This window comes from Phyllobates terribilis, unplaced genomic scaffold (assembly GCF_046119375.1).
Source record: "Phyllobates terribilis strain yellow unplaced genomic scaffold, ASM4611937v1 Scaffold_3__8_contigs__length_932513732, whole genome shotgun sequence".
Lineage (NCBI taxonomy): Eukaryota > Metazoa > Chordata > Amphibia > Anura > Dendrobatidae > Phyllobates > Phyllobates terribilis.
The window spans coordinates 607374585-607445961 of record NW_027362763.1 but is presented as its reverse complement, the minus strand read 5'-3'; positions in this window follow the sequence as shown (position 1 = coordinate 607445961).

The window sequence follows — 71377 nt, the reverse complement described above, 5'->3', positions numbered from 1 at the left end:
AACTAGGGTTAGCGTCAGGACAACTAGGGTTAGCGTCAGGACAACTAGGGTTAGCGTCAGGACAACTAGGGTTACCGTCAGGACAACTAGGGTTAGCATCAGGACAACTAGGGTTAGCGTCAGGACAACTAGGGTTAGCGTCAGGACAACTAGGGTTAGCTTCAGTACAACTAGGGTTAGCTTCAGTACAACTAGGGTTAGCGTCAGGACAACTAGCGTTAGCGTCAGGACAACTAGGGTTAGCGTCGGGACAACTAGGGTTAGCGTCGGGACAACTAGGGTTAGCGTCGGGACAACTAGGGTTAGCGTCAGGACAACTAGGGTTAGCGTCAGGACAACTAGGGTTAGCGTCAGGACAACTAGGGTTAGCGTCGGGACAACTAGGGTTCGTGTCAGGACAACTAGGGTTAGCGTCAGGACAACTAGGGTTAGCGTCACGACAACTAGGGTTAGCGTCAGTACAACTAGGGTTAGCGTCACGACAACTAGGGTTAGCGTCACGACAACTAGGGTTAGCGTCACGACAACTAGGGTTAGCGTCAGGACAACTAGGGTTAGCGTCACGACAACTAGGGTTAGCGTCAGGACAACTAGGGTTAGCGTCAGGACAACTAGGGTTAGCTTCAGGACAACTAGGGTTAGCGTCAGGACAACTAGGGTTAGCGTCAGGACAACTAGGGTTAGCGTCAGGACAACTAGGGTTACCGTCAGGACAACTAGGGTTAGCATCAGGACAACTAGGGTTAGCGTCAGGACAACTAGGGTTAGCGTCAGGACAACTAGGGTTAGCGTCAGGACAACTAGGGTTAGCGTCAGGACAACTAGGGTTAGCGTCACGACAACTAGGGTTAGCGTCAGGACAACTAGGGTTAGCGTCAGGACAACTACGGTTAGCATCAGGACAACTAGGGTTAGCTTCAGGACAACTAGGGTTAGCATCAGGACAACTAGGGTTAGCGTCAGGACAACTAGGGTTAGCGTCAGGACAACTAGGGTTAGCGTCAGGACAACTAGGGTTAGCGTCAGGACAACTAGGGTTACCGTCAGGACAACTAGGGTTAGCATCAGGACAACTAGGGTTAGCGTCAGGACAACTAGGGTTAGCGTCAGGACAACTAGGGTTAGCGTCAGGACAACTAGGGTTAGCGTCAGGACAACTAGGGTTAGCGTCGGGACAACTAGGGTTAGCGTCGGGACAACTAGGGTTCGCGTCAGGACAACTAGGGTTAGCGTCAGGACAACTAGGGTTAGCGTCAGGACAACTAGGGTTAGCGTCACGACAACTAGGGTTAGCGTCAGGACAACTAGGGTTAGCGTCAGGACAACTAGGGTTAGCGTCAGGACAACTAGGGTTAGCTTCAGGACAACTAGGGTTAGCGTCAGGACAACTAGGGTTAGCGTCAGGACAACTAGGGTTAGCGTCAGGACAACTAGGTTTAGCGTCAGGACAACTAGGGTTAGCGCCAGGACAACTAGGGTTAGCACCAGTACAACTAGGGTTAGCGTAAGGACAACTAGGGTTAGCGTCAGGACAACTAGGGTTAGCGTCAGGACAACTAGGGTTAGCGTCAGGACAACTAGGGTTAGCGTCAGGACAACTAGGGTTACCGTCAGGACAACTAGGGTTAGCATCAGGACAACTAGGGTTAGCGTCAGGACAACTAGGTTTAGCGTCAGGACAACTAGGGTTAGCGCCAGGACAACTAGGGTTAGCACCAGTACAACTAGGGTTAGCGTAAGGACAACTAGGGTTAGCGTCAGGACAACTAGGGTTAGCGTCAGGACAACTAGGGTTAGCGTCAGGACAACTAGGGTTAGCGTCAGGACAACTAGGGTTAGCGTCAGGACAACTAGGGTTAACGTCAGGACAACTAGGGTTAGCATCAGGACAACTAGGGTTAGCGTCAGGACAACTAGGGTTAGCGTCAGGACAACTAGGGTTAGCTTCAGTACAACTAGGGTTAGCTTCAGTACAACTAGGGTTAGCGTCAGGACAACTAGCGTTAGCGTCAGGACAACTAGGGTTAGCGTCGGGACAACTAGGGTTAGCGTCGGGACAACTAGGGTTAGCGTCGGGACAACTAGGGTTAGCGTCAGGACAACTAGGGTTAGCGTCAGGACAACTAGGGTTAGCGTCAGGACAACTAGGGTTAGCGTCGGGACAACTAGGGTTCGTGTCAGGACAACTAGGGTTAGCGTCAGGACAACTAGGGTTAGCGTCACGACAACTAGGGTTAGCGTCAGTACAACTAGGGTTAGCGTCACGACAACTAGGGTTAGCGTCACGACAACTAGGGTTAGCGTCACGACAACTAGGGTTAGCGTCAGGACAATTAGGGTTAGCGTCACGACAACTAGGGTTAGCGTCAGGACAACTAGGGTTAGCGTCAGGACAACTAGGGTTAGCTTCAGGACAACTAGGGTTAGCGTCAGGACAACTAGGGTTAGCGTCAGGACAACTAGGGTTAGCGTCAGGACAACTAGGGTTAGCGTCAGGACAACTAGGGTTACCGTCAGGACAACTAGGGTTAGCATCAGGACAACTAGGGTTAGCGTCAGGACAACTAGGGTTAGCGTCAGGACAACTAGGGTTAGCGTCAGGACAACTAGGGTTAGCGTCAGGACAGCTAGGGTTAGCTTCAGTACAACTAGGGTTAGCTTCAGTACAACTAGGGTTAGCGTCAGGACAACTAGGGTTAGCGCCAGGACAACTAGGGTTAGCGCCAGGACAACTAGGGTTAGCACCAGTACAACTAGGGTTAGCGTAAGGACAACTAGGGTTAGCGTCAGGACAACTAGGGTTAGCGTCAGGACAACTAGGGTTAGCGTCAGGACAACTAGGGATAGCGTCACGACAACTAGGGTTAGCGTCAGGACAACTAGGGTTAGCGTCAGGACAACTAGGGTTAGCGTCAGGACAACTAGGGTTACCGTCAGGACAACTAGGGTTAGCATCAGGACAACTAGGGTTAGCGTCAGGACAACTAGGGTTAGCGTCAGGACAACTAGGGTTAGCGTCAGGACAACTAGGGTTAGCGTCAGGACAACTAGGGTTAGCGTCAGGACAACTAGGGTTAGCGTCGGGACAACTAGGGTTAGCGTCAGGACAACTAGGGTTAGCGTCAGGACAACTAGGGTTAGCGTCAGGACAACTAGGGTTAGCGTCGGGACAACTAGGGTTAGCGTCAGGACAACTAGGGTTAGCGTCAGGACAACTAGGGTTAGCGTCAGGACAACTAGGGTTAGCGTCGGGACAACTAGGGTTCGCGTCAGGACAACTAGGGTTAGCGTCAGGACAACTAGGGTTAGCGTCACGACAACTAGGGTTAGCGTCAGGACAACTAGGGTTAGCATCACGACAACTAGGGTTAGCGTCAGGACAACTAGGGTTAGCGTCACGACAACTAGGGTTAGCGTCAGGACAACTAGGGTTAGCGTCAGGACAACTAGGGTTAGCGTCAGGACAACTAGGGTTAGCGTCACGACAACTAGGGTTAGCATCAGGACAACTAGGGTTAGCGTCAGGACAACTAGGGTTAGCGTCAGGACAACTAGGGTTAGCGCCAGGACAACTAGGGTTAGCGCCAGGACAACTAGGGTTAGCGCCAGGACAACTAGGGTTAGCGCCAGGACAACTAGGGTTAGCACCAGGACAACTAGGGTTAGCGCCATTACAACTAGGGTTAGTGCCATTACAACTAGGGTTAGCGCCAGGACAACTAGGGTTAGCGCCAGGACAACTAGGGTTAGCGCCAGGACAACTAGGGTTAGCACCAGGACAACTAGGGTTAGCGCCAGGACAACTAGGGTTAGCGCCAGGACAACTAGGGTTAGCGTCAGGACAACTAGGGTTAGCTTCAGGACAACTAGGGTTAGCGTCAGGACAACTAGGGTTAGCGTCAGGACAACTAGGGTTAGCGTCAGTACAACTAGTTTTAGCGTCAGGACAACTAGGGTTAGCGTCAGGACAACTAGGGTTAGCGTCACGACAACTAGGGTTAGCGTCAGGACAACTAGGGTTAGCGTCAGGACAACTAGGGTTAGCGTCAGGACAACTAGGGTTAGCGTCGGGACAACTAGGGTTAGCGTCGGGACAACTAGGGTTAGCGTCGGGACAACTAGGGTTACCGTCAGGACAACTAGGGTTAGCGTCAGGACAACTAGGGTTAGCGTCAGGACAACTAGGGTTAGCGTCAGGACAACTAGGGTTAGCTTCAGTACAACTAGGGTTAGCTTCAGTACAACTAGGGTTAGCGTCAGGACAACAGGCGTTAGCGTCAGGACAACTAGGGTTAGCGTCAGGACAACTAGGGTTAGCGTCAGGACAACTAGGGTTAGCGTCGGGACAACTAGGGTTAGCGTCGGGACAACTAGGGTTAGCGTCAGGACAACTAGGGTTAGCGTCAGGACAACTAGGGTTAGCGTCACGACAACTAGGGTTAGCGTCAGGACAACTAGGGTTAGCGTCACGACAACTAGGGTTAGCGTCAGGACAACTAGGGTTAGCGTCAGGACAACTAGGGTTAGCGTCAGGACAACTAGGGTTAGCGTCACGACAACTAGGGTTAGCGTCAGGACAACTAGGTTTAGCATCAGGACAACTAGGGTTAGCGTCAGGACAACTACGGTTAGCGTCAGGACAACTAGGGTTAGCGTCAGGACAACTAGGGTTAGCGTCAGGACAACTAGGGTTAGCGTCAGGACAACTATAGTTAGCTTCAGTACAACTAGGATTAGCTTCAGTACAACTAGGGTTAGCGTCAGGACAACTAGCGTTAGCGTCAGGACAACTAGGGTTAGCGTCAGGACAACTAGGGTTAGCGTCAGGATAACTAGGGTTAGCGTCGGGACAACTAGGGTTAGCGTCAGGACAACTAGGGTTAGCGTCAGGACAACTAGGGTTAGCGTCAGGACAACTAGGGTTAGCGTCGGGACAACTAGGGTTCGCGTCAGGACAACTAGGGTTAGCGTCAGGACAACTAGGGTTAGCGTCACGACAACTAGGGTTAGCGTCAGGACAACTAGGGTTAGCATCACGACAACTAGGGTTAGCGTCACGACAACTAGGGTTAGCGTCAGGACAACTAGGGTTAGCGTCAGGACAACTAGGGTTAGCGTCAGGACAACTAGGGTTAGCGTCAGGACAACTAGGGTTAGCGTCAGGACAACTAGGGTTAGCGTCAGGACAACTAGGGTTAGCTTCAGGACAACTAGGGTTAGCGTCAGGACAACTAGGGTTAGCGTCAGGACAACTAGGTTTAGCGTCAGGACAACTAGGGTTAGCGCCAGGACAACTAGGGTTAGCACCAGTACAACTAGGGTTAGCGTAAGGACAACTAGGGTTAGCGTCAGGACAACTAGGGTTAGCGTCAGGACAACTAGGGTTAGCGTCAGGACAACTAGGGTTAGCGTCAGGACAACTAGGGTTAGCGTCAGGACAACTAGGGTTAGCGTCGGGACAACTAGGGTTCGCGTCAGGACAACTAGGGTTAGCGTCAGGACAACAAGGGTTAGCGTCACGACAACTAGGGTTAGCGTCAGTACAACTAGGGTTAGCGTCACGACAACTAGGGTTAGCGTCACGACAACTAGGGTTAGCGTCAGGACAACTAGGGTTAGCGTCAGGACAACTAGGGTTAGCGTCAGGACAACTAGGGTTAGCGTCACGACAACTAGGGTTAGCGTCACGACAACTAGGGTTAGCGTCAGGACAACTAGGGTTAGCGTCACGACAACTAGGGTTAGCGTCAGGACAACTAGGGTTAGCGTCACGACAACTAGGGTTAGCGTCAGGACAACTAGGGTTAGCTTCAGGACAACTAGGGTTAGCGTCAGGACAACTAGGGTTAGCGTCAGGACAACTAGGGTTAGCGTCAGGACAACTAGGGTTAGCGTCAGGACAACTAGGGTTACCGTCAGGACAACTAGGGTTAGCATCAGGACAACTAGGGTTAGCGTCAGGACAACTAGGGTTAGCGTCAGGACAACTAGGGTTAGCGTCAGGACAACTAGGGTTAGCGTCAGGACAACTAGGGTTAGCTTCAGTACAACTAGGGTTAGCTTCAGTACAACTAGGGTTAGCGTCAGGACAACTAGGGTTAGCGCCAGGACAACTAGGGTTAGCACCAGTACAACTAGGGTTAGCGTCAGGACAACTAGGGTTAGCGTCAGGACAACTAGGGTTAGCGTCAGGACAACTAGGGATAGCGTCACGACAACTAGGGTTAGCGTCAGGACAACTAGGGTTAGCGTCAGGACAACTAGGGTTAGCGTCAGGACAACTAGGGTTACCGTCAGGACAACTAGGGTTAGCATCAGGACAACTAGGGTTAGCGTCAGGACAACTAGGGTTAGCGTCAGGACAACTAGGGTTAGCGTCAGGACAACTAGGGTTAGCTTCAGTACAACTAGGGTTAGCTTCAGTACAACTAGGGTTAGCGTTAGGACAACTAGGGTTAGCGTCAGGACAACTAGGGTTAGCGTCAGGACAACTAGGGTTAGCGTCAGGACAACTAGGGTTAGCGTCGGGACAACTAGGGTTAGCGTCACGACAACTAGGGTTAGCGTCAGGACAACTAGGGTTAGCGTCAGGACAACTAGGGTTAGCATCAGGACAACTAGGGTTAGCGTCGGGACAACTAGGGTTAGCGTCAGGACAACTAGGGTTAGCGTCAGGACAACTAGGGTTAGCGTCAGGACAACTAGGGTTAGCGTCGGGACAACTAGGGTTCGCGTCAGGACAACTAGGGTTAGCGTCAGGACAACTAGGGTTAGCGTCACGACAACTAGGGTTAGCGTCAGGACAACTAGGGTTAGCATCACGACAACTAGGGTTAGCGTCACGACAACTAGGGTTAGCGTCAGGACAACTAGGGTTAGCGTCAGGACAACTAGGGTTAGCGTCAGGACAACTAGGGTTAGCGTCACGACAACTAGGGTTAGCGTCAGGACAACTAGGGTTAGCGTCAGGACAACTAGGGTTAGCGTCAGGACAACTAGGGTTAGCTTCAGGACAACTAGGGTTAGCATCAGGACAACTAGGGTTAGCGTCAGGACAACTAGGGTTAGCGTCAGGACAACTAGGGTTAGCGTCAGGACAACTAGGGTTAGCGTCAGGACAACTAGGGTTACCGTCAGGACAACTAGGGTTAGCATCAGGACAACTAGGGTTAGCGTCAGGACAACTAGGGTTAGCGTCAGGACAACTAGGGTTAGCGTCAGGACAACTAGGGTTAGCGTCAGGACAACTAGGGTTAGCTTCAGGACAACTAGGGTTAGCGTCGGGACAACTAGGGTTCGCGTCAGGACAACTAGGGTTAGCGTCAGGACAACTAGGGTTAGCGTCACGACAACTAGGGTTAGCGTCACGACAACTAGGGTTAGCGTCACGACAACTAGGGTTAGCGTCACGACAACTAGGGTTAGCGTCAGGACAACTAGGGTTAGCGTCAGGACAACTAGGGTTAGCGTCAGGACAACTAGGGTTAGCGTCACGACAACTAGGGTTAGCGTCAGGACAACTAGGGTTAGCGTCAGGACAACTAGGGTTAGCGTCAGGACAACTAGGGTTAGCGTCAGGACAACTAGGGTTAGCTTCAGGACAACTAGGGTTAGCGTCAGGACAACTAGGGTTAGCGTCAGGACAACTAGGGTTAGCGTCAGGACAACTAGGGTTAGCGTCAGGACAACTAGGGTTAGCGTCAGGACAGCTAGGGTTAGCTTCAGTACAACTAGGGTTAGCTTCAGTACAACTAGGGTTAGCGTCAGGACAACTAGGGTTAGCGCCAGGACAACTAGGGTTAGCGCCAGGACAACTAGGGTTAGCACCAGTACAACTAGGGTTAGCGTAAGGACAACTAGGGTTAGCGTCAGGACAACTAGGGTTAGCGTCAGGACAACTAGGGTTAGCGTCAGGACAACTAGGGATAGCGTCACGACAACTAGGGTTAGCGTCAGGACAACTAGGGTTAGCGTCAGGACAACTAGGGTTAGCGTCAGGACAACTAGGGTTACCGTCAGGACAACTAGGGTTAGCATCAGGACAACTAGGGTTAGCGTCAGGACAACTAGGGTTAGCGTCAGGACAACTAGGGTTAGCGTCAGGACAACTAGGGTTAGCTTCAGTACAACTAGGGTTAGCTTCAGTACAACTAGGGTTAGCGTTAGGACAACTAGGGTTAGCGTCAGGACAACTAGGGTTAGCGTCAGGACAACTAGGGTTAGCGTCAGGACAACTAGGGTTAGCGTCGGGACAACTAGGGTTAGCGTCAGGACAACTAGGGTTAGCGTCAGGACAACTAGGGTTAGCGTCAGGACAACTAGGGTTAGCGTCAGGACAACTAGGGTTAGCGTCGGGACAACTAGGGTTAGCGTCAGGACAACTAGGGTTAGCGTCAGGACAACTAGGGTTAGCGTCAGGACAACTAGGGTTAGCGTCGGGACAACTAGGGTTCGCGTCAGGACAACTAGGGTTAGCGTCAGGACAACTAGGGTTAGCGTCACGACAACTAGGGTTAGCGTCAGGACAACTAGGGTTAGCATCACGACAACTAGGGTTAGCGTCAGGACAACTAGGGTTAGCGTCACGACAACTAGGGTTAGCGTCAGGACAACTAGGGTTAGCGTCAGGACAACTAGGGTTAGCGTCAGGACTACTAGGGTTAGCGTCACGACAACTAGGGTTAGCATCAGGACAACTAGGGTTAGCGTCAGGACAACTAGGGTTAGCGTCAGGACAACTAGGGTTAGCGCCAGGACAACTAGGGTTAGCGCCAGGACAACTAGGGTTAGCGCCAGGACAACTAGGGTTAGCGCCAGGACAACTAGGGTTAGCACCAGGACAACTAGGGTTAGCGCCATTACAACTAGGGTTAGTGCCATTACAACTAGGGTTAGCGCCAGGACAACTAGGGTTAGCGCCAGGACAACTAGGGTTAGCGCCAGGACAACTAGGGTTAGCACCAGGACAACTAGGGTTAGCGCCAGGACAACTAGGGTTAGCGCCAGGACAACTAGGGTTAGCGTCAGGACAACTAGGGTTAGCTTCAGGACAACTAGGGTTAGCGTCAGGACAACTAGGGTTAGCGTCAGGACAACTAGGGTTAGCGTCAGTACAACTAGGTTTAGCGTCAGGACAACTAGGGTTAGCGTCAGGACAACTAGGGTTAGCGTCACGACAACTAGGGTTAGCGTCAGGACAACTAGGGTTAGCGTCAGGACAACTAGGTTTAGCGTCAGGACAACTAGGGTTAGCGTCGGGACAACTAGGGTTAGCGTCGGGACAACTAGGGTTAGCGTCGGGACAACTAGGGTTACCGTCAGGACAACTAGGGTTAGCGTCAGGACAACTAGGGTTAGCGTCAGGACAACTAGGGTTAGCGTCAGGACAACTAGGGTTAGCTTCAGTACAACTAGGGTTAGCTTCAGTACAACTAGGGTTAGCGTCAGGACAACAGGCGTTAGCGTCAGGACAACTAGGGTTAGCGTCAGGACAACTAGGGTTAGCGTCAGGACAACTAGGGTTAGCGTCGGGACAACTAGGGTTAGCGTCGGGACAACTAGGGTTAGCGTCAGGACAACTAGGGTTAGCGTCAGGACAACTAGGGTTAGCGTCACGACAACTAGGGTTAGCGTCAGGACAACTAGGGTTAGCGTCACGACAACTAGGGTTAGCGTCAGGACAACTAGGGTTAGCGTCAGGACAACTAGGGTTAGCGTCAGGACAACTAGGGTTAGCGTCACGACAACTAGGGTTAGCGTCAGGACAACTAGGTTTAGCATCAGGACAACTAGGGTTAGCGTCAGGACAACTACGGTTAGCGTCAGGACAACTAGGGTTAGCGTCAGGACAACTAGGGTTAGCGTCAGGACAACTAGGTTTAGCGTCAGGACAACTATAGTTAGCTTCAGTACAACTAGGATTAGCTTCAGTACAACTAGGGTTAGCGTCAGGACAACTAGCGTTAGCGTCAGGACAACTAGGGTTAGCGTCAGGACAACTAGGGTTAGCGTCAGGATAACTAGGGTTAGCGTCGGGACAACTAGGGTTAGCGTCAGGACAACTAGGGTTAGCGTCAGGACAACTAGGGTTAGCGTCCGGACAACTAGGGTTAGCGTCGGGACAACTAGGGTTCGCGTCAGGACAACTAGGGTTAGCGTCAGGACAACTAGGGTTAGCGTCACGACAACTAGGGTTAGCGTCAGGACAACTAGGGTTAGCATCACGACAACTAGGGTTAGCGTCACGACAACTAGGGTTAGCGTCAGGACAACTAGGGTTAGCGTCAGGACAACTAGGGTTAGCGTCAGGACAACTAGGGTTAGCGTCAGGACAACTAGGGTTAGCGTCAGGACAACTAGGGTTAGCGTCAGGACAACTAGGGTTAGCTTCAGGACAACTAGGGTTAGCGTCAGGACAACTAGGGTTAGCGTCAGGACAACTAGGTTTAGCGTCAGGACAACTAGGGTTAGCGCCAGGACAACTAGGGTTAGCACCAGTACAACTAGGGTTAGCGTAAGGACAACTAGGGTTAGCGTCAGGACAACTAGGGTTAGCGTCAGGACAACTAGGGTTAGCGTCAGGACAACTAGGGTTAGCGTCAGCACAACTAGGGTTAGCGTCAGGACAACTAGGGTTACCGTCAGGACAACTAGGGTTAGCATCAGGACAACTAGGGTTAGCGTCAGGACAACTAGGGTTAGCGTCAGGACAACTAGGGTTAGCTTCAGTACAACTAGGGTTAGCTTCAGTACAACTAGGGTTAGCGTCAGGACAACTAGCGTTAGCGTCAGGACAACTAAGGTTAGCGTCAGGACAACTAGGGTTAGCGTCGGGACAACTAGGGTTAGCGTCGGGACAACTAGGGTTAGCGTCAGGACAACTAGGGTTAGCGTCAGGACAACTAGGGTTAGCGTCAGGACAACTAGGGTTAGCGTCGGGACAACTAGGGTTCGCGTCAGGACAACTAGGGTTAGCGTCAGGACAACAAGGGTTAGCGTCACGACAACTAGGGTTAGCGTCAGTACAACTAGGGTTAGCGTCACGACAACTAGGGTTAGCGTCACGACAACTAGGGTTAGCGTCAGGACAACTAGGGTTAGCGTCAGGACAACTAGGGTTAGCGTCAGGACAACTAGGGTTAGCGTCACGACAACTAGGGTTAGCGTCACGACAACTAGGGTTAGCGTCAGGACAACTAGGGTTAGCGTCACGACAACTAGGGTTAGCGTCAGGACAACTAGGGTTAGCGTCACGACAACTAGGGTTAGCGTCAGGACAACTAGGGTTAGCTTCAGGACAACTAGGGTTAGCGTCAGGACAACTAGGGTTAGCGTCAGGACAACTAGGGTTAGCGTCAGGACAACTAGGGTTAGCGTCAGGACAACTAGGGTTACCGTCAGGACAACTAGGGTTAGCATCAGGACAACTAGGGTTAGCGTCAGGACAACTAGGGTTAGCGTCAGGACAACTAGGGTTAGCGTCAGGACAACTAGGGTTAGCGTCAGGACAACTAGGGTTAGCTTCAGTACAACTAGGGTTAGCTTCAGTACAACTAGGGTTAGCGTCAGGACAACTAGGGTTAGCGCCAGGACAACTAGGGTTAGCACCAGTACAACTAGGGTTAGCGTCAGGACAACTAGGGTTAGCGTCAGGACAACTAGGGTTAGCGTCAGGACAACTAGGGATAGCGTCACGACAACTAGGGTTAGCGTCAGGACAACTAGGGTTAGCGTCAGGACAACTAGGGTTAGCGTCAGGACAACTAGGGTTACCGTCAGGACAACTAGGGTTAGCATCAGGACAACTAGGGTTAGCGTCAGGACAACTAGGGTTAGCGTCAGGACAACTAGGGTTAGCGTCAGGACAACTAGGGTTAGCTTCAGTACAACTAGGGTTAGCTTCAGTACAACTAGGGTTAGCGTTAGGACAACTAGGGTTAGCGTCAGGACAACTAGGGTTAGCGTCAGGACAACTAGGGTTAGCGTCAGGACAACTAGGGTTAGCGTCGGGACAACTAGGGTTAGCGTCAGGACAACTAGGGTTAGCGTCAGGACAACTAGGGTTAGCGTCAGGACAACTAGGGTTAGCATCAGGACAACTAGGGTTAGCGTCGGGACAACTAGGGTTAGCGTCAGGACAACTAGGGTTAGCGTCAGGACAACTAGGGTTAGCGTCAGGACAACTAGGGTTAGCGTCGGGACAACTAGGGTTCGCGTCAGGACAACTAGGGTTAGCGTCACGACAACTAGGGTTAGCGTCAGGACAACTAGGGTTAGCATCACGACAACTAGGGTTAGCGTCACGACAACTAGGGTTAGCGTCAGGACAACTAGGGTTAGCGTCAGGACAACTAGGGTTAGCATCAGGACAACTAGGGTTAGCGTCGGGACAACTAGGGTTAGCGTCAGGACAACTAGGGTTAGCGTCAGGACAACTAGGGTTAGCGTCAGGACAACTAGGGTTAGCGTCGGGACAACTAGGGTTCGCGTCAGGACAACTAGGGTTAGCGTCACGACAACTAGGGTTAGCGTCAGGACAACTAGGGTTAGCATCACGACAACTAGGGTTAGCGTCACGACAACTAGGGTTAGCGTCAGGACAACTAGGGTTAGCGTCAGGACAACTAGGGTTAGCGTCAGGACAACTAGGGTTAGCGTCACGACAACTAGGGTTAGCGTCAGGACAACTAGGGTTAGCGTCAGGACAACTAGGGTTAGCATCAGGACAACTAGGGTTAGCTTCAGGACAACTAGGGTTAGCATCAGGACAACTAGGGTTAGCGTCAGGACAACTAGGGTTAGCGTCAGGACAACTAGGGTTAGCGTCAGGACAACTAGGGTTAGCGTCAGGACAACTAGGGTTACCGTCAGGACAACTAGGGTTAGCATCAGGACAACTAGGGTTAGCGTCAGGACAACTAGGGTTAGCGTCAGGACAACTAGGGTTAGCGTCAGGACAACTAGGGTTAGCGTCAGGACAACTAGGGTTAGCTTCAGGACAACTAGGGTTAGCGTCGGGACAACTAGGGTTCGCGTCAGGACAACTAGGGTTAGCGTCAGGACAACTAGGGTTAGCGTCACGACAACTAGGGTTAGCGTCACGACAACTAGGGTTAGCGTCACGACAACTAGGGTTAGCGTCACGACAACTAGGGTTAGCGTCAGGACAACTAGGGTTAGCGTCAGGACAACTAGGGTTAGCGTCAGGACAACTAGGGTTAGCGTCACGACAACTAGGGTTAGCGTCAGGACAACTAGGGTTAGCGTCAGGACAACTAGGGTTAGCGTCAGGACAACTAGGGTTAGCGTCACGACAACTAGGGTTAGCGTCAGGACAACTAGGGTTAGCGTCACGACAACTAGGGTTAGCGTCAGGACAACTAGGGTTAGCGTCAGGACAACTAGGGTTAGCGTCAGGACAACTAGGGTTAGCGTCACGACAACTAGGGTTAGCGTCAGGACAACTAGGTTTAGCATCAGGACAACTAGGGTTAGCGTCAGGACAACTACGGTTAGCGTCAGGACAACTAGGGTTAGCGTCAGGACAACTAGGGTTAGCGTCAGGACAACTAGGGTTAGCGTCAGGACAACTATAGTTAGCTTCAGTACAACTAGGATTAGCTTCAGTACAACTAGGGTTAGCGTCAGGACAACTAGCGTTAGCGTCAGGACAACTAGGGTTAGCGTCAGGACAACTAGGGTTAGCGTCAGGATAACTAGGGTTAGCGTCGGGACAACTAGGGTTAGCGTCAGGACAACTAGGGTTAGCGTCAGGACAACTAGGGTTAGCGTCAGGACAACTAGGGTTAGCGTCGGGACAACTAGGGTTCGCGTCAGGACAACTAGGGTTAGCGTCAGGACAACTAGGGTTAGCGTCACGACAACTAGGGTTAGCGTCAGGACAACTAGGGTTAGCATCACGACAACTAGGGTTAGCGTCACGACAACTAGGGTTAGCGTCAGGACAACTAGGGTTAGCGTCAGGACAACTAGGGTTAGCGTCAGGACAACTAGGGTTAGCGTCAGGACAACTAGGGTTAGCGTCAGGACAACTAGGGTTAGCGTCAGGACAACTAGGGTTAGCTTCAGGACAACTAGGGTTAGCGTCAGGACAACTAGGGTTAGCGTCAGGACAACTAGGTTTAGCGTCAGGACAACTAGGGTTAGCGCCAGGACAACTAGGGTTAGCACCAGTACAACTAGGGTTAGCGTAAGGACAACTAGGGTTAGCGTCAGGACAACTAGGGTTAGCGTCAGGACAACTAGGGTTAGCGTCAGGACAACTAGGGTTAGCGTCAGGACAACTAGGGTTACCGTCAGGACAACTAGGGTTAGCATCAGGACAACTAGGGTTAGCGTCAGGACAACTAGGGTTAGCGTCAGGACAACTAGGGTTAGCTTCAGTACAACTAGGGTTAGCTTCAGTACAACTAGGGTTAGCGTCAGGACAACTAGCGTTAGCGTCAGGACAACTAAGGTTAGCGTCAGGACAACTAGGGTTAGCGTCGGGACAACTAGGGTTAGCGTCGGGACAACTAGGGTTAGCGTCAGGACAACTAGGGTTAGCGTCAGGACAACTAGGGTTAGCGTCAGGACAACTAGGGTTAGCGTCGGGACAACTAGGGTTCGCGTCAGGACAACTAGGGTTAGCGTCAGGACAACAAGGGTTAGCGTCACGACAACTAGGGTTAGCGTCAGTACAACTAGGGTTAGCGTCACGACAACTAGGGTTAGCGTCACGACAACTAGGGTTAGCGTCAGGACAACTAGGGTTAGCGTCAGGACAACTAGGGTTAGCGTCAGGACAACTAGGGTTAGCGTCACGACAACTAGGGTTAGCGTCACGACAACTAGGGTTAGCGTCAGGACAACTAGGGTTAGCGTCACGACAACTAGGGTTAGCGTCAGGACAACTAGGGTTAGCGTCACGACAACTAGGGTTAGCGTCAGGACAACTAGGGTTAGCTTCAGGACAACTAGGGTTAGCGTCAGGACAACTAGGGTTAGCGTCAGGACAACTAGGGTTAGCGTCAGGACAACTAGGGTTAGCGTCAGGACAACTAGGGTTACCGTCAGGACAACTAGGGTTAGCGTCAGGACAACTAGGGTTAGCGTCAGGACAACTAGGGTTTCGTCAGGACAACTAGGGTTAGCGTCAGGACAACTAGGGTTAGCGTCAGGACAACTAGGGTTAGCTTCAGTACAACTAGGGTTAGCATCAGGACAACTAGGGTTAGCGTCAGGACAACTAGGGTTAGCGTCAGGACAACTAGGGTTAGCGTCAGGACAACTAGGGTTAGCGTCAGGACAACTAGGGTTACCGTCAGGACAACTAGGGTTAGCATCAGGACAACTAGGGTTAGCGTCAGGACAACTAGGGTTAGCGTCAGGACAACTAGGGTTAGCGTCAGGACAACTAGGGTTAGCGTCAGGACAACTAGGGTTAGCTTCAGGACAACTAGGGTTAGCGTCGGGACAACTAGGGTTCGCGTCAGGACAACTAGGGTTAGCGTCAGGACAACTAGGGTTAGCGTCACGACAACTAGGGTTAGCGTCACGACAACTAGGGTTAGCGTCACGACAACTAGGGTTAGCGTCACGACAACTAGGGTTAGCGTCAGGACAACTAGGGTTAGCGTCAGGACAACTAGGGTTAGCGTCAGGACAACTAGGGTTAGCGTCACGACAACTAGGGTTAGCGTCAGGACAACTAGGGTTAGCGTCAGGACAACTAGGGTTAGCGTCAGGACAACTAGGGTTAGCGTCACGACAACTAGGGTTAGCGTCAGGACAACTAGGGTTAGCGTCACGACAACTAGGGTTAGCGTCAGGACAACTAGGGTTAGCGTCAGGACAACTAGGGTTAGCGTCAGGACAACTAGGGTTAGCGTCACGACAACTAGGGTTAGCGTCAGGACAACTAGGTTTAGCATCAGGACAACTAGGGTTAGCGTCAGGACAACTACGGTTAGCGTCAGGACAACTAGGGTTAGCGTCAGGACAACTAGGGTTAGCGTCAGGACAACTAGGGTTAGCGTCAGGACAACTATAGTTAGCTTCAGTACAACTAGGATTAGCTTCAGTACAACTAGGGTTAGCGTCAGGACAACTAGCGTTAGCGTCAGGACAACTAGGGTTAGCGTCAGGACAACTAGGGTTAGCGTCAGGATAACTAGGGTTAGCGTCGGGACAACTAGGGTTAGCGTCGGGACAACTAGGGTTAGCGTCAGGACAACTAGGGTTAGCGTCAGGACAACTAGGGTTAGCGTCGGGACAACTAGGGTTCGCGTCGGGACAACTAGGGTTAGCGTCAGGACAACTAGGGTTAGCGTCACGACAACTAGGGTTAGCGTCAGGACAACTAGGGTTAGCATCACGACAACTAGGGTTAGCGTCACGACAACTAGGGTTAGCGTCAGGACAACTAGGGTTAGCGTCAGGACAACTAGGGTTAGCGTCAGGACAACTAGGGTTAGCGTCAGGACAACTAGGGTTAGCGTCAGGACAACTAGGGTTAGCGTCAGGACAACTAGGGTTAGCTTCAGGACAACTAGGGTTAGCGTCAGGACAACTAGGGTTAGCGTCAGGACAACTAGGTTTAGCGTCAGGACAACTAGGGTTAGCGCCAGGACAACTAGGGTTAGCACCAGTACAACTAGGGTTAGCGTAAGGACAACTAGGGTTAGCGTCAGGACAACTAGGGTTAGCGTCAGGACAACTAGGGTTAGCGTCAGGACAACTAGGGTTAGCGTCAGGACAACTAGGGTTAGCGTCAGGACAACTAGGGTTACCGTCAGGACAACTAGGGTTAGCATCAGGACAACTAGGGTTAGCGTCAGGACAACTAGGGTTAGCGTCAGGACAACTAGGGTTAGCTTCAGTACAACTAGGGTTAGCTTCAGTACAACTAGGGTTAGCGTCAGGACAACTAGCGTTAGCGTCAGGACAACTAAGGTTAGCGTCAGGACAACTAGGGTTAGCGTCGGGACAACTAGGGTTAGCGTCGGGACAACTAGGGTTAGCGTCAGGACAACTAGGGTTAGCGTCAGGACAACTAGGGTTAGCGTCAGGACAACTAGGGTTAGCGTCGGGACAACTAGGGTTCGCGTCAGGACAACTAGGGTTAGCGTCAGGACAACAAGGGTTAGCGTCACGACAACTAGGGTTAGCGTCAGTACAACTAGGGTTAGCGTCACGACAACTAGGGTTAGCGTCACGACAACTAGGGTTAGCGTCAGGACAACTAGGGTTAGCGTCAGGACAACTAGGGTTAGCGTCAGGACAACTAGGGTTAGCGTCACGACAACTAGGGTTAGCGTCACGACAACTAGGGTTAGCGTCAGGACAACTAGGGTTAGCGTCACGACAACTAGGGTTAGCGTCAGGACAACTAGGGTTAGCGTCACGACAACTAGGGTTAGCGTCAGGACAACTAGGGTTAGCTTCAGGACAACTAGGGTTAGCGTCAGGACAACTAGGGTTAGCGTCAGGACAACTAGGGTTAGCGTCAGGACAACTAGGGTTAGCGTCAGGACAACTAGGGTTACCGTCAGGACAACTAGGGTTAGCATCAGGACAACTAGGGTTAGCGTCAGGACAACTAGGGTTTCGTCAGGACAACTAGGGTTAGCGTCAGGACAACTAGGGTTAGCGTCAGGACAACTAGGGTTAGCTTCAGTACAACTAGGGTTAGCTTCAGTACAACTAGGGTTAGCGTCAGGACAACTAGGGTTAGCGCCAGGACAACTAGGGTTAGCACCAGTACAACTAGGGTTAGCGTCAGGACAACTAGGGTTAGCGTCAGGACAACTAGGGTTAGCGTCAGGACAACTAGGGATAGCGTCACGACAACTAGGGTTAGCGTCAGGACAACTAGGGTTAGCGTCAGGACAACTAGGGTTAGCGTCAGGACAACTAGGGTTACCGTCAGGACAACTAGGGTTAGCATCAGGACAACTAGGGTTAGCGTCAGGACAACTAGGGTTAGCGTCAGGACAACTAGGGTTAGCGTCAGGACAACTAGGGTTAGCTTCAGTACAACTAGGGTTAGCTTCAGTACAACTAGGGTTAGCGTTAGGACAACTAGGGTTAGCGTCAGGACAACTAGGGTTAGCGTCAGGACAACTAGGGTTAGCGTCAGGACAACTAGGGTTAGCGTCGGGACAACTAGGGTTAGCGTCAGGACAACTAGGGTTAGCGTCAGGACAACTAGGGTTAGCGTCAGGACAACTAGGGTTAGCATCAGGACAACTAGGGTTAGCGTCGGGACAACTAGGGTTAGCGTCAGGACAACTAGGGTTAGCGTCAGGACAACTAGGGTTAGCGTCAGGACAACTAGGGTTAGCGTCGGGACAACTAGGGTTCGCGTCAGGACAACTAGGGTTAGCGTCAGGACAACTAGGGTTAGCGTCACGACAACTAGGGTTAGCGTCAGGACAACTAGGGTTAGCATCACGACAACTAGGGTTAGCGTCACGACAACTAGGGTTAGCGTCAGGACAACTAGGGTTAGCGTCAGGACAACTAGGGTTAGCGTCAGGACAACTAGGGTTAGCGTCACGACAACTAGGGTTAGCGTCAGGACAACTAGGGTTAGCGTCAGGACAACTAGGGTTAGCATCAGGACAACTAGGGTTAGCTTCAGGACAACTAGGGTTAGCATCAGGACAACTAGGGTTAGCGTCAGGACAACTAGGGTTAGCGTCAGGACAACTAGGGTTAGCGTCAGGACAACTAGGGTTACCGTCAGGACAACTAGGGTTAGCATCAGGACAACTAGGGTTAGCGTCAGGACAACTAGGGTTAGCGTCAGGACAACTAGGGTTAGCGTCAGGACAACTAGGGTTAGCGTCAGGACAACTAGGGTTAGCTTCAGGACAACTAGGGTTAGCGTCGGGACAACTAGGGTTCGCGTCAGGACAACTAGGGTTAGCGTCAGGACAACTAGGGTTAGCGTCACGACAACTAGATTTAGCGTCACGACAACTAGGGTTAGCGTCACGACAACTAGGGTTAGCGTCACGACAACTAGGGTTAGCGTCAGGACAACTAGGGTTAGCGTCAGGACAACTAGGGTTAGCGTCAGGACAACTAGGGTTAGCGTCACGACAACTAGGGTTAGCGTCAGGACAACTAGGGTTAGCGTCAGGACAACTAGGGTTAGCGTCAGGACAACTAGGGTTAGCTTCAGGACAACTAGGGTTAGCGTCAGGACAACTAGGGTTAGCGTCAGGACAACTAGGGTTAGCGTCAGGACAACTAGGGTTAGCGTCAGGACAGCTAGGGTTAGCTTCAGTACAACTAGGGTTAGCTTCAGTACAACTAGGGTTAGCGTCAGGACAACTAGGGTTAGCGCCAGGACAACTAGGGTTAGCGCCAGGACAACTAGGGTTAGCACCAGTACAACTAGGGTTAGCGTAAGGACAACTAGGGTTAGCATCAGGACAACTAGGGTTAGCGTCAGGACAACTAGGGTTAGCGTCAGGACAACTAGGGATAGCGTCACGACAACTAGGGTTAGCGTCAGGACAACTAGGGTTAGCGTCAGGACAACTAGGGTTAGCGTCAGGACAACTAGGGTTACCGTCAGGACAACTAGGGTTAGCATCAGGACAACTAGGGTTAGCGTCAGGACAACTAGGGTTAGCGTCAGGACAACTAGGGTTAGCGTCAGGACAACTAGGGTTAGCTTCAGTACAACTAGGGTTAGCTTCAGTACAACTAGGGTTAGCGTTAGGACAACTAGGGTTAGCGTCAGGACAACTAGGGTTAGCGTCAGGACAACTAGGGTTAGCGTCAGGACAACTAGGGTTAGCGTCGGGACAACTAGGGTTAGCGTCAGGACAACTAGGGTTAGCGTCAGGACAACTAGGGTTAGCGTCAGGACAACTAGGGTTAGCGTCAGGACAACTAGGGTTAGCGTCGGGACAACTAGGGTTAGCGTCAGGACAACTAGGGTTAGCGTCAGGACAACTAGGGTTAGCGTCAGGACAACTAGGGTTAGCGTCGGGACAACTAGGGTTCGCGTCAGGACAACTAGGGTTAGCGTCAGGACAACTAGGGTTAGCGTCACGACAACTAGGGTTAGCGTCAGGACAACTAGGGTTAGCATCACGACAACTAGGGTTAGCGTCAGGACAACTAGGGTTAGCGTCACGACAACTAGGGTTAGCGTCAGGACAACTAGGGTTAGCGTCAGGACAACTAGGGTTAGCGTCAGGACTACTAGGGTTAGCGTCACGACAACTAGGGTTAGCATCAGGACAACTAGGGTTAGCGTCAGGACAACTAGGGTTAGCGTCAGGACAACTAGGGTTAGCGCCAGGACAACTAGGGTTAGCGCCAGGACAACTAGGGTTAGCGCCAGGACAACTAGGGTTAGCGCCAGGACAACTAGGGTTAGCGCCAGGACAACTAGGGTTAGCGCCATTACAACTAGGGTTAGTGCCATTACAACTAGGGTTAGCGCCAGGACAACTAGGGTTAGCGCCAGGACAACTAGGGTTAGCGCCAGGACAACTAGGGTTAGCGCCAGGACAACTAGGGTTAGCGCCAGGACAACTAGGGTTAGCGCCAGGACAACTAGGGTTAGCGTCAGGACAACTAGGGTTAGCTTCAGGACAACTAGGGTTAGCGTCAGGACAACTAGGGTTAGCGTCAGGACAACTAGGGTTAGCGTCAGTACAACTAGGTTTAGCGTCAGGACAACTAGGGTTAGCGTCAGGACAACTAGGGTTAGCGTCACGACAACTAGGGTTAGCGTCAGGACAACTAGGGTTAGCGTCAGGACAACTAGGGTTAGCGTCAGGACAACTAGGGTTAGCGTCGGGACAACTAGGGTTAGCGTCGGGACAACTAGGGTTAGCGTCGGGACAACTAGGGTTACCGTCAGGACAACTAGGGTTAGCGTCAGGACAACTAGGGTTAGCGTCAGGACAACTAGGGTTAGCGTCAGGACAACTAGGGTTAGCTTCAGTACAACTAGGGTTAGCTTCAGTACAACTAGGGTTAGCGTCAGGACAACAGGCGTTAGCGTCAGGACAACTAGGGTTAGCGTCAGGACAACTAGGGTTAGCGTCAGGACAACTAGGGTTAGCGTCGGGACAACTAGGGTTAGCGTCGGGACAACTAGGGTTAGCGTCAGGACAACTAGGGTTAGCGTCAGGACAACTAGGGTTAGCGTCACGACAACTAGGGTTAGCGTCAGGACAACTAGGGTTAGCGTCACGACAACTAGGGTTAGCGTCAGGACAACTAGGGTTAGCGTCAGGACAACTAGGGTTAGCGTCACGACAACTAGGGTTAGCGTCAGGACAACTAGGTTTAGCATCAGGACAACTAGGGTTAGCGTCAGGACAACTACGGTTAGCGTCAGGACAACTAGGGTTAGCGTCAGGACAACTAGGGTTAGCGTCAGGACAACTAGGGTTAGCGTCAGGACAACTATAGTTAGCTTCAGTACAACTAGGATTAGCTTCAGTACAACTAGGGTTAGCGTCAGGACAACTAGCGTTAGCGTCAGGACAACTAGGGTTAGCGTCAGGACAACTAGGGTTAGCGTCAGGATAACTAGGGTTAGCGTCGGGACAACTAGGGTTAGCGTCAGGACAACTAGGGTTAGCGTCAGGACAACTAGGGTTAGCGTCCGGACAACTAGGGTTAGCGTCGGGACAACTAGGGTTCGCGTCAGGACAACTAGGGTTAGCGTCAGGACAACTAGGGTTAGCGTCACGACAACTAGGGTTAGCGTCAGGACAACTAGGGTTAGCATCACGACAACTAGGGTTAGCGTCACGACAACTAGGGTTAGCGTCAGGACAACTAGGGTTAGCGTCAGGACAACTAGGGTTAGCGTCAGGACAACTAGGGTTAGCGTCAGGACAACTAGGGTTAGCGTCAGGACAACTAGGGTTAGCTTCAGGACAACTAGGGTTAGCGTCAGGACAACTAGGGTTAGCGTCAGGACAACTAGGTTTAGCGTCAGGACAACTAGGGTTAGCGCCAGGACAACTAGGGTTAGCACCAGTACAACTAGGGTTAGCGTAAGGACAACTAGGGTTAGCGTCAGGACAACTAGGGTTAGCGTCAGGACAACTAGGGTTAGCGTCAGGACAACTAGGGTTAGCGTCAGGACAACTAGGGTTAGCGTCAGGACAACTAGGGTTACCGTCAGGACAACTAGGGTTAGCATCAGGACAACTAGGGTTAGCGTCAGGACAACTAGGGTTAGCGTCAGGACAACTAGGGTTAGCTTCAGTACAACTAGGGTTAGCTTCAGTACAACTAGGGTTAGCGTCAGGACAACTAGCGTTAGCGTCAGGACAACTAAGGTTAGCGTCAGGACAACTAGGGTTAGCGTCGGGACAACTAGGGTTAGCGTCGGGACAACTAGGGTTAGCGTCAGGACAACTAGGGTTAGCGTCAGGACAACTAGGGTTAGCGTCAGGACAACTAGGGTTAGCGTCGGGACAACTAGGGTTCGCGTCAGGACAACTAGGGTTAGCGTCAGGACAACAAGGGTTAGCGTCACGACAACTAGGGTTAGCGTCAGTACAACTAGGGTTAGCGTCACGACAACTAGGGTTAGCGTCACGACAACTAGGGTTAGCGTCAGGACAACTAGGGTTAGCGTCAGGACAACTAGGGTTAGCGTCAGGACAACTAGGGTTAGCGTCACGACAACTAGGGTTAGCGTCACGACAACTAGGGTTAGCGTCAGGACAACTAGGGTTAGCGTCACGACAACTAGGGTTAGCGTCAGGACAACTAGGGTTAGCGTCACGACAACTAGGGTTAGCGTCAGGACAACTAGGGTTAGCTTCAGGACAACTAGGGTTAGCGTCAGGACAACTAGGGTTAGCGTCAGGACAACTAGGGTTAGCGTCAGGACAACTAGGGTTAGCGTCAGGACAACTAGGGTTACCGTCAGGACAACTAGGGTTAGCATCAGGACAACTAGGGTTAGCGTCAGGACAACTAGGGTTAGCGTCAGGACAACTAGGGTTAGCGTCAGGACAACTAGGGTTAGCGTCAGGACAACTAGGGTTAGCTTCAGTACAACTAGGGTTAGCTTCAGTACAACTAGGGTTAGCGTCAGGACAACTAGGGTTAGCGCCAGGACAACTAGGGTTAGCACCAGTACAACTAGGGTTAGCGTCAGGACAACTAGGGTTAGCGTCAGGACAACTAGGGTTAGCGTCAGGACAACTAGGGATAGCGTCACGACAACTAGGGTTAGCGTCAGGACAACTAGGGTTAGCGTCAGGACAACTAGGGTTAGCGTCAGGACAACTAGGGTTACCGTCAGGACAACTAGGGTTAGCATCAGGACAACTAGGGTTAGCGTCAGGACAACTAGGGTTAGCGTCAGGACAACTAGGGTTAGCGTCAGGACAACTAGGGTTAGCTTCAGTACAACTAGGGTTAGCTTCAGTACAACTAGGGTTAGCGTTAGGACAACTAGGGTTAGCGTCAGGACAACTAGGGTTAGCGTCAGGACAACTAGGGTTAGCGTCAGGACAACTAGGGTTAGCGTCGGGACAACTAGGGTTAGCGTCAGGACAACTAGGGTTAGCGTCAGGACAACTAGGGTTAGCGTCAGGACAACTAGGGTTAGCATCAGGACAACTAGGGTTAGCGTCGGGACAACTAGGGTTAGCGTCAGGACAACTAGGGTTAGCGTCAGGACAACTAGGGTTAGCGTCAGGACAACTAGGGTTAGCGTCGGGACAACTAGGGTTCGCGTCAGGACAACTAGGGTTAGCGTCAGGACAACTAGGGTTAGCGTCACGACAACTAGGGTTAGCGTCAGGACAACTAGGGTTAGCATCACGACAACTAGGGTTAGCGTCACGACAACTAGGGTTAGCGTCAGGACAACTAGGGTTAGCGTCAGGACAACTAGGGTTAGCGTCAGGACAACTAGGGTTAGCGTCACGACAACTAGGGTTAGCGTCAGGACAACTAGGGTTAGCGTCAGGACAACTAGGGTTAGCATCAGGACAACTAGGGTTAGCTTCAGGACAACTAGGGTTAGCATCAGGACAACTAGGGTTAGCGTCAGGACAACTAGGGTTAGCGTCAGGACAACTAGGGTTAGCGTCAGGACAACTAGGGTTAGCGTCAGGACAACTAGGGTTACCGTCAGGACAACTAGGGTTAGCATCAGGACAACTAGGGTTAGCGTCAGGACAACTAGGGTTAGCGTCAGGACAACTAGGGTTAGCGTCAGGACAACTAGGGTTAGCGTCAGGACAACTAGGGTTAGCTTCAGGACAACTAGGGTTAGCGTCGGGACAACTAGGGTTCGCGTCAGGACAACTAGGGTTAGCGTCAGGACAACTAGGGTTAGCGTCACGACAACTAGGGTTAGCGTCACGACAACTAGGGTTAGCGTCACGACAACTAGGGTTAGCGTCACGACAACTAGGGTTAGCGTCAGGACAACTAGGGTTAGCGTCAGGACAACTAGGGTTAGCGTCAGGACAACTAGGGTTAGCGTCACGACAACTAGGGTTAGCGTCAGGACAACTAGGGTTAGCGTCAGGACAACTAGGGTTAGCGTCAGGACAACTAGGGTTAGCTTCAGGACAACTAGGGTTAGCGTCAGGACAACTAGGGTTAGCGTCAGGACAACTAGGGTTAGCGTCAGGACAACTAGGGTTAGCGTCAGGACAACTAGGGTTAGCGTCAGGACAGCTAGGGTTAGCTTCAGTACAACTAGGGTTAGCTTCAGTACAACTAGGGTTAGCGTCAGGACAACTAGGGTTAGCGCCAGGACAACTAGGGTTAGCGCCAGGACAACTAGGGTTAGCACCAGTACAACTAGGGTTAGCGTAAGGACAACTAGGGTTAGCGTCAGGACAACTAGGGTTAGCGTCAGGACAACTAGGGTTAGCGTCAGGACAACTAGGGATAGCGTCACGACAACTAGGGTTAGCGTCAGGACAACTAGGGTTAGCGTCAGGACAACTAGGGTTAGCGTCAGGACAACTAGGGTTACCGTCAGGACAACTAGGGTTAGCATCAGGACAACTAGGGTTAGCGTCAGGACAACTAGGGTTAGCGTCAGGACAACTAGGGTTAGCGTCAGGACAACTAGGGTTAGCTTCAGTACAACTAGGGTTAGCTTCAGTACAACTAGGGTTAGCGTTAGGACAACTAGGGTTAGCGTCAGGACAACTAGGGTTAGCGTCAGGACAACTAGGGTTAGCGTCAGGACAACTAGGGTTAGCGTCGGGACAACTAGGGTTAGCGTCAGGACAACTAGGGTTAGCGTCAGGACAACTAGGGTTAGCGTCAGGACAACTAGGGTTAGCGTCAGGACAACTAGGGTTAGCGTCGGGACAACTAGGGTTCGCGTCAGGACAACTAGGGTTAGCGTCAGGACAACTAGGGTTAGCGTCACGACAACTAGGGTTAGCGTCAGGACAACTAGGGTTAGCATCACGACAACTAGGGTTAGCGTCAGGACAACTAGGGTTAGCGTCACGACAACTAGGGTTAGCGTCAGGACAACTAGGGTTAGCGTCAGGACAACTAGGGTTAGCGTCAGGACAACTAGGGTTAGCGTCACGACAACTAGGGTTAGCATCAGGACAACTAGGGTTAGCGTCAGGACAACTAGGGTTAGGGTCAGGACAACTAGGGTTAGCGCCAGGACAACTAGGGTTAGCGCCAGGACAACTAGGGTTAGCGCCAGGACAACTAGGGTTAGCGCCAGGACAACTAGGGTTAGCACCAGGACAACTAGGGTTAGCGCCATTACAACTAGGGTTAGTGCCATTACAACTAGGGTTAGCGCCAGGACAACTAGGGTTAGCGCCAGGACAACTAGGGTTAGCGCCAGGACAACTAGGGTTAGCACCAGGACAACTAGGGTTAGCGCCAGGACAACTAGGGTTAGCGCCAGGACAACTAGGGTTAGCGTCAGGACAACTAGGGTTAGCTTCAGGACAACTAGGGTTAGCGTCAGGACAACTAGGGTTAGCGTCAGTACAACTAGGTTTAGCGTCAGGACAACTAGGGTTAGCGTCAGGACAACTAGGGTTAGCGTCACGACAACTAGGGTTAGCGTCAGGACAACTAGGGTTAGCGTCAGGACAACTAGGGTTAGCGTCAGGACAACTAGGGTTAGCGTCGGGACAACTAGGGTTAGCGTCGGGACAACTAGGGTTAGCGTCGGGACAACTAGGGTTACCGTCAGGACAACTAGGGTTAGCGTCAGGACAACTAGGGTTAGCGTCAGGACAACTAGGGTTAGCGTCAGGACAACTAGGGTTAGCTTCAGTACAACTAGGGTTAGCTTCAGTACAACTAGGGTTAGCGTCAGGACAACAGGCGTTAGCGTCAGGACAACTAGGGTTAGCGTCAGGACAACTAGGGTTAGCGTCAGGACAACTAGGGTTAGCGTCGGGACAACTAGGGTTAGCGTCGGGACAACTAGGGTTAGCGTCAGGACAACTAGGGTTAGCGTCAGGACAACTAGGGTTAGCGTCACGACAACTAGGGTTAGCGTCAGGACAACTAGGGTTAGCGTCACGACAACTAGGGTTAGCGTCAGGACAACTAGGGTTAGCGTCAGGACAACTAGGGTTAGCGTCAGGACAACTAGGGTTAGCGTCACGACAACTAGGGTTAGCGTCAGGACAACTAGGTTTAGCATCAGGACAACTAGGGTTAGCGTCAGGACAACTACGGTTAGCGTCAGGACAACTAGGGTTAGCGTCAGGACAACTAGGGTTAGCGTCAGGACAACTAGGGTTAGCGTCAGGACAACTATAGTTAGCTTCAGTACAACTAGGATTAGCTTCAGTACAACTAGGGTTAGCGTCAGGACAACTAGCGTTAGCGTCAGGACAACTAGGGTTAGCGTCAGGACAACTAGGGTTAGCGTCAGGATAACTAGGGTTAGCGTCGGGACAACTAGGGTTAGCGTCAGGACAACTAGGGTTAGCGTCAGGACAACTAGGGTTAGCGTCAGGACAACTAGGGTTAGCGTCGGGACAACTAGGGTTCGCGTCAGGACAACTAGGGTTAGCGTCAGGACAACTAGGGTTAGCGTCACGACAACTAGGGTTAGCGTCAGGACAACTAGGGTTAGCATCACGACAACTAGGGTTAGCGTCACGACAACTAGGGTTAGCGTCAGGACAACTAGGGTTAGCGTCAGGACAACTAGGGTTAGCGTCAGGACAACTAGGGTTAGCGTCAGGACAACTAGGGTTAGCGTCAGGACAACTAGGGTTAGCGTCAGGACAACTAGGGTTAGCTTCAGGACAACTAGGGTTAGCGTCAGGACAACTAGGGTTAGCGTCAGGACAACTAGGTTTAGCGTCAGGACAACTAGGGTTAGCGCCAGGACAACTAGGGTTAGCACCAGTACAACTAGGGTTAGCGTAAGGACAACTAGGGTTAGCGTCAGGACAACTAGGGTTAGCGTCAGGACAACTAGGGTTAGCGTCAGGACAACTAGGGTTAGCGTCAGGACAACTAGGGTTACCGTCAGGACAACTAGGGTTAGCATCAGGACAACTAGGGTTAGCGTCAGGACAACTAGGGTTAGCGTCAGGACAACTAGGGTTAGCGTCAGGACAACTAGGGTTAGCGTCAGGACAACTAGGGTTAGCTTCAGGACAACTAGGGTTAGCGTCGGGACAACTAGGGTTCGCGTCAGGACAACTAGGGTTAGCGTCAGGACAACTAGGGTTAGCGTCACGACAACTAGGGTTAGCGTCACGACAACTAGGGTTAGCGTCACGACAACTAGGGTTAGCGTCACGACAACTAGGGTTAGCGTCACGACAACTAGGGTTAGCGTCACGACAACTAGGGTTAGCGTCAGGACAACTAGGGTTAGCGTCACGACAACTAGGGTTAGCGTCACGACAACTAGGGTTAGCGTCACGACAACTAGGGTTAGCGTCACGACAACTAGGGTTAGCGTCAGGACAACTAGGGTTAGCGTCAGGACAACTAGGGTTAGCGTCAGGACAACTAGGGTTAGCGTCACGACAACTAGGGTTAGCGTCAGGACAACTAGGGTTAGCGTCAGGACAACTAGGGTTAGCGTCAGGACAACTAGGGTTAGCTTCAGGACAACTAGGGTTAGCGTCAGGACAACTAGGGTTAGCGTCAGGACAACTAGGGTTAGCGTCAGGACAACTAGGGTTAGCGTCAGGACAACTAGGGTTAGCGTCAGGACAGCTAGGGTTAGCTTCAGTACAACTAGGGTTAGCTTCAGTACAACTAGGGTTAGCGTCAGGACAACTAGGGTTAGCGCCAGGACAACTAGGGTTAGCGCCAGGACAACTAGGGTTAGCACCAGTACAACTAGGGTTAGCGTAAGGACAACTAGGGTTAGCGTCAGGACAACTAGGGTTAGCGTCAGGACAACTAGGGTTAGCGTCAGGACAACTAGGGATAGCGTCACGACAACTAGGGTTAGCGTCAGGACAACTAGGGTTAGCGTCAGGACAACTAGGGTTAGCGTCAGGACAACTAGGGTTACCGTCAGGACAACTAGGGTTAGCATCAGGACAACTAGGGTTAGCGTCAGGACAACTAGGGTTAGCGTCAGGACAACTAGGGTTAGCGTCAGGACAACTAGGGTTAGCTTCAGTACAACTAGGGTTAGCTTCAGTACAACTAGGGTTAGCGTTAGGACAACTAGGGTTAGCGTCAGGACAACTAGGGTTAGCGTCAGGACAACTAGGGTTAGCGTCAGGACAACTAGGGTTAGCGTCGGGACAACTAGGGTTAGCGTCAGGACAACTAGGGTTAGCGTCAGGACAACTAGGGTTAGCGTCAGGACAACTAGGGTTAGCGTCAGGACAACTAGGGTTCGCGTCGGGACAACTAGGGTTAGCGTCAGGACAACTAGGGTTAGCGTCACGACAACTAGGGTTAGCGTCAGGACAACTAGGGTTAGCATCACGACAACTAGGGTTAGCGTCAGGACAACTAGGGTTAGCGTCACGACAACTAGGGTTAGCGTCAGGACAACTAGGGTTAGCGTCAGGACAACTAGGGTTAGCGTCAGGACAACTAGGGTTAGCGTCACGACAACTAGGGTTAGCATCAGGACAACTAGGGTTAGCGTCAGGACAACTAGGGTTAGGGTCAGGACAACTAGGGTTAGCGCCAGGACAACTAGGGTTAGCGCCAGGACAACTAGGGTTAGCGCCAGGACAACTAGGGTTAGCACCAGGACAACTAGGGTTAGCGCCATTACAACTAGGGTTAGTGCCATTACAACTAGGGTTAGCGCCAGGACAACTAGGGTTAGCGCCAGGACAACTAGGGTTAGCGCCAGGACAACTAGGGTTAGCACCAGGACAACTAGGGTTAGCGCCAGGACAACTAGGGTTAGCGCCAGGACAACTAGGGTTAGCGTCAGGACAACTAGGGTTAGCTTCAGGACAACTAGGGTTAGCGTCAGGACAACTAGGGTTAGCGTCAGGACAACTAGGGTTAGCGTCAGTACAACTAGGTTTAGCGTCAGGACAACTAGGGTTAGCGTCAGGACAACTAGGGTTAGCGTCACGACAACTAGGGTTAGCGTCAGGACAACTAGGGTTAGCGTCAGGACAACTAGGGTTAGCGTCAGGACAACTAGGGTTAGCGTCGGGACAACTAGGGTTAGCGTCGGGACAACTAGGGTTAGCGTCGGGACAACTAGGGTTACCGTCAGGACAACTAGGGTTAGCGTCAGGACAACTAGGGTTAGCGTCAGGACAACTAGGGTTAGCGTCAGGACAACTAGGGTTAGCTTCAGTACAACTAGGGTTAGCTTCAGTACAACTAGGGTTAGCGTCAGGACAACAGGCGTTAGCGTCAGGACAACTAGGGTTAGCGTCAGGACAACTAGGGTTAGCGTCAGGACAACTAGGGTTAGCGTCGGGACAACTAGGGTTAGCGTCGGGACAACTAGGGTTAGCGTCAGGACAACTAGGGTTAGCGTCAGGACAACTAGGGTTAGCGTCACGACAACTAGGGTTAGCGTCAGGACAACTAGGGTTAGCGTCACGACAACTAGGGTTAGCGTCAGGACAACTAGGGTTAGCGTCAGGACAACTAGGGTTAGCGTCAGGACAACTAGGGTTAGCGTCACGACAACTAGGGTTAGCGTCAGGACAACTAGGTTTAGCATCAGGACAACTAGGGTTAGCGTCAGGACAACTACGGTTAGCGTCAGGACAACTAGGGTTAGCGTCAGGACAACTAGGGTTAGCGTCAGGACAACTAGGGTTAGCGTCAGGACAACTATAGTTAGCTTCAGTACAACTAGGATTAGCTTCAGTACAACTAGGGTTAGCGTCAGGACAACTAGCGTTAGCGTCAGGACAACTAGGGTTAGCGTCAGGACAACTAGGGTTAGCGTCAGGATAACTAGGGTTAGCGTCGGGACAACTAGGGTTAGCGTCAGGACAACTAGGGTTAGCGTCAGGACAACTAGGGTTAGCGTCAGGACAACTAGGGTTAGCGTCGGGACAACTAGGGTTCGCGTCAGGACAACTAGGGTTAGCGTCAGGACAACTAGGGTTAGCGTCACGACAATTAGGGTTAGCGTCAGGACAACTAGGGTTAGCATCACGACAACTAGGGTTAGCGTCACGACAACTAGGGTTAGCGTCAGGACAACTAGGGTTAGCGTCAGGACAACTAGGGTTAGCGTCAGGACAACTAGGGTTAGCGTCAGGACAACTAGGGTTAGCGTCAGGACAACTAGGGTTAGCTTCAGGACAACTAGGGTTAGCGTCAGGACAACTAGGGTTAGCGTCAGGACAACTAGGTTTAGCGTCAGGACAACTAGGGTTAGCGCCAGGACAACTAGGGTTAGCACCAGTACAACTAGGGTTAGCGTAAGGACAACTAGGGTTAGCGTCAGGACAACTAGGGTTAGCGTCAGGACAACTAGGGTTAGCGTCAGGACAACTAGGGTTAGCGTCAGGACAACTAGGGTTAGCGTCAGGACAACTAGGGTTAGCGTCAGGACAACTAGGGTTACCGTCAGGACAACTAGGGTTAGCATCAGGACAACTAGGGTTAGCGTCAGGACAACTAGGGTTAGCGTCAGGACAACTAGGGTTAGCTTCAGTACAACTAGGGTTAGCTTCAGTACAACTAGGGTTAGCGTCAGGACATCTAGCGTTAGCGTCAGGACAACTAGGGTTAGCGTCAGGACAACTAGGGTTAGCGTCGGGACAACTAGGGTTAGCGTCGGGACAACTAGGGTTAGCGTCAGGACAACTAGGGTTAGAGTCAGGACAACTAGGGTTAGCGTCAGGACAACTAGGGTTAGCGTCGGGACAACTAGGGTTCGCGTCAGGACAACTAGGGTTAGCGTCAGGACAACAAGGGTTAGCGTCACGACAACTAGGGTTAGCGTCAGTACAACTAGGGTTAGCGTCACGACAACTAGGGTTAGCGTCACGACAACTAGGGTTAGCGTCAGGACAACTAGGGTTAGCGTCAGGACAACTAGGGTTAGCGTCAGGACAACTAGGGTTAGCGTCACGACAACTAGGGTTAGCGTCAGGACAACTAGGGTTAGCGTCACGACAACTAGGGTTAGCGTCAGGACAACTAGGGTTAGCTTCAGGACAACTAGGGTTAGCGTCAGGACAACTAGGGTTAGCGTCAGGACAACTAGGGTTAGCGTCAGGACAACTAGGGTTAGCGTCAGGACAACTAGGGTTACCGTCAGGACAACTAGGGTTAGCATCAGGACAACTAGGGTTAGCGTCAGGACAACTAGGGTTAGCGTCAGGACAACTAGGGTTAGCGTCAGGACAACTAGGGTTAGCGTCAGGACAACTAGGGTTAGCTTCAGTACAACTAGGGTTAGCTTCAGTACAACTAGGGTTAGCGTCAGGACAACTAGGGTTAGCGCCAGGACAACTAGGGTTAGCACCAGTACAACTAGGGTTAGCGTAAGGACAACTAGGGTTAGCGTCAGGACAACTAGGGTTAGCGTCAGGACAACTAGGGTTAGCGTCAGGACAACTAGGGTTAGCGTCGGGACAACTAGGGTTCGCGTCAGGACAACTAGGGTTAGCGTCAGGACAACTAGGGTTAGCGTCACGACAACTAGGGTTAGCGTCAGGACAACTAGGGTTAGCATCACGACAACTAGGGTTAGCGTCACGACAACTAGGGTTAGCGTCAGGACAACTAGGGTTAGCGTCAGGACAACTAGGGTTAGCGTCAGGACAACTAGGGTTAGCGTCAGGACAACTAGGGTTAGCGTCAGGACAACTAGGGTTAGCGTCAGGACAACTAGGGTTAGCGTCAGGACAACTAGGGTTAGCGTCAGGACAACTAGGGTTAGCTTCAGGACAACTAGGGTTAGCGTCAGGACAACTAGGGTTAGCGTCAGGACAACTAGGGTTAGCGTCAGGACAACTAGGTTTAGCGTCAGGACAACTAGGGTTAGCGCCAGGACAACTAGGGTTAGCACCAGTACAACTAGGGTTAGCGTAAGGACAACTAGGGTTAGCGTCAGGACAACTAGGGTTAGCGTCAGGACAACTAGGGTTAGCGTCAGGACAACTAGGGTTAGCGTCAGGACAACTAGGGTTACCGTCAGGACAACTAGGGTTAGCATCAGGACAACTAGGGTTAGCGTCAGGACAACTAGGTTTAGCGTCAGGACAACTAGGGTTAGCGCCAGGACAACTAGGGTTAGCACCAGTACAACTAGGGTTAGCGTAAGGACAACTAGGGTTAGCGTCAGGACAACTAGGGTTAGCGTCAGGACAACTAGGGTTAGCGTCAGGACAACTAGGGTTAGCGTCAGGACAACTAGGGTTAGCGTCAGGACAACTAGGGTTACCGTCAGGACAACTAGGGTTAGCATCAGGACAACTAGGGTTAGCGTCAGGACAACTAGGGTTAGCGTCAGGACAACTAGGGTTAGCGTCAGGACAACTAGGGTTAGCTTCAGGACAACTAGGGTTAGCTTCAGTACAACTAGGGTTAGCTTCAGTACAACTAGGGTTAGCATCAGGACAACTAGCGTTAGCGTCAGGACAACTAGGGTTAGCGTCGGGACAACTAGGGTTAGCGTCGGGACAACTAGGGTTAGCGTCGGGACAACTAGGGTTAGCGTCAGGACAACTAGGGTTAGCGTCAGGACAACTAGGGTTAGCGTCAGGACAACTAGGGTTAGCGTCGGGACAACTAGGGTTCGTGTCAGGACAACTAGGGTTAGCGTCAGGACAACTAGGGTTAGCGTCACGACAACTAGGGTTAGCGTCAGTACAACTAGGGTTAGCGTCACGACAACTAGGGTTAGCGTCACGACAACTAGGGTTAGCGTCACGACAACTAGGGTTAGCGTCAGGACAACTAGGGTTAGCGTCACGACAACTAGGGTTAGCGTCAGGACAACTAGGGTTAGCGTCAGGACAACTAGGGTTAGCTTCAGGACAACTAGGGTTAGCTTCAGGACAACTAGGGTTAGCGTCAGGACAACTAGGGTTAGCGTCAGGACAACTAGGGTTAGCGTCAGGACAACTAGGGTTAGCGTCAGGACAACTAGGGTTACCGTCAGGACAACTAGGGTTAGCATCAGGACAACTAGGGTTAGCGTCAGGACAACTAGGGTTAGCGTCAGGACAACTAGGGTTAGCGTCAGGACAACTAGGGTTAGCGTCAGGACAGCTAGGGTTAGCTTCAGTACAACTAGGGTTAGCTTCAGTACAACTAGGGTTAGCGTCAGGACAACTAGGGTTAGCGCCAGGACAACTAGGGTTAGCGCCAGGACAACTAGGGTTAGCACCAGTACAACTAGGGTTAGCGTAAGGACAACTAGGGTTAGCGTCAGGACAACTAGGGTTAGCGTCAGGACAACTAGGGTTAGCGTCAGGACAACTAGGGATAGCGTCACGACAACTAGGGTTAGCGTCAGGACAACTAGGGTTAGCGTCAGGACAACTAGGGTTAGCGTCAGGACAACTAGGGTTACCGTCAGGACAACTAGGGTTAGCATCAGGACAACTAGGGTTAGCGTCAGGACAACTAGGGTTAGCGTCAGGACAACTAGGGTTAGCGTCAGGACATGTAGGGTTAGCGTCAGCACAACTAGGGTTAGCGTCAGGACAACTAGGGTTAGCGTCAGGACAACTAGGGTTAGCATCAGGACAAGTAGGGTTAGCGTCAGGACAACTAGGGTTAGCGTCAGGACAACTAGGGTTAGCGTCAGGACAACTAGGGTTAGCGTTAGGACAACTAGGGTTAGCGTCAGGACAACTAGGGTTAGCGTCAGGACAACTAGGGTTAGCGTCATTTCAACTACGGTTAGCATCAGGACAACTAGGGTTAGCGTCAGGACAACTAGGGTTAGCGTCAGGACAACTAGGGTTAGCATCAGGACAACTAGAGTTAGCGTCAGGACAACTAGGGTTAGCGTCAGGACAAGTAGGGTTAGCGTCAGGACAAGTAGGGTTAGCGTCAGGACAAGTAGGGTTAGCGTCAGGACAACTAGGGTTAGCATCAGGACAACTAGGTTTAGCGTCAGGACAACTAGGGTTAGCGTCAGGACGACTAGGGTTAGCGTCAGGACGACTAGGGTTAGCGTCAGGACAACTATGGTTAGCGTCAGGACAACTAGGGTTAGCGTCAGGACAAGTAGGGTTAGCGTCAGGACAAGCAGGGTTAGCGTCAGGACAACTAGAGTTAGCATCAGGACAACTAGGGTTAGCGTCAGGACAAGTAGGGTTAGCATCAGGACAAGTAGGGTTGGCGTCAGGACAAGTAGGGTTAGCGTCAGGACAACTAGGGTTAGCGTCAGGACAACTAGGGTTAGCGTCAGGACAACTAGGGTTAGCGTCAGGACGACTAGGGTTAGCGTCAGGACGACTAGGGTTAGCGTCAGGACGACTAGGGTTAGCGTCAGGACAACTAGGGTTAGCGTCAGGACAAGTAGGGTTAGCGTCAGGACAACTAGGGTTAGCGTCAGGACAATTAGTGTTAGCGTCAGGACAACTAGGGTTAGCGTCAGGACAACTAGGGTTAGCGTCAGGACAACTATGGTTAGCGTCAGGACAACTAGGGTTAGCGTCAGGACATATAGGGTTAGCGTCAGGACAAGTAGGGTTAGCGTCAGGACAAGTAGGGTTAGCGTCAGGACAACTAGGGTTAGCGTAAGGACAACTAGGGTTAGCGTCAGGACAAGTAGGGTTAGTGTCAGGACAACTAGGGTTAGCGTCAGGACAAGTAGGGTTAGCGTCAGGACAACTAGGGTTAGCGTCAGGACAACTAGGGTTAGCGTCAGGACAACTAGGGTTAGCGTCAGGACAACTAGGGTTAGCGTCAGGACAACTAGGGTTAGCGTCAGGACAACCAGGGTTAGCGTCAGGACAAGTAGGGTTAGCGTCAGGACATCTAGGGTTAGCGTCAGGACAACTAGGGTTAGCGTCAGGACAACTAGGGTTAGCGTCAGGACAACTAGGGTTAGCGTCAGGACAACTAGGGTTAGCGTCAGGACAACTTGGGTTAGCATCAGGACATGTAGGGTTAGCGTCAGGACAACTAGGGTTAGCGTCAGGACAACTAGGGTTAGCGTCAGGACAACTAGGGTTAGCGTCAGGACAAGTAGGGTTAGCGTCAGGACAACTAGGGTTAGCGTCAGGACAACTAGGGTTAGCGTCAGGACAACTAGGGTTAGCGTCAGTACAACTAGGGTTAGCGTCATTTCAACTAGGGTTAGCGTCAGGACAACTAGGGTTAGCGTCCGGACAACTAGGGTTAGCGTCAGGACAACTAGGGTTAGCGTCAGGACAACTAGGGTTAGCGTCAGGACAACTAGAGTTAGCGTCAGGACAACTAGGGTTAGCGTCAGGACAACTAGGGTTAGCGTCAGGACAACCAGGGTTAGCGTCAGGACAAGTAGGGTTAGCGTCAGGACATCTAGGGTTAGCGTCAGGACAACTAGGGTTAGCGTCAGGACAACTAGGGTTAGCGTCAGGACAACTAGGGTTAGCGTCAGGACAACTAGGGTTAGCGTCAGGACAACTAGGGTTAGCGTCAGGACAACTTGGGTTAGCATCAGGACATGTAGGGTTAGCGTCAGGACAACTAGGGTTAGCGTCAGGACAACTAGGGTTAGCGTCAGGACAACTAGGGTTAGCGTCAGGACAAGTAGGGTTAGCGTCAGGACAACTAGGGTTAGCGTCAGGACAACTAGGGTTAGCGTCAGGACAACTAGGGTTAGCGTCAGTACAACTAGGGTTAGCATCATTTCAACTAGTTTTAGCGTCAGGACAACTAGGGTTAGCGTCCGGACAACTAGGGTTAGCGTCAGGACAACTAGGGTTAGCGTCAGGACAACTAGGGTTAGCGTCAGGACAACTAGGGTTAGCGTCACGACAACTAGGGTTAGCGTCAGGACAACTAGGTTTAGCATCAGGACAACTAGGGTTAGCGTCAGGACAACTACGGTTAGCGTCAGGACAACTAGGGTTAGCGTCAGGACAACTAGGGTTAGCGTCAGGACAACTAGGGTTAGCGTCAGGACAACTATAGTTAGCTTCAGTACAACTAGGATTAGCTTCAGTACAACTAGGGTTAGCGTCAGGACAACTAGCGTTAGCGTCAGGACAACTAGGGTTAGCGTCAGGACAACTAGGGTTAGCGTCAGGATAACTAGGGTTAGCGTCGGGACAACTAGGGTTAGCGTCAGGACAACTAGGGTTAGCGTCAGGACAACTAGGGTTAGCGTCAGGACAACTAGGGTTAGCGTCGGGACAACTAGGGTTCGCGTCAGGACAACTAGGGTTAGCGTCAGGACAACTAGGGTTAGCGTCACGACAACTAGGGTTAGCGTCAGGACAACTAGGGTTAGCATCAGGACAAGTAGGGTTAGCGTCAGGACAACTAGGGTTAGCGTCAGGACAACTAGGGTTAGCGTCAGGACAACTAGGGTTAGCGTCAGGACAACTATGGTTAGCGTCAGGACAACTAGGGTTAGCGTCAGGACATATAGGGTTAGCGTCAGGACAAGTAGGGTTAGCGTCAGGACAAGTAGGGTTAGCGTCAGGACAACTAGGGTTAGCGTCAGGACAACTAGGGTTAGCGTCAGGACAAGTAGGGTTAGTGTCAGGACAACTAGGGTTAGCGTCAGGACAAGTAGGGTTAGCGTCAGGACAACTAGGGTTAGCGTCAGGACAACTAGGGTTAGCGTCAGGACAACTAGGGTTAGCGTCAGGACAACTAGGGTTAGCGTCAGGACAACTAGGGTTAGCGTCAGGACAACCAGGGTTAGCGTCAGGACAAGTAGGGTTAGCGTCAGGACATCTAGGGTTAGCGTCAGGACAACTAGGGTTAGCGTCAGGACAACTAGGGTTAGCGTCAGGACAACTAGGGTTAGCGTCAGGACAACTAGGGTTAGCGTCAGGACAACTAGGGTTAGCGTCAGGACAACTTGGGTTAGCATCAGGACATGTAGGGTTAGCGTCAGGACAACTAGGGTTAGCGTCAGGACAACTAGGGTTACCGTCAGGACAACTAGGGTTAGCATCAGGACAACTAGGGTTAGCGTCAGGACAACTAGGGTTAGCGTCAGGACAACTAGGGTTAGCGTCAGGACAGCTAGGGTTAGCTTCAGTACAACTAGGGTTAGCTTCAGTACAACTAGGGTTAGCGTCAGGACAACTAGGGTTAGCGCCAGGACAACTAGGGTTAGCGCCAGGACAACTAGGGTTAGCACCAGTACAACTAGGGTTAGCGTAAGGACAACTAGGGTTAGCGTCAGGACAACTAGGGTTAGCGTCAGGACAACTAGGGTTAGCGTCAGGACAACTAGGGATAGCGTCACGACAACTAGGGTTAGCGTCAGGACAACTAGGGTTAGCGTCAGGACAACTAGGGTTAGCGTCAGGACAACTAGGGTTACCGTCAGGACAACTAGGGTTAGCATCAGGACAACTAGGGTTAGCGTCAGGACAACTAGGGTTAGCGTCAGGACAACTAGGGTTAGCGTCAGGACATGTAGGGTTAGCGTCAGCACAACTAGGGTTAGCGTCAGGACAACTAGGGTTAGCGTCAGGACAACTAGGGTTAGCATCAGGACAAGTAGGGTTAGCGTCAGGACAACTAGGGTTAGCGTCAGGACAACTAGGGTTAGCGTCAGGACAACTAGGGTTAGCGTTAGGACAACTAGGGTTAGCGTCAGGACAACTAGGGTTAGCGTCAGGACAACTAGGGTTAGCGTCATTTCAACTACGGTTAGCATCAGGACAACTAGGGTTAGCGTCAGGACAACTAGGGTTAGCGTCAGGACAACTAGGATTAGCATCAGGACAACTAGAGTTAGCGTCAGGACAACTAGGGTTAGCGTCAGGACAAGTAGGGTTAGCGTCAGGACAAGTAGGGTTAGCGTCAGGACAAGTAGGGTTAGCGTCAGGACAACTAGGGTTAGCATCAGGACAACTAGGTTTAGCGTCAGGACAACTAGGGTTAGCGTCAGGACGACTAGGGTTAGCGTCAGGACGACTAGGGTTAGCGTCAGGACAACTAGGGTTAGCGTCAGGACAACTAGGGTTAGCGTCAGGGCAACTAGGGTTAGCGTCAGGACAACTAGGGTTAGCGTCAGGACAAGTAGGGTTAGCGTCAGGACAAGTAGGGTTAGCGTCAGGACAAGTAGGGTTAGCGTCAGGACAAGTAGGGTTAGAGTCAGGACAACTAGGGTTAGCGTCAGGACAACTAGGGTTAGCGTCAGGACAAGTAGGTTTAGCGTCAGGACAACTAGGGTTAGCTTCAGGACAACTAGGGTTAGCGTCAGGACAATTAGTGTTAGCGTCAGGACAGCTAGGGTTAGCGTCAGGACAACTAGGGTTAGCGTCAGGACAACTAGGGTTAGCGTCAGGACAACTATGGTTAGCGTCAGGACAACTAGGGTTAGCGTCAGGACAAGTAGGGTTAGCGTCAGGACAAGCAGGGTTAGCGTCAGGACAACTAGAGTTAGCATCAGGACAACTAGGGTTAGCGTCAGGACAAGTAGGGTTAGCATCAGGACAAGTAGGGTTGGCGTCAGGACAAGTAGGGTTAGCGTCAGGACAACTAGGGTTAGCGTCAGGACAACTAGGGTTAGCGTCAGGACAACTAGGGTTAGCGTCAGGACGACTAGGGTTAGCGTCAGGACGACTAGGGTTAGCGTCAGGACAACTAGGGTTAGCGTCAGGACAAGTAGGTTTAGCGTCAGGACAACTAGGGTTAGCTTCAGGACAACTAGGGTTAGCGTCAGGACAATTAGTGTTAGCGTCAGGACAGCTAGGGTTAGCGTCAGGACAACTAGGGTTAGCGTCAGGACAACTAGGGTTAGCGTCAGGGCAACTAGGGTTAGCATCAGGACAACTAGGGTTAGCGTCAGGACAACTAGGGTTAGCGTCAGGACAACTAGGGTTAGCATCAGGACGACTAGGGTTAGCGTCAGGACGACTAGGGTTAGCGTCAGGACAACTAGGGTTAGCGTCAGGACAACTAGGGTTAGCGTCAGGACAAGTAGGGTTAGCGTCAGGACAAGTAGGGTTAGCGTCAGGACAAGTAGGGCTAGCGTCAGGACAACTAGGGTTAGCGTCAGGACAATTAGTGTTAGCGTCAGGACAACTAGGGTTAGCGTCAGGACAACTAGGGTTAGCGTCAGGACAACTATGGTTAGCGTCAGGACAACTAGGGTTAGCGTCAGGACAAGTAGGGTTAGCGTCAGGACAAGTAGGGTTAGCGTCAGGACAACTAGGGTTAGCGTCAGGACAACTAGGGTTAGCGTCAGGACAACTAGGGTCAGCGTCAGGACAAGTAGGTTTAGCGTCAGGACAACTAGGGTTAGCGTCAGGACAACTAGGGTTAGCGTCAGGACAATTAGTGTTAGCATCAGGACAACTAGGGTTAGCGTCAGGACAACTAGGGTTAGCGTCAGGACAACTAGGGTTAGCGTCAGGGCAACTAGGGTTAGCGTCAGGACAAGTAGGGTTAGCGTCAGGACAACTAGGGTTAGCGTCAGGACAACTAGGGTTAGCGTCAGGACAACTAGGGTTAGCGTCAGGACAAGTAGGGTTAGCGTCAGGTCAACTAGGGTTAGCGTCAGGACAAGTAGGGTTAGCGTCAGGACAACTAGGGTTAGCGTCAAGACAACTAGGGTTAGCGTCAGGACAACTAGGGTTAGCGTCAGGACAAGTAGGGTTAGCGTCAGGACAACTAGGGTTAGCGTCAGGAAAACTAGGGTTAGCGTCAGGACAAGTAGAGTTAGCGTCAGGACAACTAGGGTTAGCGTCAGGACAACTAGGGTTAGTGTCAGGACAACTAGGGTTAGCGTCAGGACAACTAGGGTTAGCGTCAGGACAACTAGGGTTGGCGTCAGGACAAGTAGGGTTAGCGTCAGTACAACTAGGGTTAGCGTCAGGACAAGTAGGGTTAGCGTCAGGACAACTAGGGTTAGCGTCAGGACAACTAGGGTTAGCGTCAGGACAAGTAGGGTTAGCGTCAGGACAACTAGGGTTAGCGTCAGGACAACTAGGGTTGGCGTCAGGACAACTAGGGTTAGCGTCAGGACATGTAGGGTTAGCGTCAGCACAACTAGGGTTAGCGTCAGGACAACTAGGGTTAGCGTCAGGACAACTAGGGTTAGCATCAGGACAAGTAGGGTTAGCGTCAGGACAACTAGGGTTAGCGTCAGGACAACTAGGGTTAGCGTCAGGACAACTAGGGTTAGCGTTAGGACAACTAGGGTTAGCGTCAGGACAACTAGGGTTAGCGTCAGGACAACTAGGGTTAGCGTCATTTCAACTACGGTTAGCATCAGGACAACTAGGGTTAGCGTCAGGACAACTAGGGTTAGCGTCAGGACAACTAGGGTTAGCATCAGGACAACTAGAGTTAGCGTCAGGACAACTAGGGTTAGCGTCAGGACAAGTAGGGTTAGCGTCAGGACAAGTAGGGTTAGCGTCAGGACAAGTAGGGTTAGCGTCAGGACAACTAGGGTTAGCATCAGGACAACTAGGTTTAGCGTCAGGACAACTAGGGTTAGCGTCAGGACGACTAGGGTTAGCGTCAGGACGACTAGGGTTAGCGTCAGGACAACTAGGGTTAGCGTCAGGACAACTAGGGTTAGCGTCAGGGCAACTAGGGTTAGCGTCAGGACAACTAGGGTTAGCGTCAGGACAAGTAGGGTTAGCGTCAGGACAAGTAGGGTTAGCGTCAGGACAAGTAGGGTTAGCGTCAGGACAAGTAGGGTTAGAGTCAGGACAACTAGGGTTAGCGTCAGGACAACTAGGGTTAGCGTCAGGACAAGTAGGTTTAGCGTCAGGACAACTTGGGTTAGCTTCAGGACAACTAGGGTTAGCGTCAGGACAATTAGTGTTAGCGTCAGGACAGCTAGGGTTAGCGTCAGGACAACTAGGGTTAGCGTCAGGACAACTAGGGTTAGCGTCAGGACAACTATGGTTAGCGTCAGGACAACTAGGGTTAGCGTCAGGACAAGTAGGGTTAGCGTCAGGACAAGCAGGGTTAGCGTCAGGACAACTAGAGTTAGCATCAGGACAACTAGGGTTAGCGTCAGGACAAGTAGGGTTAGCATCAGGACAAGTAGGGTTGGCGTCAGGACAAGTAGGGTTAGCGTCAGGACAACTAGGGTTAGCGTCAGGACAACTAGGGTTAGCGTCAGGACAACTAGGGTTAGCGTCAGGACGACTAGGGTTAGCGTCAGGACGACTAGGGTTAGCGTCAGGACGACTAGGGTTAGCGTCAGGACAACTAGGGTTAGCGTCAGGACAAGTAGGGTTAGCGTCAGGACAACTAGGGTTAGCGTCAGGACAATTAGTGTTAGCGTCAGGACAACTAGGGTTAGCGTCAGGACAACTAGGGTTAGCGTCAGGACAACTATGGTTAGCGTCAGGACAACTAGGGTTAGCGTCAGGACATATAGGGTTAGCGTCAGGACAAGTAGGGTTAGCGTCAGGACAAGTAGGGTTAGCGTCAGGACAACTAGGGTTAGCGTCAGGACAACTAGGGTTAGCGTCAGGACAACTAGGGTTAGCGTCAGGACAACTATGGTTAGCGTCAGGACAACTATGGTTAGCGTCAGGACATATAGGGTTAGCGTCAGGACAAGTAGGGTTAGCGTCAGGACAAGTAGGGTTAGCGTCAGGACAACTAGGGTTAGCGTCAGGACAATTAGTGTTAGCGTCAGGACAGCTAGGGTTAGCGTCAGGACAACTAGGGTTAGCGTCAGGACAACTAGGGTTAGCGTCAGGACAACTATGGTTAGCGTCAGGACAACTAGGGTTAGCGTCAGGACAAGTAGGGTTAGCGTCAGGACAAGCAGGGTTAGCGTCAGGACAACTAGAGTTAGCATCAGGACAACTAGGGTTAGCGTCAGGACAAGTAGGGTTAGCATCAGGACAAGTAGGGTTGGCGTCAGGACAAGTAGGGTTAGCGTCAGGACAACTAGGGTTAGCGTCAGGACAACTAGGGTTAGCGTCAGGACAACTAGGGTTAGCGTCAGGACGACTAGGGTTAGCGTCAGGACGACTAGGGTTAGCGTCAGGACGACTAGGGTTAGCGTCAGGACAACTAGGGTTAGCGTCAGGACAAGTAGGGTTAGCGTCAGGACAACTAGGGTTAGCGTCAGGACAATTAGTGTTAGCGTCAGGACAACTAGGGTTAGCGTCAGGACAACTAGGGTTAGCGTCAGGACAACTATGGTTAGCGTCAGGACAACTAGGGTTAGCGTCAGGACATATAGGGTTAGCGTCAGGACAAGTAGGGTTAGCGTCAGGACAAGTAGGGTTAGCGTCAGGACAACTAGGGTTAGCGTCAGGACAACTAGGGTTAGCGTCAGGACAAGTAGGGTTAGTGTCAGGACAACTAGGGTTAGCGTCAGGACAAGTAGGGTTAGCGTCAAGACAACTAGGGTTAGCGTCAGGACAACTAGGGTTAGCGTCAGGACAACTAGGGTTAGCGTCAGGACAACTAGGGTTAGCGTCAGGACAACCAGGGTTAGCGTCAGGACAAGTAGGGTTAGCGTCAGGACATCTAGGGTTAGCGTCAGGACAACTAGGGTTAGCGTCAGGACAACTAGGGTTAGCGTCAGGACAACTAGGGTTAGCGTCAGGACAACTAGGGTTAGCGTCAGGACAACTAGGGTTAGCGTCAGGACAACTTGGGTTAGCATCAGGACATGTAGGGTTAGCGTCAGGACAACTAGGGTTAGCGTCAGGACAACTAGGGTTAGCGTCAGGACAACTAGGGTTAGCGTCAGGACAAGTAGGGTTAGCGTCAGGACAACTAGGGTTAGCGTCAGGACAACTAGGGTTAGCGTCAGGACAACTAGGGTTAGCGTCAGTACAACTAGGGTTAGCGTCATTTCAACTAGGGTTAGCGTCAGGACAACTAGGGTTAGCGTCCGGACAACTAGGGTTAGCGTCAGGACAACTAGGGTTAGCGTCAGGACAACTAGGGTTAGCGTCAGGACAACTAGAGTTAGCGTCAGGACAACTAGGGTTAGCGTCAGGACAACTAGGGTTAGCGTCAGGACAACCAGGGTTAGCGTCAGGACAAGTAGGGTTAGCGTCAGGACATCTAGGGTTAGCGTCAGGACAACTAGGGTTAGCGTCAGGACAACTAGGGTTAGCGTCAGGACAACTAGGGTTAGCGTCAGGACAACTAGGGTTAGCGTCAGGACAACTAGGGTTAGCGTCAGGACAACTTGGGTTAGCATCAGGACATGTAGGGTTAGCGTCAGGACAACTAGGGTTAGCGTCAGGACAACTAGGGTTAGCGTCAGGACAACTAGGGTTAGCGTCAGGACAAGTAGGGTTAGCGTCAGGACAACTAGGGTTAGCGTCAGGACAACTAGGGTTAGCGTCAGGACAACTAGGGTTAGCGTCAGTACAACTAGGGTTAGCGTCATTTCAACTAGGGTTAGCGTCAGGACAACTAGGGTTAGCGTCCGGACAACTAGGGTTAGCGTCAGGACAACTAGGGTTAGCGTCAGGACAACTAGGGTTAGCGTCAGGACAACAAGAGTTAGCGTCAGGACAACTAGGGTTAGCGTCAGGACAACTAGGGTTAGCGTCAGGACAAGTAGGGTTAGCGTCAGGACAAGTAGGGTTAGCATCAGGACAACTAGGGTTAGCGTCAGGACAACTAGGGTTAGCGTCAGGACAACTAGGGTTAGCGTCAGGACAACTAGAGTTAGCGTCAGGACAACTAGGGTTAGCGTCAGGACAACTAGGGTTAGCGTCAGGACAAGTAGGGTTAGCGTCAGGACAAGTAGGGTTAGCGTCAGGACAAGTAGGGTTAGCGTCAGGACAACTAGGGTTAGCATCAGGACAACTAGGGTTAGCGTCAGGACAACTAGGGTTAGCATCAGGACGACTAGGGTTAGCGTCAGGACGACTAGGGTTAGCATCAGGACAACTAGGTTTAGCGTCAGGACAACTAGGGTTAGCGTCAGGACAAGTAGGGTTAGCGTCAGGACAAGTAGGGTTAGCGTCAGGACAAGTAGGGTTAGCGTCAGGACAACTAGGGTTAGCGTCAGGACAATTAGTGTTAGCGTCAGGACAACTAGGGTTAGCGTCAGGACAACTAGGGTTAGCGTCAGGACAACTATGGTTAGCGTCAGGACAACTAGGGCTAACGTCAGGACAAGTAGGGTTAGCGTCAGGACAAGTAGGGTTAGCGTCAGGACAACTAGGGTTAGCGTCAGGACAACTAGGGTTAGCGTCAGGACAACTAGGGTCAGCGTCAGGACAAGTAGGTTTAGCGTCAGGACAACTAGGGTTAGCGTCAGGACAATTAGTGTTAGCGTCAGGACAGCTAGGGTTAGCATCAGGACAACTAGGGTTAGCGTCAGAACAACTATGGTTAGCGTCAGGACAACTAGGGTTAGCGTCAGGACAAGTCGTGTTAGCGTCAGGACAAGTAGGGTTAGCGTCAGGACAACTAGAGTTAGCGTCAGGACAACTAGGGTTAGCGTCAGGACAAGTAGGGTTAGCATCAGGACAACGAGAGTTAGCGTCAGGACAACTAGGGTTAGCGTCAGGACAAATAGGGTTAGCGTCAGGACAAGTAGGGTTAGCGTCAGGACAAGTAGGGTTAGCGTCAGGACAACTAGAGTTAGCGTCAGGACAACTAGGGTTAGCGTCAGGACGACTAGGGTTAGCGTCAGGACGACTAGGGTTAGCGTCAGGACGACTAGGGTTAGCGTCAGGACGACTAGGGTTAGCGTCAGGACAACTAGGGTTAGCGTCAGGACAACTAGGGTTAGCGTCAGTACAACTAGGGTTAGCATCAGGACAAGTAGGGTTAGCGTCAGGACAAGTAGGGTTAGCGTCAGGACAAGTAGGGTTAGCGTCAGGACAAGTAGGGTTAGCGTCAGGACAAGCAGGGTTAGCGTCAGGACAACTAGAGTTAGCATCAGGACAACTAGGGTTAGCGTCAGGACAAGTAGGGTTAGCATCAGGACAAGTAGGGTTGGCGTCAGGACAAGTAGGGTTAGCGTCAGGACAACTAGGGTTAGCGTCAGGACAACTAGGGTTAGCGTCAGGACAACTAGGGTTAGCGTCAGGACGACTAGGGTTAGCGTCAGGACGACTAGGGTTAGCGTCAGGACGACTAGGGTTAGCGTCAGGACAACTAGGGTTAGCGTCAGGACAAGTAGGGTTAGCGTCAGGACAACTAGGGTTAGCGTCAGGACAATTAGTGTTAGCGTCAGGACAACTAGGGTTAGCGTCAGGACAACTAGGGTTAGCGTCAGGACAACTATGGTTAGCGTCAGGACAACTAGGGTTAGCGTCAGGACATATAGGGTTAGCGTCAGGACAAGTAGGGTTAGCGTCAGGACAAGTAGGGTTAGCGTCAGGACAACTAGGGTTAGCGTCAGGACAACTAGGGTTAGCGTCAGGACAACTAGGGTTAGCGTCAGGACAACTATGGTTAGCGTCAGGACAACTATGGTTAGCGTCAGGACATATAGGGTTAGCGTCAGGACAAGTAGTTTTAGCGTCAGGACAAGTAGGGTTAGCGTCAGGACAACTAGGGTTAGCGTCAGGACAATTAGTGTTAGCGTCAGGACAGCTAGGGTTAGCGTCAGGACAACTAGGGTTAGCGTCAGGACAACTATGGTTAGCGTCAGGACAACTAGGGTTAGCGTCAGGACAAGTAGGGTTAGCGTCAGGACAAGCAGGGTTAGCGTCAGGACAACTAGAGTTAGCATCAGGACAACTAGGGTTAGCGTCAGGACAAGTAGGGTTAGCATCAGGACAAGTAGGGTTGGCGTCAGGACAAGTAGGGTTAGCGTCAGGACAACTAGGGTTAGCGTCAGGACAACTAGGGTTAGCGTCAGGACAACTAGGGTTAGCGTCAGGACGACTAGGGTTAGCGTCAGGACGACTAGGGTTAGCGTCAGGACGACTAGGGTTAGCGTCAGGACAACTAGGGTTAGCGTCAGGACAAGTAGGGTTAGCGTCAGGACAACTAGGGTTAGCGTCAGGACAATTAGTGTTAGCGTCAGGACAACTAGGGTTAGCGTCAGGACAACTAGGGTTAGCGTCAGGACAACTATGGTTAGCGTCAGGACAACTAGGGTTAGCGTCAGGACATATAGGGTTAGCGTCAGGACAAGTAGGGTTAGCGTCAGGACAAGTAGGGTTAGCGTCAGGACAACTAGGGTTAGCGTCAGGACAACTAGGGTTAGCGTCAGGACAAGTAGGGTTAGTGTCAGGACAACTAGGGTTAGCGTCAGGACAAGTAGGGTTAGCGTCAGGACAACTAGGGTTAGCGTCAGGACAACTAGGGTTAGCGTCAGGACAACTAGGGTTAGCGTCAGGACAACTAGGGTTAGCGTCAGGACAACTAGGGTTAGCGTCAGGACAACCAGGGTTAGCGTCAGGACAAGTAGGGTTAGCGTCAGGACATCTAGGGTTAGCGTCAGGACAACTAGGGTTAGCGTCAGGACAACTAGGGTTAGCGTCAGGACAACTAGGGTTAGCGTCAGGACAACTAGGGTTAGTGTCAGGACAACTAGGGTTAGCGTCAGGACAACTTGGGTTAGCATCAGGACATGTAGGGTTAGCGTCAGGACAACTAGGGTTAGCGTCAGGACAACTAGGGTTAGCGTCAGGACAACTAGGGTTAGCGTCAGGACAAGTAGGGTTAGCGTCAGGACAACTAGTGTTAGCGTCAGGACAACTAGGGTTAGCGTCAGGACAACTAGGGTTAGCGTCAGTACAACTAGGGTTAGCGTCATTTCAACTAGGGTTAGCGTCAGGACAACTAGGGTTAGCGTCCGGACAACTAGGGTTAGCGTCAGGACAACTAGGGTTAGCGTCAGGACAACTAGGGTTAGCGTCAGGACAACTAGAGTTAGCGTCAGGACAACTAGGGTTAGCGTCAGGACAACTAGGGTTAGCGTCAGGACAACCAGGGTTAGCGTCAGGACAAGTAGGGTTAGCGTCAGGACATCTAGGGTTAGCGTCAGGACAACTAGGGTTAGCGTCAGGACAACTAGGGTTAGCGTCAGGACAACTAGGGTTAGCGTCAGGACAACTAGGGTTAGCGTCAGGACAACTAGGGTTAGCGTCAGGACAACTTGGGTTAGCATCAGGACATGTAGGGTTAGCGTCAGGACAACTAGGGTTAGCGTCAGGACAACTAGGGTTAGCGTCAGGACAACTAGGGTTAGCGTCAGGACAAGTAGGGTTAGCGTCAGGACAACTAGGGTTAGCGTCAGGACAACTAGGGTTAGCGTCAGGACAACTAGGGTTAGCGTCAGTACAACTAGGGTTAGCGTCATTTCAACTAGGGTTAGCGTCAGGACAACTAGGGTTAGCGTCCGGACAACTAGGGTTAGCGTCAGGACAACTAGGGTTAGCGTCAGGACAACTAGGGTTAGCGTCAGGACAACAAGAGTTAGCGTCAGGACAACTAGGGTTAGCGTCAGGACAACTAGGGTTAGCGTCAGGACAAGTAGGGTTAGCGTCAGGACAAGTAGGGTTAGCATCAGGACAACTAGGGTTAGCGTCAGGACAACTAGGGTTAGCGTCAGGACAACTAGGGTTAGCGTCAGGACAACTAGAGTTAGCGTCAGGACAACTAGGGTTAGCGTCAGGACAACTAGGGTTAGCGTCAGGACAAGTAGGGTTAGCGTCAGGACAAGTAGGGTTAGCGTCAGGACAAGTAGGGTTAGCGTCAGGACAACTAGGGTTAGCATCAGGACAACTAGGGTTAGCGTCAGGACAACTAGGGTTAGCATCAGGACGACTAGGGTTAGCGTCAGGACGACTAGGGTTAGCATCAGGACAACTAGGTTTAGCGTCAGGACAACTAGGGTTAGCGTCAGGACAAGTAGGGTTAGCGTCAGGACAAGTAGGGTTAGCGTCAGGACAAGTAGGGTTAGCGTCAGGACAACTAGGGTTAGCGTCAGGACAATTAGTGTTAGCGTCAGGACAACTAGGGTTAGCGTCAGGACAACTAGGGTTAGCGTCAGGACAACTATGGTTAGCGTCAGGACAACTAGGGCTAACGTCAGGACAAGTAGGGTTAGCGTCAGGACAAGTAGGGTTAGCGTCAGGACAACTAGGGTTAGCGTCAGGACAACTAGGGTTAGCGTCAGGACAACTAGGGTCAGCGTCAGGACAAGTAGGTTTAGCGTCAGGACAACTAGGGTTAGCGTCAGGACAATTAGTGTTAGCGTCAGGACAGCTAGGGTTAGCATCAGGACAACTAGGGTTAGCGTCAGAACAACTATGGTTAGCGTCAGGACAACTAGGGTTAGCGTCAGGACAAGTCGTGTTAGCGTCAGGACAAGTAGGGTTAGCGTCAGGACAACTAGAGTTAGCGTCAGGACAACTAGGGTTAGCGTCAGGACAAGTAGGGTTAGCATCAGGACAACGAGAGTTAGCGTCAGGACAACAAGGGTTAGCGTCAGGACAACTAGGGTTAGCGTCAGGACAAGTAGGGTTAGCGTCAGGACAAGTAGGGTTAGCGTCAGGACAACTAGAGTTAGCGTCAGGACAACTAGGGTTAGCGTCAGGACGACTAGGGTTAGCGTCAGGACGACTAGGGTTAGCGTCAGGACGACTAGGGTTAGCGTCAGGACGACTAGGGTTAGCGTCAGGACAACTAGGGTTAGCGTCAGGACAACTAGGGTTAGCGTCAGTACAACTAGGGTTAGCATCAGGACAAGTAGGGTTAGCGTCAGGACAAGTAGGGTTAGCGTCAGGACAAGTAGGGTTAGCGTCAGGACAACTAGGGTTAGCGTCAGGACAACTAGGGTTAGCGTCAGGACAATTAGTGTTAGCATCAGGACAACTAGGGTTAGCGTCCGGACAACTAGGGTTAGCGTCAGGACAACTAGGGTTAGCGTCAGGACAACTAGGGTTAGCGTCAGGACAACAAGAGTTAGCGTCAGGACAACTAGGGTTAGCGTCAGGACAACTAGGGTTAGCGTCAGGACAAGTAGGGTTAGCGTCAGGACAAGTAGGGTTAGCATCAGGACAACTAGGGTTAGCGTCAGGACAACTAGGGTTAGCGTCAGGACAACTAGGGTTAGCGTCAGGACAACTAGAGTTAGCGTCAGGACAACTAGGGTTAGCGTCAGGACAAGTAGGGTTAGCGTCAGGACAAGTAGGGTTAGCGTCAGGACAAGTAGGGTTAGCGTCAGGACAACTAGGGTTAGCATCAGGACAACTAGGGTTAGCGTCAGGACAACTAGGGTTAGCATCAGGACGACTAGGGTTAGCGTCAGGACGACTAGGGTTAGCATCAGGACAACTAGGGTTAGCGTCAGGACAACTAGGGTTAGCGTCAGGACAAGTAGGGTTAGCGTCAGGACAAGTAGGGTTAGCGTCAGGACAAGTAGGGTTAGCGTCAGGACAACTAGGGTTAGCGTCAGGACAATTAGTGTTAGCGTCAGGACAACTAGGGTTAGCGTCAGGACAACTAGGGTTAGCGTCAGGACAACTATGGTTAGCGTCAGGACAACTAGGGTTAACATCAGGACAAGTAGGGTTAGCGTCAGGACAAGTAGGGTTAGCGTCAGGACAACTAGGGTTAGCGTCAGGACAACTAGGGTTAGCGTCAGGACAACTAGGGTCAGCGTCAGGACAAGTAGGTTTAGCGTCAGGACAACTAGGGTTAGCGTCAGGACAACTAGGGTTAGCGTCAGGACAATTAGTGTTAGCGTCAGGACAGCTAGGGTTAGCATCAGGACAACTAGGGTTAGCGTCAGAACAACTATGGTTAGCGTCAGGACAACTAGGGTTAGCGTCAGGACAAGTCGTGTTAGCGTCAGGACAACTAGGGTTAGCGTCAGGACAAGTAGGGTTAGCGTCAGGACAAGTAGGGTTAGCGTCAGGACAACTAGAGTTAGCGTCAGGACAACTAGGGTTAGCGTCAGGACGACTAGGGTTAGCGTCAGGACGACTAGGGTTAGCGTCAGGACGACTAGGGTTAGCGTCAGGACGACTAGGGTTAGCGTCAGGACAACTAGGGTTAGCGTCAGGACAACTAGGGTTAGCGTCAGTACAACTAGGGTTAGCATCAGGACAAGTAGGGTTAGCATCAGGACAAGTAGGGTTAGCGTCAGGACAAGTAGGGTTAGCGTCAGGACAACTAGGGTTAGCGTCAGGACAACTAGGGTTAGCGTCAGGACAATTAGTGTTAGCATCAGGACAACTAGGGTTAGCGTCAGGAAAACTAGGGTTAGGGTCAGGACAACTAGGGTTAGCGTCAGGACAACTATGGTTAGCGTCAGGACAACTAGGGTTAGCGTCAGGACAAGTAGGGTTAGCGTCAGGACAAGTAGGGTTAGCGTCAGGACAAGTGGGGTTAGCGTCAGGACAACTAGGGTTAGCGTCAGGACAACTAGGGTTAGCGTCAGGACAACTAGGGTTATCGTCAGGACAAGTAGGTTTAGCGTCAGGACAACTAGGGTTAGCGTCAGGACAAGTAGGCTTAGCAACAGGACAAGTAGGGTTAGCGTCAGGACAAGTAGGGTTAGCATCAGGACAACTAGGGTTATCGTCAGGACAACTAGGGTTAGGGTCAGGACAACTAGGGTTAGCGTCAGGACAACTATGGTTAGCGTCAGGACAACTAGGGTTAGCGTCAGGACAAGTAGGGTTAGCGTCAGGACAAGTAGGGTTAGCGTCAGGACAAGTGGGGTTAGCGTCAGGACAACTAGGGTTAGCGTCAGGACAACTAGGGTTAGCGTCAGGACAACTAGGGTTAGCGTCAGGACATATAGGGTTAGCGTCAGGACAAGTAGGGTTAGCGTCAGGACAAGTAGGGTTAGCGTCAGGACAACTAGGGTTAGCGTCAGGACAACTAGGGTTAGCGTCAGGACAACTAGGGTTAGTGTCAGGACAACTAGGGTTAGCGTCAGGACAAGTAGGGTTAGCGTCAGGACAACTAGGGTTAGCGTCAGGACAACTAGGGTTAGCGTCAGGACAACTAGGGTTAGCGTCAGGACAACTAGGGTTAGCGTCAGGACAACTAGGGTTAGCGTCAGGACAACTAGGGTTAGCGTCAGGACAACCAGGGTTAGCGTCAGGACAAGTAGGGTTAGCGTCAGGACATCTAGGGTTAGCGTCAGGACAACTAGGGTTAGAGTCAGGACAACTAGGGTTAGCGTCAGGACAACTAGGGTTAGCGTCAGGACAACTAGGGTTAGCGTCAGGACAACTAGGGTTAGCGTCAGGACAACTTGGGTTAGCATCAGGACATGTAGGGTTAGCGTCAGGACAACTAGGGTTAGCGTCAGGACAACTAGGGTTAGCGTCAGGACAACTAGGGTTAGCGTCAGGACAAGTAGGGTTAGCGTCAGGACAACTAGGGTTAGCGTCAGGACAACTAGGGTTAGCGTCAGGACAACTAGGGTTAGCGTCAGTACAACTAGGGTTAGCGTCATTTCAACTAGGGTTAGCGTCAGGACAACTAGGGTTAGCGTCCGGACAACTAGGGTTAGCGTCAGGACAACTAGGGTTAGCGTCAGGACAACTAGGGTTAGCGTCAGGACAACTAGAGTTAGCGTCAGGACAACTAGGGTTAGCGTCAGGACAACTAGGGTTAGCGTCAGGACAACCAGGGTTAGCGTCAGGACAAGTAGGGTTAGCGTCAGGACATCTAGGGTTAGCGTCAGGACAACTAGGGTTAGCGTCAGGACAACTAGGGTTAGCGTCAGGACAACTAGGGTTAGCGTCAGGACAACTAGGGTTAGCGTCAGGACAACTAGGGTTAGCGTCAGGACAACTTGGGTTAGCATCAGGACATGTAGGGTTAGCGTCAGGACAACTAGGGTTAGCGTCAGGACAACTAGGGTTAGCGTCAGGACAACTAGGGTTAGCGTCAGGACAAGTAGGGTTAGCGTCAGGACAACTAGGGTTAGCGTCAGGACAACTAGGGTTAGCGTCAGGACAACTAGGGTTAGCGTCAGTACAACTAGGGTTAGCGTCATTTCAACTAGGGTTAGCGTCAGGACAACTAGGGTTAGCGTCCGGACAACTAGGGTTAGCGTCAGGACAACTAGGGTTAGCGTCAGGACAACTAGGGTTAGCGTCAGGACAACAAGAGTTAGCGTCAGGACAACTAGGGTTAGCGTCAGGACAACTAGGGTTAGCGTCAGGACAACTAGGGTTAGCGTCAGGACAACTAGAGTTAGCGTCAGGACAACTAGGGTTAGCGTCAGGACAACTAGGGTTAGCGTCAGGACAAGTAGGGTTAGCGTCAGGACAAGTAGGGTTAGCGTCAGGACAAGTAGGGTTAGCGTCAGGACAACTAGGGTTAGCATCAGGACAACTAGGGTTAGCGTCAGGACAACTAGGGTTAGCATCAGGACGACTAGGGTTAGCGTCAGGACGACTAGGGTTAGCATCAGGACAACTAGGGTTAGCGTCAGGACAACTAGGGTTAGCGTCAGGACAAGTAGGGTTAGCGTCAGGACAAGTAGGGTTAGCGTCAGGACAAGTAGGGTTAGCGTCAGGACAACTAGGGTTAGCGTCAGGACAATTAGTGTTAGCGTCAGGACAACTAGGGTTAGCGTCAGGACAACTAGGGTTAGCGTCAGGACAACTATGGTTAGCGTCAGGACAACTAGGGTTAACGTCAGGACAAGTAGGGTTAGCGTCAGGACAAGTAGGGTTAGCGTCAGGACAACTAGGGTTAGCGTCAGGACAACTAGGGTTAGCGTCAGGACAACTAGGGTCAGCGTCAGGACAAGTAGGTTTAGCGTCAGGACAACTAGGGTTAGCGTCAGGACAACTAGGGTTAGCGTCAGGACAATTAGTGTTAGCGTCAGGACAGCTAGGGTTAGCATCAGGACAACTAGGGTTAGCGTCAGAACAACTATGGTTAGCGTCAGGACAACTAGGGTTAGCGTCAGGACAAGTCGTGTTAGCGTCAGGACAAGTAGGGTTAGCGTCAGGACAACTAGAGTTAGCGTCAGGACAACTAGGGTTAGCGTCAGGACAAGTAGGGTTAGCATCAGGACAACGAGAGTTAGCGTCAGGACAACTAGGGTTAGCGTCAGGACAACTAGGGTTAGCGTCAGGACAAGTAGGGTTAGCGTCAGGACAAGTAGGGTTAGCGTCAGGACAACTAGAGTTAGCGTCAGGACAACTAGGGTTAGCGTCAGGACGACTAGGGTTAGCGTCAGGACGACTAGGGTTAGCGTCAGGACGACTAGGGTTAGCGTCAGGACGACTAGGGTTAGCGTCAGGACAACTAGGGTTAGCGTCAGGACAACTAGGGTTAGCGTCAGTACAACTAGGGTTAGCATCAGGACAAGTAGGGTTAGCGTCAGGACAAGTAGGGTTAGCGTCAGGACAAGTAGGGTTAGCGTCAGGACAACTAGGGTTAGCGTCAGGACAACTAGGGTTAGCGTCAGGACAATTAGTGTTAGCATCAGGACAACTAGGGTTAGCGTCCGGACAACTAGGGTTAGCGTCAGGACAACTAGGGTTAGCGTCAGGACAACTAGGGTTAGCGTCAGGACAACAAGAGTTAGCGTCAGGACAACTAGGGTTAGCGTCAGGACAACTAGGGTTAGCGTCAGGACAAGTAGGGTTAGCGTCAGGACAAGTAGGGTTAGCATCAGGACAACTAGGGTTAGCGTCAGGACAACTAGGGTTAGCGTCAGGACAACTAGGGTTAGCGTCAGGACAACTAGAGTTAGCGTCAGGACAACTAGGGTTAGCGTCAGGACAAGTAGGGTTAGCGTCAGGACAAGTAGGGTTAGCGTCAGGACAAGTAGGGTTAGCGTCAGGACAACTAGGGTTAGCATCAGGACAACTAGGGTTAGCGTCAGGACAACTAGGGTTAGCATCAGGACGACTAGGGTTAGGGTCAGGACAACTAGGGTTAGCGTCAGGACAAGTCGTGTTAGCGTCAGGACAAGTAGGGTTAGCGTCAGGACAACTAGAGTTAGCGTCAGGACAACTAGGGTTAGCGTCAGGACAAGTAGGGTTAGCATCAGGACAACGAGAGTTAGCGTCAGGACAACTAGGGTTAGCGTCAGGACAACTAGGGTTAGCGTCAGGACAAGTAGGGTTAGCGTCAGGACAAGTAGGGTTAGCGTCAGGACAACTAGAGTTAGCGTCAGGACAACTAGGGTTAGCGTCAGGACGACTAGGGTTAGCGTCAGGACGACTAGGGTTAGCGTCAGGACGACTAGGGTTAGCGTCAGGACGACTAGGGTTAGCGTCAGGACAACTAGGGTTAGCGTCAGGACAACTAGGGTTAGCGTCAGTACAACTAGGGTTAGCATCAGGACAAGTAGGGTTAGCATCAGGACAAGTAGGGTTAGCGTCAGGACAAGTAGGGTTAGCGTCAGGACAACTAGGGTTAGCGTCAGGACAACTAGGGTTAGCGTCAGGACAATTAGTGTTAGCATCAGGACAACTAGGGTTAGCGTCAGGAAAACTAGGGTTAGGGTCAGGACAACTAGGGTTAGCGTCAGGACAACTATGGTTAGCGTCAGGACAACTAGGGTTAGCGTCAGGACAAGTAGGGTTAGCGTCAGGACAAGTAGGGTTAGCGTCAGGACAAGTGGGGTTAGCGTCAGGACAACTAGGGTTAGCGTCAGGACAACTAGGGTTAGCGTCAGGACAACTAGGGTTATCGTCAGGACAAGTAGGTTTAGCGTCAGGACAACTAGGGTTAGCGTCAGGACAAGTAGGCTTAGCATCAGGACAAGTAGGGTTAGCGTCAGGACAAGTAGGGTTAGCATCAGGACAACTAGGGTTATCGTCAGGACAACTAGGGTTAGGGTCAGGACAACTAGGGTTAGCGTCAGGACAACTATGGTTAGCGTCAGGCCAACTAGGGTTAGCGTCAGGACAAGTAGGGTTAGCGTCAGGACAAGTAGGGTTAGCGTCAGGACAAGTGGGGTTAGCGTCAGGACAACTAGGGTTAGCGTCAGGACAACTAGGGTTAGCGTCAGGACAACTAGGGTTAGCGTCAGGACATATAGGGTTAGCGTCAGGACAAGTAGGGTTAGCGTCAGGACAAGTAGGGTTAGCGTCAGGACAACTAGGGTTAGCGTCAGGACAACTAGGGTTAGCGTCAGGACAAGTAGGGTTAGTGTCAGGACAACTAGGGTTAGCGTCAGGACAAGTAGGGTTAGCGTCAGGACAACTAGGGTTAGCGTCAGGACAACTAGGGTTAGCGTCAGGACAACTAGGGTTAGCGTCAGGACAACTAGGGTTAGCCTCAGGACAACTAGGGTTAGCGTCAGGACAACCAGGGTTAGCGTCAGGACAAGTAGGGTTAGCGTCAGGACATCTAGGGTTAGCGTCAGGACAACTAGGGTTAGAGTCAGGACAACTAGGGTTAGCGTCAGGACAACTAGGGTTAGCGTCAGGACAACTAGGGTTAGCGTCAGGACAACTTGGGTTAGCATCAGGACATGTAGGGTTAGCGTCAGGACAACTAGGGTTAGCGTCAGGACAACTAGGGTTAGCGTCAGGACAACTAGGGTTAGCGTCAGGACAAGTAGGGTTAGCGTCAGGACAACTAGGGTTAGCGTCAGAACAACTAGGGTTAGCGTCAGGACAACTAGGGTTAGCGTCAGTACAACTAGGGTTAGCGTCATTTCAACTAGGGTTAGCGTCAGGACAACTAGGGTTAGCGTCCGGACAACTAGGGTTAGCGTCAGGACAACTAGGGTTAGCGTCAGGACAACTAGGGTTAGCGTCAGGACAACTAGAGTTAGCGTCAGGACAACTAGGGTTAGCGTCAGGACAACTAGGGTTAGCGTCAGGACAACCAGGGTTAGCCTCAGGACAAGTAGGGTTAGCGTCAGGACATCTAGGGTTAGCGTCAGGACAACTAGGGTTAGCGTCAGGACAACTAGGGTTAGCGTCAGGACAACTAGGGTTAGCGTCAGGACAACTAGGGTTAGCGTCAGGACAACTAGGGTTAGCGTCAGGACAACTTGGGTTAGCATCAGGACATGTAGGGTTAGCGTCAGGACAACTAGGGTTAGCGTCAGGACAACTAGGGTTAGCGTCAGGACAACTAGGGTTAGCGTCAGGACAAGTAGGGTTAGCGTCAGGACAACTAGGGTTAGCGTCAGGACAACTAGGGTTAGCGTCAGGACAACTAGGGTTAGCGTCAGTACAACTAGGGTTAGCGTCATTTCAACTAGGGTTAGCGTCAGGACAACTAGGGTTAGCGTCTGGACAACTAGGGTTAGCGTCAGGACAACTAGGGTTAGCATCAGGACAACTAGGGTTAGCGTCAGGACAACAAGAGTTAGCGTCAGGACAACTAGGGTTAGCGTCAGGACAACTAGGGTTAGCGTCAGGACAAGTAGGGTTAGCGTCAGGACAAGTAGGGTTAGCATCAGGACAACTAGGGTTAGCGTCAGGACAACTAGGGTTAGCGTCAGGACAACTAGGGTTAGCGTCAGGACAATTAGAGTTAGCGTCAGGACAACTAGGGTTAGCGTCAGGACAACTAGGGTTAGCGTCAGGACAAGTAGGGTTAGCGTCAGGACAAGTAGGGTTAGCGTCAGGACAAGTAGGGTTAGCGTCAGGACAACTAGGGTTAGCATCAGGACAACTAGGGTTAGCGTCAGGACAACTAGGGTTAGCATCAGGACGACTAGGGTTAGCGTCAGGACGACTAGGGTTAGCGTCAGGACAACTAGGGTTAGCGTCAGGTCAACTAGGGTTAGCGTCAGGACAAGTAGGGTTAGCGTCAGGACAAGTAGGGTTAGCGTCAGGACAAGTAGGGTTAGCGTCAGGACAACTAGGGTTAGCGTCAGGACAATTAGTGTTAGCGTCAGGACAACTAGGGTTAGCGTCAGGACAACTAGGGTTAGCGTCAGGACAACTATGGTTAGCGTCAGGACAACTAGGGTTAACGTCAGGACAAGTAGGGTTAGCGTCAGGACAAGTAGGGTTAGCGTCAGGACAACTAGGGTTAGCGTCAGGACAACTAGGGTTAGCGTCAGGACAACTAGGGTCAGCGTCAGGACAAGTAGGTTTAGCGTCAGGACAACTAGGGTTAGCGTCAGGACAACTAGGGTTAGCGTCAGGACAATTAGTGTTAGCGTCAGGACAGCTAGGGTTAGCATCAGGACAACTAGGGTTAGCGTCAGAACAACTATGGTTAGCGTCAGGACAACTAGGGTTAGCGTCAGGACAAGTCGTGTTAGCGTCAGGACAAGTAGGGTTAGCGTCAGGACAACTAGAGTTAGCGTCAGGACAACTAGGGTTAGCGTCAGGACAAGTAGGGTTAGCATCAGGACAACGAGAGTTAGCGTCAGGACAACTAGGGTTAGCGTCAGGACAACTAGGGTTAGCGTCAGGACAAGTAGGGTTAGCGTCAGGACAAGTAGGGTTAGCGTCAGGACAACTAGAGTTAGCGTCAGGACAACTAGGGTTAGCGTCAGGACGACTAGGGTTAGCGTCAGGACGACTAGGGTTAGCGTCAGGACGACTAGGGTTAGCGTCAGGACGACTAGGGTTAGCGTCAGGACAACTAGGGTTAGCGTCAGTACAACTAGGGTTAGCATCAGGACAAGTAGGGTTAGCGTCAGGACAAGTAGGGTTAGCGTCAGGACAAGTAGGGTTAGCGTCAGGACAACTAGGGTTAGCGTCAGGACAACTAGGGTTAGCGTCAGGACAATTAGTGTTAGCATCAGGACAACTAGGGTTAGCGTCAGGAAAACTAGGGTTAGGGTCAGGACAACTAGGGTTAGCGTCAGGACAACTATGGTTAGCGTCAGGACAACTAGGGTTAGCGTCAGGACAAGTAGGGTTAGCGTCAGGACAAGTAGGGTTAGCGTCAGGACAAGTGGGGTTAGCGTCAGGACAACTAGGGTTAGCGTCAGGACAACTAGGGTTAGCGTCAGGACAACTAGGGTTAGCGTCAGGACAACTAGGGTTAGCGTCAGGACAACTTGGGTTAGCATCAGGACATGTAGGGTTAGCGTCAGGACAACTAGGGTTAGCGTCAGGACAACTAGGGTTAGCGTCAGGACAACTAGGGTTAGCGTCAGGACAAGTAGGGTTAGCGTCAGGACAACTAGGGTTAGCGTCAGGACAACTAGGGTTAGCGTCAGGACAACTAGGGTTAGCGTCAGTACAACTAGGGTTAGCGTCATTTCAACTAGGGTTAGCGTCAGGACAACTAGGGTTAGCGTCCGGACAACTAGGGTTAGCGTCAGGACAACTAGGGTTAGCGTCAGGACAACTAGGGTTAGCGTCAGGACAACAAGAGTTAGCGTCAGGACAACTAGGGTTAGCGTCAGGACAAGTAGGGTTAGCGTCAGGACAAGTAGGGTTAGCGTCAGGACAAGTAGGGTTAGCATCAGGACAACTAGGGTTAGCGTCAGGACAACTAGGGTTAGCGTCAGGACAACTAGGGTTAGCGTCAGGACAATTGGAGTTAGCGTCAGGACAACTAGGGTTAGCGTCAGGACAACTAGGGTTAGCGTCAGGACAAGTAGGGTTAGCGTCAGGACAAGTAGGGTTAGCGTCAGGACAAGTAGGGTTAGCGTCAGGACAACTAGGGTTAGCATCAGGACAACTAGGGTTAGCGTCAGGACAACTAGGGTTAGCATCAGGACGACTAGGGTTAGCGTCAGGACGACTAGGGTTAGCGTCAGGACAACTAGGGTTAGCGTCAGGTCAACTAGGGTTAGCGTCAGGACAAGTAGGGTTAGCGTCAGGACAAGTAGGGTTAGCGTCAGGACAAGTAGGGTTAGGGTCAGGACAACTAGGGTTAGCGTCAGGACAATTAGTGTTAGCGTCAGGACAACTAGGGTTAGCGTCAGGACAACTAGGGTTAGCGTCAGGACAACTATGGTTAGCGTCAGGACAACTAGGGTTAACGTCAGGACAAGTAGGGTTAGCGTCAGGACAAGTAGGGTTAGCGTCAGGACAACTAGGGTTAGCGTCAGGACAACTAGGGTTAGCGTCAGGACAACTAGGGTCAGCGTCAGGACAAGTAGGTTTAGCGTCAGGACAACTAGGGTTAGCGTCAGGACAACTAGGGTTAGCGTCAGGACAATTAGTGTTAGCGTCAGGACAGCTAGGGTTAGCATCAGGACAACTAGGGTTAGCGTCAGAACAACTATGGTTAGCGTCAGGACAACTAGGGTTAGCGTCAGGACAAGTCGTGTTAGCGTCAGGACAAGTAGGGTTAGCGTCAGGACAACTAGAGTTAGCGTCAGGACAACTAGGGTTAGCGTCAGGACAAGTAGGGTTAGCATCAGGACAACGAGAGTTAGCGTCAGGACAACTAGGGTTAGCGTCAGGACAACTAGGGTTAGCGTCAGGACAAGTATGGTTAGCGTCAGGACAAGTAGGGTTAGCGTCAGGACAACTAGAGTTAGCGTCAGGACAACTAGGGTTAGCGTCAGGACGACTAGGGTTAGCGTCAGGACGACTAGGGTTAGCGTCAGGACGACTAGGGTTAGCGTCAGGACGACTAGGGTTAGCGTCAGGACAACTAGGGTTAGCGTCAGGACAACTAGGGTTAGCGTCAGTACAACTAGGGTTAGCATCAGGACAAGTAGGGTTAGCGTCAGGACAAGTAGGGTTAGCGTCAGGACAAGTAGGGTTAGCGTCAGGACAACTAGGGTTAGCGTCAGGACAACTAGGGTTAGCGTCAGGACAATTAGTGTTAGCATCAGGACAACTAGGGTTAGCGTCAGGAAAACTAGGGTTAGGGTCAGGACAACTAGGGTTAGCGTCAGGACAACTATGGTTAGCGTCAGGACAACTAGGGTTAGCGTCAGGACAAGTAGGGTTAGCGTCAGGACAAGTAGGGTTAGCGTCAGGACAAGTGGGGTTAGCGTCAGGACAACTAGGGTTAGCGTCAGGACAACTAGGGTTAGCGTCAGGACAACTAGGGTTATCGTCAGGACAAGTAGGTTTAGCGTCAGGACAACTAGGGTTAGCGTCAGGACAAGTAGGCTTAGCATCAGGACAAGTAGGGTTAGCGTCAGGACAAGTAGGGTTAGCATCAGGACAACTAGGGTTAGCGTCAGGACAACTAGGGTTAGGGTCAGGACAACTAGGGTTAGCGTCAGGACAACTATGGTTAGCGTCAGGACAACTAGGGTTAGCGTCAGGACAAGTAGGGTTAGCGTCAGGACAAGTAGGGTTAGCGTCAGGACAAGTGGGGTTAGCGTCAGGACAACTAGGGTTAGCGTCAGGACAACTAGGGTTAGCGTCAGGACAACTAGGGTTAGCGTCAGGACAAGTAGGTTTAGCGTCAGGACAACTAGGGTTAGCGTCAGGACAAGTAGGGTTAGCGTCAGGACAATTAGTGTTAGCGTCAGGACAGCTAGGGTTAGCGTCAGGACAACTAGGGTTAGCGTCAGGACAACTAGGGTTAGCGTCAGGACAACTAGGGTTAGCGTCAGGACAACTATGGTTAGCGTCAGGACAACTAGGGTTAGCGTCAGGACAAGTAGGGTTAGCGTCAGGACAAGTAGGGTTAGCGTCAGGACAACTAGAGTTAGCGTCAGGACAACTAGGGTTAGCATCAGGACAAGTAGGGTTAGCGTCAGGACAACTAGAGTTAGCGTCAGGACAACTAGGGTTAGCGTCAGGACAACTAGTGTTAGCGTCAGGACAAGTAGGCTTAGCATCAGGACAAGTAGGGTTAGCGTCAGGACAAGTAGGGTTAGCATCAGGACAACTAGGGTTAGCGTCAGGACAACTAGGGTTAGCGTCAGGACGACTAGGGTTAACATCAGGACGACTAGTGTTAGCGTCAGGACGACTAGGGTTAGCGTCAGGACGACTAGGGTTAGCGTCAGGACAACTAGGGTTAGCGTCAGGACAAGTAGGGTTAGCGTCAGGACAAGTAGGGTTAGCATCAGGATAAATAGTGTTAGCGTCAGGACAACTAGGGTTAGCGTCAGGACAACTAGGGTTAGCGTCAGGACAACTATGGTTAGCGTCAGGACAACTAGGGTTAGCGTCAGGACAACTAGGGTTAGCGTCAGGACAAGTATGGTTAGCGTCAGGACAAGTAGGGTTAGCGTCAGGACAACTAGGGTTAGCGTCAGGACAACTAGGGTTAGCGTCAGGACAACTAGGGTTCGCGTCAGGACAACTAGGGTTAGCGTCAGGACAAGTAGGGTTAGCGTCAGGACAAGTAGGGTTAGCGTCAGGACAACTAGGGTTAGCGTCAGGACAACTAGGGTTAGCGTCAGGACAACTAGGGTTAGCGTCAGGACAACCAGGGTTAGCGTCAGGACAAGTAGGGTTAGCGTCAGGACATCTAGGGTTAGCGTCAGGACAACTAGGGTTAGCGTCAGGACAAGTAGGGTTAGCGTCAGGACAACTAGGGTTAGCGTCAGGACAACTAGGGTTAGCGTCAGGACATGTAGGGTTAGCGTCAGGACAACTAGGGTTAGCGTCAGGACAACTAGGGTTAGCGTCAGGACAACTGGAGTTAGCGTCAGGACAAGTAGGGTTAGCGTCAGGACAACTAGGGTTAGCGTCAGGACAACTAGGGTTAGAGTGAGGACAACTAGGGTTAGCGTCAGGACAACTAGGGTTAGCGTTAGGACAACTAGGGTTAGCGTCAGGACAATTAGGGTTAGCGTCAGGACAACTAGGGCTAGCGTCAGGACAACTAGGGTTAGCGTCAGTACAACTAGGGTTAGCGTCATTTCAACTAGGGTTAGCGTCAGGACAACTAGGGTTAGCGTCAGGACAAGTAGGGTTAGCGTCAGGACAAGTAGGGTTAGCGTCAGGACAAGTAGGCTTAGCATCAGGACAAGTAGGGTTAGCGTCAGGACAAGTAGGGTTAGCATCAGGACAACTAGGGTTAGCGTCAGGACAACTAGGGTTAGGGTCAGGACAACTAGGGTTAGCGTCAGGACAACTATGGTTAGCGTCAGGACAACTAGGGTTAGCGTCAGGACAAGTAGGGTTAGCGTCAGGACAAGTAGGGTTAGCGTCAGGACAACTAGAGTTAGCGTCAGGACAACTAGGGTTAGCATCAGGACAAGTAGGGTTAGCGTCAGGACAACTAGAGTTAGCGTCAGGACAACTAGGGTTAGCGTCAGGACAACTAGTGTTAGCGTCAGGACAAGTAGGCTTAGCATCAGGACAAGTAGGGTTAGCGTCAGGACAAGTAGGGTTAGCATCAGGACAACTAGGGTTAGCGTCAGGACAACTAGGGTTAGCGTCAGGACGACTAGGGTTAACATCAGGACGACTAGTGTTAGCGTCAGGACGACTAGGGTTAGCGTCAGGACGACTAGGGTTAGCGTCAGGACAACTAGGGTTAGCGTCAGGACAAGTAGGGTTAGCGTCAGGACAAGTAGGGTTAGCATCAGGATAAATAGTGTTAGCGTCAGGACAACTAGGGTTAGCGTCAGGACAACTAGGGTTAGCGTCAGGACAACTATGGTTAGCGTCAGGACAACTAGGGTTAGCGTCAGGACAACTAGGGTTAGCGTCAGGACAAGTATGGTTAGCGTCAGGACAAGTAGGGTTAGCGTCAGGACAACTAGGGTTAGCGTCAGGACAACTAGGGTTAGCGTCAGGACAACTAGGGTTCGCGTCAGGACAACTAGGGTTAGCGTCAGGACAAGTAGGGTTAGCGTCAGGACAAGTAGGGTTAGCGTCAGGACAACTAGGGTTAGCGTCAGGACAACTAGGGTTAGCGTCAGGACAACTAGGGTTAGCGTCAGGACAACCAGGGTTAGCGTCAGGACAAGTAGGGTTAGCGTCAGGACATCTAGGGTTAGCGTCAGGACAACTAGGGTTAGTGTCAGGACAAGTAGGGTTAGCGTCAGGACAACTAGGGTTAGCGTCAGGACAACTAGGGTTAGCGTCAGGACATGTAGGGTTAGCGTCAGGACAACTAGGGTTAGCGTCAGGACAACTAGGGTTAGCGTCAGGACAACTGGAGTTAGCGTCAGGACAAGTAGGGTTAGCGTCAGGACAACTAGGGTTAGCGTCAGGACAACTAGGGTTAGAGTGAGGACAACTAGGGTTAGCGTCAGGACAACTAGGGTTAGCGTTAGGACAACTAGGGTTAGCGTCAGGACAATTAGGGTTAGCGTCAGGACAACTAGGGCTAGCGTCAGGACAACTAGGGTTAGCGTCAGTACAACTAGGGTTAGCGTCATTTCAACTAGGGTTAGCGTCAGGACAACTAGGGTTAGCGTCAGGACAACTAGGGTTAGCGTCAGGACAAGTAGGGTTAGCGTCAGGACAAGTAGGGTTAGCGTCAGGACAAGTAGGGTTAGCGTCAGGACAAGTAGGGTTAGCGTCAGGACAACTAGGGTTAGCATCAGGACAACTAGGGTTAGCGTCAGGACAACTAGGGTTAGCGTCAGGACGACTAGGGTTAGCGTCAGGACGACTAGGGTTAGCGTCAGGACGACTAGGGTTAGCGTCAGGACAACTAGGGTTAGCGTCAGGACAACTAGGGTTAGCGTCAGGACAACTAGGGTTAGCGTCAGGACAAGTAGGGTTAGCGTCAGGACAACTAGGGTTAGCGTCAGGACAACTAGGGTTAGCGTCAGGACAACTAGGGTTAGCGTCAGGACAATTAGTGTTAGCGTCAGGACAATTAGGGTTCGCGTCAGGACAACTAGGGTTAGCGTCAGGACAACTAGGGTTAGCGTCAGGACAAGTAGGGTTAGCGTCAGGACAAGTAGGGTTAGCGTCAGGACAACTAGGGTTAGCGTCAGGACAACTAGGGTTAGCGTCAGGACAACTAGGGTTAGCGTCAGGACAAGTAGGTTTAGCGTCAGGACAACTAGGGTTAGCGTCAGGACAACTAGGGTTAGCGTCAGGACAATTAGTGTTAGCGTCAGGACAGCTAGGGTTAGTGTCAGGACAACTAGGGTTAGCGTCAGGACAACTAGGGTTAGCGTCAGAACAACTATGGGTTAGCATCAGGAACAACGTAGGGTTAGCGTCAGGACAAGTAGGGTTAGCGTCAGGACAACTAGAGTTAGCGTCAGGACAACTAGGGTTAGCGTCAGGACAAGTAGGGTTAGCGTCAGGACAACTAGAGTTAGCGTCAGGACAACTAGGGTTAGCGTCAGGACAAGTAGGGTTAGCGTCAGGACAGTAGGGTTAGCGTCAGGACAAGTAGGGTTAGCATCAGGACAAGTAGGGTTAGCGTCAGGACAACTAGGGTTAGCATCAGGACAAATAGGGTTAGCGTCAGGACAACTAGGGTTAGCGTCAGGATGACTAGGGTTAGCGTCAGGACGACTAGGGTTAGCGTCAGGACAACTAGGGTTAGCGTCAGGACGACTAGGGTTAGCATCAGGACGACTAGGGTTAGCGTCAGGACGACTAGGGTTAGCGTCAGGACGACTAGGGTTAGCGTCAGGACAACTAGGGTTAGCGTCAGGACAAGTAGTGTTAGCGTCAGGACAAGTAGGGTTAGCGTCAGGACAATTAGTGTTAGCGTCAGGACAACTAGGGTTAGCGTCAGGACAACTAGGGTTAGCGTCAGGACAACTATGGTTAGCGTCAGGACAACTAGGGTTAGCGTCAGGACAAGTATGGTTAGCGTCAGGACAAGTAGGGTTAGCGTCAGGACAACTAGGGTTAGCGTCAGGACAACTAGGGTTAGCGTCAGGACAACTAGGGTTCGCGTCAGGACAACTAGGGTTAGCGTCAGGACAAGTAGGGTTAGCGTCAGGACAACTAGGGTTAGCGTCAGGACAACTAGGGTTAGCGTCAGGACAACTAGGGTTAGCGTCAGGACAACTAGGGTTAGCGTCAGGACAACCAGGGTTAGCGTCAGGACAAGTAGGGTTAGCGTCAGGACATCTAGGGTTAGCGTCAGGACAACTAGGGTTAGCATCAGGACAACTAGGGTTAGCGTCAGGACAAGTAGGGTTAGCGTCAGGACAACTAGGGTTAGCGTCAGGACAACTAGGGTTAGCGTCAGGACATGTAGGGTTAGCGTCAGGACAACTAGGGTTAGCGTCAGGACAACTAGGGTTAGCGTCAGGACAACTGGGGTTAGCGTCAGGACAAGTAGGGTTAGCGTCAGGACAACTAGGGTTAGCGTCAGGACAACTAGGGTTAGAGTGAGGACAACTAGGGTTAGCGTCAGGACAACTAGGGTTAGCGTTAGGACAACTAGGGTTAGCGTCAGGACAATTAGGGTTAGCGTCAGGACAACTAGGACTAGCGTCAGGACAACTAGGGTTAGCGTCAGTACAACTAGGGTTAGCGTCATTTCAACTAGGGTTAGCGTCAGGACAACTAGGGTTAGCGTCAGGACAACTAGGTTTAGCGTCAGGACAACTAGGGTTAGCGTCAGGACAAGTAGGGTTAGCGTCAGGACAAGTAGGGTTAGCGTCAGGACAAGTAGGGTTAGCGTCAGGACAACTAGGGTTAGCATCAGGACAACTAGGGTTAGCGTCAGGACAACTAGGGTTAGCGTCAGGACGACTAGGGTTAGCGTCAGGACGACTAGGGTTAGCGTCAGGACGACTAGGGTTAGCGTCAGGACAACTAGGGTTAGCGTCAGGACAACTAGGGTTAGCGTCAGGACAACTAGGGTTAGCGTCAGGACAAGTAGGGTTAGCGTCAGGACAACTAGGGTTAGCGTCAGGACAACTAGGGTTAGCGTCAGGACAATTAGTGTTAGCGTCAGGACAATTAGGGTTCGCGTCAGGACAACTAGGGTTAGCGTCAGGACAACTAGGGTTAGCGTCAGGACAAGTAGGGTTAGCATCAGGACAAGTAGGGTTAGCGTCAGGACAACTAGGGTTAGCGTCAGGACAACTAGGGTTAGCGTCAGGACAACTAGGGTTAGCGTCAGGACAAGTAGGTTTAGCGTCAGGACAACTAGGGTTAGCGTCAGGACAACTAGGGTTAGCGTCAGGACAATTAGTGTTAGCGTCAGGACAGCTAGGGTTAGTGTCAGGACAACTAGGGTTAGCGTCAGGACAACTAGGGTTAGCGTCAGAACAACTATGGTTAGCATCAGGACAACTAGGGTTAGCATCAGGACAAGTAGGGTTAGCGTCAGGACAAGTAGGGTTAGCGTCAGGACAACTAGAGTTAGCGTCAGGACAACTAGGGTTAGCGTCAGGACAAGTAGGGTTAGCGTCAGGACAACTAGAGTTAGCGTCAGGACAACTAGGGTTAGCGTCAGGACAAGTAGGGTTAGCGTCAGGACAAGTAGGGTTAGCGTCAGGACAAGTAGGGTTAGCATCAGGACAAGGAGGGTTAGCGTCAGGACAACTAGGGTTAGCATCAGGACAAATAGGGTTAGCGTCAGGACAACTAGGGTTAGCGTCAGGACGACTAGGGTTAGCGTCAGGACAACTAGGGTTAGCGTCAGAACAACTAGGGTTAGCGTCAGGACGACAAGGGTTAGCGTCAGGACGACTAGGGTTAGCGTCAGGACGACTAGGGTTAGCATCAGGACAACTAGGGTTAGCGTCAGGACCACTAGGGTTAGCGTCAGGACAAGTAGGGTTAGCGTCAGGACAAGTAATGTTAGCGTCAGGACAACTAGGGTTAGCGTCAGGACAATTAGTGTTAGCGTCAGGACAACTAGGGTTAGCGTCAGGACAACTAGGGTTAGCGTCAGGACAACTAGGGTTAGCGTCAGGACAACTATGGTTAGCGTCAGGACAACTAGGGTTAGCGTCAGGACAAGTAGGGTTAGCGTCAGGACAAGTAGGGTTAGCCTCAGGACAACTAGGGTTAGCGTCAGGACAACTAGGGTTAGCGTCAGGACAACTAGGGTCAGCGTCAGGACAAGTAGGTTTAGCGTCAGGACAACTAGGGTTAGCGTCAGGACAACTAGGGTTAGCGTCAGGACAATTAGTGTTAGCGTCAGGACAGCTAGGGTTAGCCTCAGGACAACTAGGGTTAGCGTCAGGACAACTAGGGTTAGCGTCAGAACAACTATGGTTAGCGTCAGGACAACTAGGTTTAGCGTCAGGACAAGTCGTGTTAGCGTCAGGATAAGTAGGGTTAGCGTCAGGACAACTAGAGTTAGCGTCAGGACAACTAGGGTTAGCGTCAGGACAAGTAGGGTTAGCATCAGGACAACTAGAGTTAGCGTCAGGACAACTAGGGTTAGCGTCAGGACAACTAGGGTTAGCGTCAGGACAAGTAGGGTTAGCGTCAGGACAAGTAGGGTTAGCGTCAGGACAAGTAGGGTTAGCGTCAGGACAACTAGGGTTAGCGTCAGGACAACTAGGGTTAGCGTCAGGACAACTAGGGTTAGCGTCAGGACGACTAGGGTTAGCGTCAGGACAACTAGGGTTAGCGTCAGGACAACTAGGGTTAGCGTCAGGACAACTAGGGTTAGCATCAGGACAAGTAGGGTTAGCGTCAGGACAAGTAGGGTTAGCGTCAGGACAAGTAGGGTTAGCGTCAGGACAACTAGGGTTAGCGTCAGGACAACTAGGGTTAGCGTCAGGACAATTAGTGTTAGCGTCAGGACAACTAGGGTTAGCGTCAGGACAACTAGGGTTAGGGTCAGGACAACTAGGGTTAGCGTCAGGACAACTAGGGTTAGCGTCAGGACAATTAGTGTTAGCGTCAGGACAACTAGGGTTAGCGTCATGACAACTAGGGTTAGGGTCAGGACAACTAGGGTTAGCGTCAGGACAACTATGGTTAGCGTCAGGACAACTAGGGTTAGCGTCAGGACAAGTAGGGTTAGCGTCAGGACAAGTAGGGTTAGCGTCAGGACAAGTGGGGTTAGCGTCAGGACAACTAGGGTTAGCATCAGGACAACTAGGGTTAGCGTCAGGACAACTAGGGTTAGCGTCAGGACAAGTAGGTTAACGTCAGGACAACTAGGGTTAGCGTCAGGACAACTAGGGTTAGCGTCAGGACAATTAGTGTTAGCGTCAGGACAGCTAGGGTTAGCGTCAGGACAACTAGGGTTAGCGTCAGGACAACTAGGGTTAGCGTCAGGACAACTATGGTTAGCATCAGGACAACTAGGGTTAGCGTCAGGACTAGTAGGGTTAGCGTCAGGACAAGTAGGGTTAGCGTCAGGACAACTAGAGTTAGCGTCAGGACAACTAGGATTAGCATCAGGACAAGTAGGGTTAGCGTCAGGACAACTAGAGTTAGCGTCAGGACAACTAGGGTTAGCGTCAGGACAACTAGGGTTAGCGTCAGGACAAGTAGGGTTAGCATCAGGACAAGTAGGGTTAGCGTCAGGACAAGTAGGGTTAGCGTCAGGACAACTAGGGTTAGCGTCAGGACAACTAGGGTTAGCGTCAGGACGACTAGGGTTAGCGTCAGGACGACTAGGGTTAGCGTCAGGACGACTAGGGTTAGCGTCAGGACAACTAGGGTTAGCGTCAGGACAAGTAGGGTTAGCGTCAGGACAAGTAGGGTTAGCGTCAGGACAACTAGGGTTAGCGTCAGGACAATTAGTGTTAGCGTCAGGACAACTAGGGTTAGCGTCAGGACAACTAGGGTTAGCGTCAGGACAACTATGGTTAGCGTCAGGACAACTAGGGTTAGCGTCAGGACAAGTAGGGTTAGCGTCAGGACAAGTATGGTTAGCGCCAGGACAAGTAGGGTTAGCGTCAGGACAACTAGGGTTAGCGTCAGGACAACTAGGGTTAGCGTCAGGACAACTAGGGTTAGCGTCAGGACAAGTAGGGTTAGCGTCAGGACAAGTAGGGTTAGCGTCAGGACAACTAGGGTTAGCGTCAGGACAACTAGGGTCAGCGTCAGGACAAGTAGGTTTAGCGTCAGGACAACTAGGGTTAGCGTCAGGACAACTAGGGTTAGCGTCAGGACAATTAGTGTTAGCGTCAGGACAGCTAGGGTTAGCGTCAGGACAACTAGGGTTAGCGTCAGGACAACTAGGGTTAGCGTCAGAACAACTATGGTTAGCGTCAGGACAACTAGGGTTAGCGTCAGGACAAGTCGTGTTAGCGTCAAGACAAGTAGGGTTAGCGTCAGGACAACTAGAGTTAGCGTCAGGACAACTAGGGTTAGCGTCAGGACAAGTAGGGTTAGCATCAGGACAACTAGAGTTAGCGTCAGGACAACTAGGGTTAGCGTCAGGACAACTAGGGTTAGCGTCAGGACAGGTAGGGTTAGCGTCAGGACAAGTAGGGTTAGCGTCAGAACAAGTAGGGTTAGCGTCAGGACAACTAGGGTTAGCGTCAGGACAACTAGGGTTAGCGTCAGGACAACTAGGGTTAGCGTCAGGACGACTAGGGTTAGCGTCAGGACGACTAGGGTTAGCGTCAGGACAACTAGGGTTAGCGTCAGGACGACTAGAGTTAGCGTCAGGACAACTAGGGTTAGCGTCAGGACAACTAGGGTTAGCGTCAGGACAAGTAGGGTTAGCGTCAGGACAAGTAGGGTTAGCGTCAGGACAAGTAGTATTAGCGTCAGGACAACTAGGGTTAGCGTCAGGACAACTAGGGTTAGCGTCAGGACGACTAGGGTTAGCGTCAGGACGACTAGGGTTAGCGTCAGGACGACTAGGGTTAGCGTCAGGACAAGTAGGGTTAGCGTCAGGACAAGTAGGGTTAGCGTCAGGACAAGTAGGGTTAGCGTCAGGACAACTAGGGTTAGCGTCAGGACAACTAGGGTTAGCGTCAGGACAATTAGTGTTAGCGTCAGGACAACTAGGGTTAGCGTCAGGACAACTAGGGTTAGGGTCAGGACAACTAGGGTTAGCGTCAGGACAACTATGGTTAGCGTCAGGACAACTAGGGTTAGCGTCAGGACAAGTAGGGTTAGCATCAGGACAAGTGGGGTTAGCGTCAGGACAACTAGGGTTAGCGTCAGGACAACTAGGGTTAGCGTCAGGACAACTAGGGTTAGCGTCAGGACAACTAGGGTTAGCGTCAGGACAAGTAGGTTTAGCGTCAGGACAACTAGGGTTAGCGTCAGGACAACTAGGGTTAGCGTCAGGACAATTAGTGTTAGCGTCAGGACAGCTAGGGTTAGCGTCAGGACAACTAGGGTTAGCGTCAGGACAACTAGGGTTAGCGTCAGGACAACTAGGGTTAGCGTCAGGACAAGTAGGGTTAGCGTCAGGACAACTAGAGTTAGCGTCAGGACAACTAGGGTTAGCGTCAGGACAAGTAGGGTTAGCATCAGGACAAGTAGGGTTAGCGTCAGGACAAGTAGGGTTAGCGTCAGGACAACTAGGATTAGCGTCAGGACAACTAGGGTTCGCGTCAGGACAACTAGGGTTAGCGTCAGGACAACTAGGGTTAGCGTCAGGACAACTAGGGTTAGCGTCAGGACAACTAGGGTTAGCGTCAGGACAACCAGGGTTAGCGTCAGGACAAGTAGGGTTAGCGTCAGGACAACTAGGGTTAGCGTCAGGACAACTAGGGTTCGCGTCAGGACAACTAGGGTTAGCGTCAGGACAAGTAGGGTTAGCGTCAGGACAACTAGGGTTAGCGTCAGTACAACTAGGGTTAGCGTCAGGACAACTAGGGTTAGCGTCAGGACAACTAGGGTTAGCGTCAGGACAACCAGGGTTAGCGTCAGGACAAGTAGGGTTAGCGTCAGGACATCTAGGGTTAGCGTCAGGACAACTAGGGTTAGCGTCAGGACAACTAGGGTTAGCGTCAGGACAAGTAGGGTTAGCGTCAGGACAACTAGGGTTAGCGTCAGGACAACTAGGGTTAGCGTCAGGACATGTAGGGTTAGCGTCAGGACAACTAGGGTTAGCGTCAGGACAACTAGGGTTAGCGTCAGGACAACTGGGGTTAGCGTCAGGACAAGTAGGGTTAACGTCAGGACAACTAGGGTTAGCGTCAGGACAACTAGGGTTAGAGTGAGGACAACTAGGGTTAGCGTCAGGACAACTAGGGTTAGCGTTAGGACAACTAGGGTTAGCGTCAGGACAATTAGGGTTAGCGTCAGGACAAGTAGGGTTAGCGTCAGGACAACTAGGGTTAGCGTCAGGA